This window comes from Emys orbicularis, chromosome 5 (genome assembly GCF_028017835.1).
Source record: "Emys orbicularis isolate rEmyOrb1 chromosome 5, rEmyOrb1.hap1, whole genome shotgun sequence".
NCBI lineage: Eukaryota > Metazoa > Chordata > Testudines > Emydidae > Emys > Emys orbicularis.
In genome coordinates, this window is record NC_088687.1 from 88,439,196 (window position 1) to 88,511,284 (window position 72,089).

The 72,089-nt window shown below is 41.5% G+C and overlaps 1 protein-coding gene across 1 annotated transcript; it reads right to left on the minus strand.

Annotated features, from left to right (window-relative positions):
• Positions 1 to 6,584: 6,584 nt before the first annotated feature.
• Positions 6,585 to 49,402, minus strand: ZDHHC2 (zinc finger DHHC-type palmitoyltransferase 2). The gene is made up of 12 exons (XM_065404979.1): positions 49,380 to 49,402; positions 38,882 to 38,976; positions 32,649 to 32,769; positions 31,433 to 31,502; positions 28,403 to 28,435; positions 24,631 to 24,751; positions 19,823 to 19,955; positions 17,537 to 17,663; positions 17,242 to 17,334; positions 11,013 to 11,122; positions 10,374 to 10,460; positions 6,585 to 6,728 (listed from the first exon to the last, which is right to left on the minus strand). The coding sequence occupies exons 1-11, from the start codon at positions 49,399 to 49,401 to the stop codon at positions 10,411 to 10,413; spliced, it is 975 nt and encodes a 324-aa protein (XP_065261051.1). The 5' UTR covers position 49,402; the 3' UTR covers positions 6,585 to 6,728; positions 10,374 to 10,410.
• Positions 49,403 to 72,089: the final 22,687 nt, after the last annotated feature.

The window sequence follows — 72,089 nt, forward strand, 5'->3', positions numbered from 1 at the left end:
TTCACCATGCTCAGAGCCAGAAAACCCTTTGGGCTAACTCCATAATCTTAAAAGCATGTTTATTTTTATTAGCTTGTCTTAATGGAGTTTGTACAGTCTTCCTGCACCATCAGGGTTGGGGGAGTTGTCATCCCAGAAAGGGAGTCTAGGTTAAGAAATGATGCATCGTATGAAAGCTCAAGTGCTATCAGGTGGAAAAAAAGCTCCCCTCTTGAAATGTCTGCTTATTGGTTTATCAGCACAAGAACTGCCTACTGTACTAACAGGTATAGACTTGTAAGTGGCCTGAATTTTGCATTACATGCAGCATTTTGAATCATGTTCCTCTTTTTGAACTTTGAATCCTGACACTCATCATTCCTCTTTCAGATGTAGGCAGAGAACCCCAAAAATCTTAATCAGTTGAACATGCAGAATTCAACAGCTGTGCAACCCCCAGCCATGGGTTCAATCCGTCAGTAGTGACTGGTCCAGGGGGAGGGTACTTACTCTAACTCTAGTAGGGGTATGTGTTTGGGATCTGAGGGTATTGAGTTCAAATGCTACTGATGACCTAATGGCTATTCAGGGTTATACATTAAAACTTATTTGAGTTTTCTTTTTAAACTGGCTTTAATTAATACAATGATAAAAACATCCCTAAAAACAACTTTCATAGCTTATTAGACACTGTCAATTATAGTTCAATGGACAACAGAATACAGATGTTCCCTATTTTTGTAATTTGTCACAGCAGCAAGTTTAAGTATTGCATTCCGGTGTTCTTTCATAGGCAACTATAGAGAAGACACTTTTATATTTGTTTTCCATTCCGTTTGAAATAACCCTTGACTCTGTGCTGCATAGCATTGGCTTACATCACTGAACAATGTAACTATGGCTCTGGGAAGTTCATGTTTCTACAGTGGCAATGCTGAAAACTTATAAGGAGCGCCCCAGAGACAAAGGAGGCAGAGGACTGGTGAGACATAAGTTGTTATATTAATTGGGCCGCTAATCTGACAGATGACTTCAGCTTTATCTTTATCTTTCTGCCTCCTACAGTCTGTTTAAATTGAAAAGCTCTTCAGGGAAAGACTCTTTCCCTGTGCCATCTTCATCCCCCCACCCCTCCCCAAAGCTTGGTCTAGGCAAATCCACTGGCTGAAGGTGCTTATGAGAGTGGCAGGTCTCTTACAATAGTTGTCAACACAGAGATGATTCAAATAGCACTTCATGCTGTGGCTGATGAGCTCAGGCTTGCTCTTCATGTCTGATCCACTACTGAGCTTCCCTCATGACCATGTAAACTGCTGTTATAAGATCAGGCAGGTTCAACATTTTGAATACTGATGTTTTCATACTTCACATTCTAAAAACAAATGCCTGATTTCTTGCATAAGCCAAATGAGTTTAATTTTTTTCCAGCAGCAAGATAACATGATACAAAAATACATAATACTGTTTACACAATACAAACAAGCAACAAGCTCTTCCCGGGTTTGTGTAACATCACTAGTTATATACACTTCTCAGCAATGCATACTCAGTGACCATTGTTCCAGAACAACTAAGACAGAATATCCAAATTGGTTTGAAATAGAGCTCTTGGAAGCTGATTTTTCTGACAGCTCAGCTTGTAAGTTGTTTTGCTACCAGCAGTAAAGGGGGAGAAATGCCATAATAGGGAGTTAAAGGCATACCTAATGTGCACCTTGGTGTTCTCCAACTTGCTTCTTGCTCTTAATGCAGTCTTGAAGGAAGGGGAGAGCATCAGTCTGTAAAGTGAGAATTTCCTCCCCCACCTGTGAAATTGTTCTGTATATTATAAATGCTTCTTGGAGATAATCTAAAGCAGCAATCCATTTGGTACCTAGTTAGGTGTGTTGCATGCAAAACACCACATTGGGCTCATAGCTGAAGCAGTGAGATAGTGGGCCAAAGTCTGATCTCCGTTACAGCTGTAGACTAGCTCTATAAAATCAATGGAAACGTTCCTATGTAACAGAGCAGAGTTGGGTCCATTGTTTCTTCCTCTCAGAAATTCATTCTCCCCTTCTGTTATGCAGTTTATCATTTATTTCATACACAGTATTACTGTAACCTGGAGCCTCAGCTACTACTTTTCAAATGGGAGCTGCAATCACTCACTCACTTACTCCTATCTGCCAAAATTCTGTATTTTGCTGCCTAACACCATTTACAGTTTATGCAATGGGATGGCTTGCACCCAAGTGGTTAGTTGTCCTACAGAAGCTTCATCCTAACTGTGGGCTGAGATGGATAAAATAAAAAAAGGCTACAAAAAGATTTTTAACCTACACAGATATTAAATTGACAATTAGGAAGGGAGTGCATAATATTGCTGTCTTGAACACATTATGGAGTAAAAGACAACAGTCATTCAAAATATTGTGCAGCATTAAATAGGGCCATGCGCTGAAACAGGCCCTGATAGAAATATATCATGTTCTTCATTCACCCTAGCTGTCAGCATTTGATTTTTGTCTGGACAAATTTAAAAAAAGACTTGAAATATCTACCGCTATATTTATAGTAGAGACATGACTAGTTTTCATTGTTTAACACCTAATACTCAAGTGATGCACTAACATTGGTATTGACAGTATCGGACCACTTTAATTGTAGCTCATGATCTCCATAAAGACATGTCTGAATAAAAATTCTAAATGGGTGTTAACCACCACTTAGCTGCACCTGGTCTACAATTACAAAATGAGTAAATGGATGGAACAACATTTAAGTTTTCAATTTTCTTTATAAAAATGCAAATTCCATCAAAATATTTGTTACACAATTTGGGTTCAGAATCTGTAAACTTAGGCTATCTTAACTAATAACTAGACCTCTGCTGGTGCATATCTCCTAGAATTGGAAGGGACCTTGAAAGGTCATCAAGTCCAGCCCCCTGCCTTCACTAGAAGGACCAAGTACTGATTTTGCCCCAGATCCCCAAGTGGCCCCCTCAAGGATTGAACTCACAACCCTGGGTTTAGCAGGCCAATGCTCAAACCACTGAGCTATCCCTCCCCCCAAGTTATAGTTATTTTAGTCTAATTTTTAATGAATATATTTTGTTAAATAGACTTGAGTGTCCAGTAATTTTAATTCATACAAATTATCTACACACCTGTGGGGGAATTCATTCTGACTTAATTATAGATCCTGGACCACATGTGGGGACACTCAGGCCCACCCAGAATCCCATTGAAGTTGGTGTCCCTCTGTGTGCAGGGGTATGTCTGTGCATCCCAAGATCGGGGCCATAATTAACAGGAAGTAGGCAACAACAAGCAGTTGCTGGTACAATAAATATAAATCATTGTGTTCTTACATTAAAAAAAAATACAAGTCTTACACGTTAGAGTGCAGTCAAGTGGCCAGCAGGTTTATGCTGATCAAAAGAATCAATGTAATCTGACAATTCCCAGTGTTACAGTCTTGCTCTTGAGTTGTTTCCCCCCCAAAAAGAATCTCACATTTGCATTGTAACATCACAACAGCTGAACCACAGGGCTTTGAAAAGAAGCTATTTTCCCTCATGTATAAAGCTTTCAGAGTGCTCATCAAACACAAGTAAGGAATAATAATTTAACGAGGGCCCAGACAGCCTTGTCCTACCATATAATCCGCAGTAGGGGGTGGTGGTGGGAACTCCATAATGATCCCCTCTCAAATTGTTCTGGCAGGCATGTGGAGATTTGCCTCTGCACACAAAACAGGCCTTAGTGATCACACACACAACGCCCATGTGTGCACATGGAGGCCTTCCATCTCTACCCCTTCCTCCCTGGAATGAGAGAGCTGCTCCAGGAACCTCTCTGAGGCTGTATTATTTTTTAACCCTTATTTCTGCAAGGCTGGAGAAGGGCTGAAGTGCATTCCCTGTTCCCAACCCACCCAAGAGAGCTGTCCACATTCTACTTCCTTCCCCTGCACAGATCCAGGGCCGGCTCCAGGCACCAGCTCAGCAAGCAGGTGCTTGGGGCGGCCAACGGAGGGGCGGCACGTCCGGCTCTTTGGTGGCGGGTCCCTCACTCCCTCTTGGAGCAAAGGACCTGCTGCCGAACTGCCACCGAAGAATGAAGAGCTGCCGCTGAAGTGCCGCAGATCGCGATCGTGGCTTTTTTTTTTTTTTTTTTTTAAATTTTTGCTGCTTGGGGCAGCAAAAACCCTGGAGCCGGCCCTGCACAGATCCCAACCCTACTGAGAGTTCTTCTTATAGGTCAGAGGAGGAAGGAGATCCAGATTTAGAGGGAGCCCCTTCTGGTATGAATTTTATTGCAGAGACACTGTATATTAAATCATATTTACTGTTATATAGTAATAGAATATTACATTACTTACATTAAAGCTAATTTTTAAGACGTTGGACATATCACTTCATATGTATATATTTTTAATGCACACTCGTGATTTTGACAGACAACGTTGCAGCTGAATAATTACTTACAAACAAATATACAGATTATGAAAGCATGAAAAATTAAAGTATTTAGTCCTTTCTCCACCCCATCTCTCTGATCATGTTGACAGTTACCAACTTTTAAATAAACACTGATACAAAGTAAACTCCTGACAGAGTAACACTGAGGAAACAAGTAGTGTGCTACGGAAATCCTGGCTGCAAAATGTTTACATGGATCATGTAAACAGTGTTACCCTCAAAGGCTAGTTTAAAAATGTTCCACATCTATAGATCATATGCTGGCACTTCCGGTAATGGAATCTATAAGAGATGTCTTCAGATGAGTAAAATTTAAGGAAAAAACTCATTCATAATAATAAAAAAACATTAAAACCATACCTGCTGAACACTTTTCCACAGAGACATTGGTCCATGTCAGATCAAAATTCTCATCTAAAAGTGATAATGGTTAAAACCATCCCAGGAGAACAATTTTGAACCAATGATCTAGAATTATTTGGTTGTAAAAGAGGTAATAATAATAATGTTTTACTGGAAACAAAAATTCTAACAACAGTAATTTACTCCAGTTCCCTGTGTTCTGAACATTTCTTGTTTCTTAAAGATTTACCTTCCTGCTATTACAAATACAGAAATAATAATGGAGATCAGTTCTATATCCTGTACTTTATCTTTCTGTTTTATATGATCCTGTGATCCAATCTGATCAACTGAGTTTTGAGAGCTGAATTCCCTATCTGCTTCTCAACTGTTCCCTGATCCCATAGTCTTACGTGCAATTTTAAAGATCCCTATTTTAATTTTTCTAGCTAGCCCACTAGAAAGTTAATTATTTTTAAAATGGTTTTGCAATTAACATACTTTGCATTTTGTGTAAACATTTTGTAATACCGTAAGTGTAGTGCATATAAAGGCACAAGACAGAGTAAGATTTGTGTCGCTGAAACTTCCTTGGTTTCAGAAACTAGCAATACACTTTTTTCTTTTTAAATCTGGCTGGTAAACTTTGATCCTATGAAATCCAACATCTGATTGAATATGTACACATCTCCTTCCTACTTTCACTGTAAAAGGTTTTCTATGGGAAACAAGTTTGGGTTTTTGATGTGAGTGATCGGATGTCCAGTGTCCCTGTAACAGAGCAAATACTACATGTTGTTATGACAATGAAAGTCTCTTTGTATGTACATCAAGTTGCAACATTTTAAATACGACTGAGAAAGGAAAGAGCTTATGTTCAATAATTAGTCTGTATTGATTACCAAGCCATGAGAAGCATATTAATTTTCTTGGGCCATGTACTTCTCAAAGTCCACAATTTAGATTAAGCACTTTTGGTCCAAATGTTTCTAAGTAACATTAAGTCCACACATTTTATTTTTCTAAAGAGGTGCTGGCCCAAACTAAGAAGCTGTATCACAACAATCCCAATTTCACAGAAATCATCCTGTGCAGCTGTAACTGAAAGCCCTAACCTCCATTTACACACACAGTCCATCTCCAATATGGGCCTCTTCTTACTACTCTACTAAGAATGAAAATTAACCTGAACTGTAAGCACACAATCCAGTTAAGTGAGAGGTTATTTCAGCAATTAAGTGTTTACAATCCAGCAGTCATATCTGTATAGGGGAAGGGGGGATACTATCTGCAATCAAGTCTACCAAAATAGTCTAAGATGATCCAACCTATTTCACTTAGGTTGATTTTAAATCATAAATTAGCTGACTCAGTCAGAATCTGAAATCAAAATATGGTACCCGACCAATCAGTAAGCTACTCCATTACCAAAAATCAATGCTGATAATGCTTTTCCATGGATAAAGCCAGCAGCACAAAATGTATAATTCTTTTTTTTTTTTAAATAACCTACTTACGGCCACTGAAATTCATAAATAATATCAAGATTCAAAACTGATGTAAAAGCATGGACGGGCTATATGTAAGGAGTTTACGTTTTCTTGTGCTATCAGAATACCAAAGTAAAAACTAGCCCTTGAATGTGCACAATAGTAAATTTTGTCCCGCTAATCCTAATGAAAGGATTCTCCCTTTCTCCTCTCATAATACTCAGAAATGTCCTTTAGCATTTTACCAGTAATTTGTGTACGTTGAAACATTCTTAATACAGTTCAAAAATATCAGTATGTCTTATGTTTCAAGCAATGACATGGCAACAGCTAATCAGCTGTCAATTTCTTCTGAGCATATCCACACAGGAGCAGACAGGAACAGCTGACTGATGGGGACTGGTTTTTGGAAGAATGCATCTTCCTTTCATCAGCAGCTTTACCTTGAACTGGAACAGAAAGCATAAAACTCCAATATTTTAGAAACACAGGCACATTTAGCAATTTAATGACATTTGTTGCAATAACTTTTACAGGAAAAAACAACATATAATGGAACATTTAAGCAGTGGATTGATCAGGGGATTGGCAATAGAGCTGCCTTCAAATCAATCCATCTTAGGCTGGTAGTGATCAAAAGTTGTGATCATCTTGTGGGTATTCTATTGCCAACTACTACGTGAAATTAGTTGGTAATCTAAGTTCAGTTCCTACAGGTATGTGCCTCATAAGAACAACTGTTACAAGTGGTACTAAAATGAACCATTGTTGTCAGTCTCAGTACACACACCAGTCTGAACGCCTACCCCTAACAGTGGTGCAAACAAGCTTGTAGCACAGTGTCAGAATTGTGGCGTTGTGCTGCCACTATAATGGTGCTCTGGAGAGAGAAATTCTTTTCTTCATTAATATCAATATAACTGAGTGAAAGTAATTTTTCACTGTTTCTCTATGAACTTTCATAGGCACAATGCAACTCAGAAAAGTTTATATGATATACATGAAAGAACTTAGTAAATTCAGATTCAGTTATGTAAGTAACAACAGAAATATTAGTCCTGGGAAAATACCTCCAAAAAGTTTTCAGAAAGAGTTGAATAAAATAATAAATTTACACCAGCTGTATTCAGATCCTTTTGTGTTAGCATTCCATGAATACTTGTATGAGTAACTTTACTTGTTAAAAACAAAACAAAACACCTCACAGGCATAGTGATTTTTAAGCAAATACTCACAAAAAGTAAGATATACAAGTATTCGGACCAGAAATCTGATTCCACGTTATTCATCAAATCAGGGACAGAAACAATAGCATGCAGGCTGTGTGTCCAATCAAAACTAACAGTTCAAATTTTGAATACTTTCAGACTGCTTACAAACAATGTACAGTCTAATAATTAGTCATAGTAGATATTCATTGGAACAAGGCAAATAATATATAAACAAAAAAAAAATCTATGTGCTACTCATAGATAATATGCAAATAGGAAAGAGGTTACGTTTTTCAAATTATTCATTATGCATTATTCACTCAATAAAAATATATTTCTTCTTCCGAATTTTAATTTTGTAATAGAAGCTTTGAAAGCTTAATATATGAACATGTGTATTGATAATTGCCATGGCCATTGTTATACTCCATTTTTTGTGACTGCAGCCATTAGAGCAATGGATTCCTTTATTTTAATGGAAAATATCCATGAATTTGGGGATTTTGCATTTGAGTGGATGGATGAGATAATAGTCAAACAATTTCAATGAGAACCTTGAGAGTTGCCAAGTTTAAAAACTGCATTTCATAAGGTATTATAAAAATAACCAGGAACTCTGATTATGACTAGTGATTTGTCATATTAGTGGTTATTCTACAGGTGATCTGAAAAGTCATTTTATGGAGTTCCATAATATGACCCCAAACTTACTTTAAAAAAAAAAAAAATAAAGTGTCTCCAGTGTTTCCTAGGCTGCCTTGCTAAAAAATCTCAGCATGTAAATGGTCCCAGGCAGACAATGACATGTATAATTAACTGAGGTGAGTGAGGCAGCTATTTTTCCGTGGTGGCTATTGTTTTGCTAAGATAAGACTGGGTTCAACAGGGCGCTTGCATGTCATTTGAAGACTATCCCTCAACAACTTTTTGAGCAGCACAGTATGGGGAGAAGGTGACCAGCCCTCTCTGGAGAAAGAAGTGGTTCGGGACTATTTAGAAAAGCTGGACAAGCACAAGTCCATGGGGCCGGATGCGCTGCATCCGAGGGTGCTAAAGGAGTTGGCGGATGAGATTGCAGAGCCATTAGCCATTATTTTTGAAAACTCATGGCGATCGGGGGAGGTCCCGGATGACTGGAAAAAGGCTAATGTAATGCCCATCTTTAAAAAAGGGAAGGAGGTGGATCCGGGGAACTACAGACCAGTCCGCCTCACCTCAGTCCCTGGAAAAATCATGGAGCAGGCCCTCAAGGAATCAATTCTGAAGCATTTAGAGGAGAGGAAAGTGATCAGGAACAGTCAGCATGGATTCACCACGGGCAAGTCATGCCTGACTAACCTAATTGCCTTCAGACGCATGTGACGAAGTGGGTATTCACCCACGAAAGCTTATGCTCCAATACATCTGTTAGTCTTAAAGGTCCCAAAGGAGACTCTGTTGCTTTTTACAGATCCAGACTAACACGGCTACCCCTCTGATACTAGGCTTAGACTTGCGTGTTTTTGCTTTATTTTGCTTGATGACTTAGTTTGTTCTGTCTGTTATTACTTGAAACCACTTAAATCCTACTTTTTATACTTAATAAAATCACTTTTGTTTATTAATTAACCCAGGGTAAGTGATTAATACCTGGGGGAGCAAACAGCTGTGCATATCTCTCTTATCAGTGTTATAGAGGGTGGACAATTTATGAGTTTACCCTGTATAAGTTTTATACAGAGTAAAACAGATTTATTTGGGGTTTGGATCCCACTGGGAGCTGGGTGCTAGAGACAGGAGTACTTGTTAAGTCTGCAGCTTTGGGGGCCTGGTTCAGATCCTGGGTCTGTGTTGAGCCAGACATGCTAGCCTGCTGCAACAAGACAGGGTTCTGGAGTCCCAAGCCATCAAAGAAAACGGGCTCAGAGGTATTTTCAGCACATCAGGAGACAGTCCCAAGGGGGTCTCAGTGACGGAACCCATCACAGGCATCTTTTTATAATTTTAAATCTAAATAAATAACTTAATGCACAGAAGTCACTGAACAGCCTTCAGAAGGTAAAAGCTTTCAATTACGACCAACCCAACGAAATGTCCGATATTTTACTGCCAATTCCCAGAACATTATCAAGTCCCTTTGCTTATTTTTCTTTGCAGATTAGGATTTCATCGACTTGTTCCCATGAATCATCAATTTGGCAGTTCCATAAAATAGACATCATTTCTTAGTTGTGGAACATCAGTGCTTAATATGCTAACCTTCTCCAGACTGTGACCCAAGACAATGCTTAAGAAGTTATCAATATGATATAGACGTCTATAGTCTCCATTATTTCTAATGATTAATGGGAATTGGCTCTGTTTCTTTTTGGCATGAAAGAACAAAACTACAAGTTCATTTATTCCAAGTTGTACCACTGAAATTATCTTCTAGGTCTTTGCCTACTTCTCTTGATCCAAAATACTATCACACAGTAGCACTGATCTAGTGGATTGAGTTCAGGGATGAGAGTCACAAACGCTTTAATCTGAATCCTAGCTTTGGCACTGAGTTGCTGTATGGCCTTGGCTAAGTCAGAACTTCCGTGTCTCTGTCTTCCTACTAGGCAATGGCAATAATAATACTTACATGCCTACATCTAAAGAGTGCTGTAAAGATTAAGTTAATTATTTAGAAAAAGTATTGTTCAATCAATAAATCTGTATTTTAGGATAACCAGGCAAAATTGTTTCAATGTCTGAGGTAGGAACAAAATTAAATTGGAAACAGCAAAAATGCTGACAAAGTGAAAATAGAAGCAAAACTACCAAGCATATTTTTAATAACTTTTCTATTGTGCAGAAGCACCTCGGAATGAGTTTAATTGCAGAGTGGCAAATAAAACACAGAAAATACTATCTTACCTTTCCTTGAATATTTAGATGCTTCCATTAACAGTGACTAGGTTTCATTTTCCACGGTTAGTCCAGGATTGCTCATACCTTTGGGGACTGGAAAAAAATAATGTTGTAAAGAAAGTGTTGTATATTATTTTTAAAAGATATTAATCAAAACAGCATTATATTTGGTTGCCAATCTTCTCCTAGTTTTGTTTCATGGTGCACTGTGTGTAAATACTGAAAAACATGTATAATTATACAACATCCACTAGTTGTAATAGTCATGAAGGTGCCATCACATTTTGGAACAAGTGATTAGCTAGAATGATCACCTCTCTGATTAAAAAATATTGGGATTGATCTTCAGAGCCAGTGAACATCTGCAATTCATATTAACCTTCGTGAGAGTTGCAAGTATTCACTCTCTATCACCATCAGGCTCATTAATAGTTAGAAGTATAAGAGGGCTTAGAACATGCAAGGGACATTTTACCAACATGCACCCTAAATATTACACTTTGTAACAATAAATTTTTTCCCTCCTTACATCTACATCAAATTAATTTGATCTCATAAAGAGAAGTCTTCAGCCATTTTCAGATTACATCTTTCCAACAAGAATTTACATTAAAATTCAATGGGTGTAACAAATTAATCTCTTACCAACTTTGCCCTTTTCGGTATTTGCACTACATTCCGTCCAAGACTGAGTATCAGTAAGAAGGTGGCTCTGGGAATCTCGTAACGTCTTTGGTGGAAAAAGGTGATTCTCACTAATATGCAATTAAAAGAAAATAAAAATAAAACAGTAAAGATAAACTTTTAGTTAATACCAATACCATTACACATTTTAAACAACTGCTCGTGTAACTGTCTTACAAAAATCTTACCTTGGTCATTTTCTGCTGAATCTTTTATTCTAATACAAACCTTCATTTTAATACAGGCTAAATTTTAGTTCTGTCACAGACAGGGTACAATCTAAAATATAATTGTTTAAAACAGAACAGAGAAACATTTAACTTACATTTTAACTTTGTTCTTTGGTAAATGTTAGGGACTGGTTAACATGTTTTTACTAACTCCAAACCCACCTAAAGATAGCGAGTTCAAAATAAGGATCACATTTCATTTATAGCTGAAAAAATGCCAGTTGCCAGCTCCAGCTAAATGTAACCGATGCTCCTTATACCAGCAGCCCCAATCTAACAGCACACGTGCTACTAGCATTCTACATCCTCTGTCCCCCGACCTCATAGAGTATGTCTACACACTAGCTGGGAGGTGTAATTCCCAACTTGGGTATGTACACAAGCTAGCTGTGCTTGAACTAGTCCCAAAACTAGCAGTGGGACCATGACGGCATGGGCAGCAGCTTGGACTAGTGCCAAATACGTACCCAGGGGCTAAGACAGGACCGTAGTTGGGCAGCTAGCCCAAGCTGCCACCCAACCTGCTTCGGCCACACTGCTGTTTTTAAGTGCTAGCTCTAGCAGAGCTAGCGCATATATGTCTACCTAATATAGGAGTTACACCTCCCAGCTGCTGTGCAGACGTACCCATGGAGAACAGTGAGAAGAGGATCTCTGCCCAATCTAGTCCACCTCCTATGGTCACCTATTTTCTTGCTTTTCAGCATGGTGCAAGAAGAATTATATGAGCAGTATTTGTTATTAATGAAAGATGCATACCTAATTAACTAGGCATTATAATTAAATCAGTATCCACTCCTTTTATATGTATTAAGTGCCACAAATGCCCTACGCTAAAAATAATATAATCATGTTTCCTTGATTAGGCTTTTAACTAGTACTGTTTTCTATAGGTAATAATTATAAAAAATTAATCAAGTGAAAATAAAGTTTTTATTGGAGAAAATATTAGAATTAAAATACAACTGCTTTATTTGACAGAATACTTCAACCTAGTCATCTGCCTCAGAGAGCAAGTGCATTCCTTTTGCCATGGCAGTGGTTGAGGTGAAATACGTCTTTTTCTCTTCAGCAATAGTGTCTGCAAAATCTCAGCAAGAACAACTGTTCTTAGTTGTAGACAGTTGGATCAACACAATCTGTCTTAGAACAGCAAAAGTTAAGAGTTTCTTGCCATGAGGAGCTGTGAATTTATTTCTCAAATAAGATCACTTTGATTTGGCCAGTCTGCTTGTTGTGTAGAAATAGCATTGAAGCAGAAGATATCAAATGTGTACTCAGTGATTTTTATCCAGTTCTGATTAATGAGTGTTTGAATATGCTAGGGAGTCACGTCAAAGACTTGATGGGATAAATCTTATGACTGGAATACTGGGATGGAAGGGTATAACTTGTTCAGGAGGTGTTGCATTGTACATCAAAAACATATTAATTTGTTCTGAGTACCAGAAGGAGGTGAGTGGCAAACCAGTTGAAAGTCTCTTGGTGAAGATAAAAGGGGAAAAAACAGGGGCAATGTCATGGTAGGGGTCTACGAAAGACCACCAAATCAGGAGATGGTGATGGATGAGGCATTTCTAGAACAAGTAACAAATATCCAAAACACAAGACCTGGTAGAAATGGGGGACTTTAACTACCCAGTCATCTGTTGAAAAAGTTATCCATCAAAACACAAAATGTCCAAGGAATGCACTGGGGACAACTTCTTGTTTCAGAAGGTGACTGGGTAGCTGCAATTTTAGATTTGATTCGGACAAAGAGAGGAATTGGCTGCGAATCTGACGGTGAAAGGCAACTTGGGCACAGTGATCATGAAATGATAAATTTCATGAATCTAAGGGAAGGAAAGAGTGAGAGCAGCAAAATAAGGACAATGGATTTCAATAAAGCAGACTTTAACCAACTCAGAGAACTGGTATAAGTAAGGTTCCATGGGAAGAAAAATCTAATGGAAAAAGGAATTCAGGAGAACTGGTTGTTTTTCAAAGAGGCAATATTAAAGACACAACAGTAAACTATCCCAGTGCAAAGGAAAGAAGGAAGAATAGCAAGAAACCAATATGGCTCCACCAGGAGCTCTTTAATGACCTGAAAATCAAAAAAGAATCCTAGAAAAAGTGGAAGCCTGGACAAATTGCTAAAGAGGAGTAAAAAAAGGACAGCACAAGCATGCAGGATAAGGCACAAAATGAGGTACACTCACAAGAGACATAAAAGCCAACACGAAGAGTTTTATACATACATTAGGAGTAAGAGAGAGACAAAGGAAAATGTAGATCAACTACTTGACAGGGAAAGAGAGCTAACAACAGACAACACCAAGATTTTGATGTGTTGAATGCCTATTTTGCTTCAGTCTTCACTAAAGAGGTTAATTGTGACCAGCTGCTTAAATATAATTAATATTAACAACAAGAGGGAAGGAACACAAGCCAGAACAGGGAAAGAACAAGGATATTTAGATAGATTAGATGATTTCAAGTTGGCAGGGCCTGACAAAATTCACTTATGGTACTTAAGGACCTAGCTAAAGCACTCTCAGAACCGTTAGCGATTATCTTAGAGAACTCATGGAAGACAAGTGAGGTTCCAGCGGACTGGAGAAGGCCAAACATAGTATCTATCTTTAAAAAGAGGGTCTTGGCAAATTATATACCAGTCAGCCTAATTTCGATTTCTGGAAAGATACTGGAACATATTATTAAACACTCAATTTGTAGAGGATAATCAGGTGATAAGTAATAGCCAACATGGATTTGTCACGAACAAATCATGCTGACAGGCTTATTGACCTAGTGGATGGGGGAAAGTAGTAGTCATGATATATCTTGATTATAGTAAGGCCTTTGACACAGTCGCACATGACATTTTCATAAGCAAACTAGGGAAATATCACGAAGATGAAGTTACTCTAAGGTGTGTGCACAACTGGTTGAAAAACCATAGTCAAAGAGTAGTTATCAATGGTTCACTGTCAAACTGGAAGGATGTATCTAATTGGGTTGGTCTTAGGTCTGGTACTATTCAATATTTTCATTAATGACTTGGATAAAAGAATGGAGAGTATGCTTAAAAAATAAAATCTGCGGATGACACCATGCTCGGAGCATTTGCAAGCACTTTAGATGACCAGATTACCTTCACAAATTGGAGAATTAGTCTGAAATAAGATGAAACAAATGGATATAAACTGGCCGTCGGGAAGTTTAGGCTTGAAATTAGACAAAGGTTTCTAACCATCAGAGGGGTGAAGTTCTGGAACAGCCTTCCGAGGGAAACAGTGGGGGCGAAAGACCTCTCTGGCTTTAAGATTAAGCTTGATAAATTTATGGAGGGGATGGTTTGATGGGATAACGTGATTTTAGTCAATAGGTCAATAACATGCCATCGCTGGTAATTAGTAACAATGGTCAATGATGGGATATTAAAAGTTACTACAGAGAACTTTTTCCGGAGGGTCTGGCTGGAGAATCTTGCCCACATGCTCGGGGTTCAGCTGATCGCCATATTTGGGGTCGGGAAGGAATTTTCCTCCAGGGTAAATTGGCAGAGGCCCTGGAGGTTTTTCGCCTTCCTCCGCAGCATGGGGCAGGGGTCGCTTGCTGGAGGATTCTCTGCGACTTGAAGTCTTTAAATCATGATTTGGGGACTTCAACAGCTGAGTCAAGGGAGAGAATTATCCCAGGAGTGGGTGGGTCAGCTTTTGTGGCCTGCATCATGCGGGAGGTCAGACTAGATGATCATAATGGTCCCTTCTGACCTTAAAGTCTATGAGTCTATGAGAAATTCAATAAAGGCAAGTGCAAAGTACTCCAATTAGAAAGAAAAATCAAATGCACAACTAGAAAATGGGGAATAACTGGCTAAGCAGTAGTACCACTGAAAAGGATCTGACAGTTATAGCTGATCACAAATTGAGTATGAGCCAACAATGTGATGAAGTTGCAAAAAGGCTAATATTCTGGGGGTGTATTATCAGGAGTGTTGCATGTAAGACACAGGAGGCAATCGTTTTGCTCTACTCACTGGTGAGGCCTCAGCTGGAGTATTGTATCTAATTTTTGGATGCCACACTTTAAGAAAGATGTGGTCAAACTGGGGAGAGTCCAGAGGAGAGCAACAAGAAGATAAAATGTTAAGAAAACCTGACACGTGAAGAGAGGCTAAAAAACGGAGCATGGTTATTTTTGAGAAAAGAGTGAGAAGGGACCTGATGACAGTCTTCAGCTATATTAAATACTGTTGCAAAGAGGACAGTGATCAATTGTTCTCCATGTCCACTGATGGTAGGACCAGAAGTCATGGGCTTAATCTGCAGCAAGGGAGATTTAGAAAGTTTTTCCTAATATCTAGCCTAACTATAAGGATAGTTAAATACTGGCACAGGCTTCCAAAGGAGGTTGTGGAATCCCTATCACTGGAGGTTTCTATGACCAAGTTACACAACACCTATCAGGGACTCTCTAGATATACTTGGTCCCGTCTCAATGTGGGGAGGATGGACTAGATGACCTCTCAAGGTTTCTTCCAGCCCTACATTTCTATGATTCTATATCCTTAGTGAAGTCAGTGGACAGACGTAGGACTTATATTGACTAAAATTAGCCTTTGGAAGGCTAAGCTGCCAGACACACGTATCAAGTTGTGGGTAAGCCCCTACTCAAGAACTCATGTTTGAACATTAACAGTCTCACCAAATATCAGGCTCTCTCAAGCCTCCCATTTGTAGGAAAAGTAATTAATAAAGGTGATGAGCCAAATTCAGATATACTTGGTGTCTAAAAAAAATTTCTAATCTTTATAATCTCTTCTGTTATTGCTTTGTGATTGAATCTTGTAATTAAAGTGTCTAATATCCATGGCCAGGAGTGCTACAGCAATTAGTAAAACAACATTAATATAGTGATTTTATATATTATTGCTACATATTTAGGAAAGCTTTTCCATTTTTCTAAAGTTGAAGAGCTAGACAACATTTCATGTCGTGTAACAAAATAGTAGGTCAGGTTGTAAGAAGATAATGGTCTATTGATAAAGAAATACAATTTTATTTGGACTTATCATGAATGTTAGAATTACTGACTGAATGCAGCTTGATCGCCTTCTACTGATCTCTGCCAACATTAACAAAAAATATCGGACACACTTTCAGTTACATAAGAAATTGCTAAAAATTGTGCCACACAATGTTAGACAAGCGCTACTGTTATGTAACCATATCTACCTAGGTTAAGAGGCATTTACATCAGTTTATACCAGTTCTGAAATGATTGCAGCTGTGAAAGGTACTATCACTAGGATTGATAGTGGCATCTAAATATGAGTGAACCTGACACTGAGACTGACAATTCTGGAATCCCACATTGGTAAAGGCTAAGAATAATACAGAAGTAAAAAACACTGATATTTTTTGGAATTTTATCATTTGTATTGCACGTTGCCCCAAAAGCACCACTCAAGATTGTGCAAGATGCTGCACAGAACACAAAAAGAAAGAGCCCCTATACTGAAAAACTTGGAACTTAATTTGGGAATATCTCAAACAGGCTCACCAATTAACTGTTTTAGTAGCTATTCAAAGTACAATTTGTTGTGGCTAGATAGACAGACTGTCAAAAGTCGGGCTGGGAAACAGCTAAACTGAGACAAGAAACACAGCTGATAAAAAAAGGAAATAGAATGTATTGCTCCCACATTCAACAGTATTATTCATACGGCATGTTAGGGAGATTGCTTTGCCGGGTTTAAAATGATGAAGGTCTGAAACTGAGAAATCAGCTGAATTAAAAGAACTTTATATAGATGCCTTAAATTCTGTTTCTTAGTAGGATACTTTTTAAATGCACATATATGACCGCATTAGTGATAACTGACTAAAAATAATAAGCAAATGAAAAGTGGAGAAATTCATGGTATGACAGGTAAATGACAAACTTAAGGCAGATATAAACAGACATACTTTTTGGTTGTTGAATTAAGTCCAACAGGTGTGGAAACTTGTTCAGGATCTTGGTTAACAAGACAAGTTGGGAAGGAGCAACCATCTCCTAGACTACAGAGAAAAAGAAGTTTAGAATCAGTGTAGCACTTCTACAAGCAAAATAAACAATACTTCAAATATTTATTTTACAATTCCTAATTTCAAAGCACCTGCTTTATTTCACACAATTTGGTGTAAGAAAAAAGTATTGCTGACTACTTTCTGATATCCTTATCTCATGTATTAAAGGACAGTATTTTTCTTCCAAGCATACCTTGTAAATACAGGGAGCAGCCAATATTTCTTCTCATCACCAAACACCTGTCTTAGATTTTTGCTGAAGCCCAAGCTAAAGCCATTCTTGTCTGTTCCATGGCGAAATATAGGTGCTCTGAATGCCTCTAGAAAATGAGATAGGTTTGTCATATTTCCTGCCTAAATACATTTTTAATTAACACCCACTGATTATTTAGATAATTATGCTGGTAACTACAGGCTTATTGGCCTTTTTGGCTATCAATATTTCCTTTTGGTGGAGGCTCCATAATGCCAGTTCAGGTATTGTGCTGCCTCCCAAAACTACTTCCTTTTGAAAGGTGAAGACACTGGTATTAGTGCCCAATTGCCATATCTGGAGAAGCCCTACTGCTGGGGAGGAGGCAGGAGTTTTCCCTTGTCTGACAGATTCAGTAAGCCAGGGAGTTGTGTGGTGTAAAGAGGTCTCCCCATGTAACTGCCCCATAGCAGAGTCCAGCAAGGTAAAAGAGGCCTAACTGAGGAAATTTTTCAACCCATTCTCAAATCAAACAACTACAAAGGGAGAAAAAGGAAAGGAGCCACCCACTTTGGCATTCAGTTTCCCTCACACACCTGGACGGATGTGAGAAGTCCACTTTTACTCCTCAGACCTTTATATAAGGGCCTGAGATCTTCATTCTACCCTTTTAGGGTTGTGTAGGGAAATTACTGCACCAACAATAGGAAGAGAAGAGACAGTTAAGTCTAGCACAAGGAGCTGCAGTGTGTCTGATCCAGAGCGCGCATTCACAGGAGTTCTCCTTCCACCATATAACTCTATAGCTGGGTCTTTCCCTTATTGGCCTTATGTAATAAGCCAATCATTTCCTTGTATAAAATTTACTGTCAGTACACAAGGCCCTCTTGGGACACTGCAGAGATTTTCTTTTTTATTAGGCCATTAGCTTACAAGTTGAAGAAGTGCTGAATGTGATCCAGAAAATGTATGAATTAGTTATAACTTGTTATAAGAGAAAAATATATCCTTGCTCCCTAGGGAAACTGGAATCCTGCTAGTAACAACCATGCTTAAAGTTGTGGCCAGCATAATCTTAACTAATTTAGACAGGACCTGATGTATTAAGAATATACCTCAAAGTAAAGCAGGAAAGAAGAAATGTAAATATATATTTACGTTTGATTAAATATCTAATTTTTGTAGTTTTATATTCCAGTTCCCTTACACTAAAATAGCATATGCTTGTTTATGAACTCACAAATCTTGACGGGTGCAGTTTATTCTACTTATTTTATTAATGGCTTTTAAATAATCTGACTCATATTTCTTCTCTCATTATGACCAATTTGAATCACTTTCCCACACTTGTTATTTTCTAAACTGATGTTAGATTTCCTGGGATATTGTGAAAGAGAAACACTAGAAGGAATGGGCTTGAAGCATACACAGACTCCCCTACAACTGATACTTAGTCAGAGTGTCCTGTTAATATCTGCATTGGCAGGGGAAAAAAACCCAGATCTAATCCTTCCACTCCCCTGCATCAAACTCAGTGTGCATCAAGAGAAAGAGTTTAGAGATCTAGAAACTTGTTGCTATCATATTGCTGACTGAAATAACGAACTAACAACAGAGAGTGAAGGTGAGAAACACATATACTATGTCTACACTACAAGCTATGATGAGAGCTAGTGCAAGTACACCTCTACCCCGATATAATGCGACCTGATATAACACGAATTCGGATATAACGCAGCAAAGCAGTGCTCCGGGGGGGCGGGGCTGCGCACTCCGGCGGATCAAAGTAAGTTCGATATAACGCGGTTTCACCCATAACACAGTAAGATTTTTTGGCTCCCGAGGACAGCGTTATATCAAGGTAGAGGTATATATGTACACAAGCAGGGGAACCACACTCCTAGCTTGTAGTGTAGATGTAGCAAAGATATCTTTTAGGACCCATCTATGCTACGACTATACAGTCAGGAATGCAGTTATGGATGTTGCCAAACATGGACGTGGCCAAATCTGTTACCAGGCAATGGAGACACAGTTAGGCCTCATCCAGGCTACCAGTTTTAACCATATTGCAACTGATTATACTTTTAATATAGTTAGGCCTTTAGACTGTGGTACCATCATCCTGAGTCTCTGCACTCATTTACTACTAAGAAAGCAAAGCGGCCTTTAAAATCCACCTTTTTTGTGTGATTCATCATGTGATATCAACAGCTTGATACGACTGGAATAAGCACAAAGGTAATAATACTCATTGATTGCAATGTACACTATGACATTACTTACCTAATGTAGATTTATTCTTGCTGACTAGCCAACAATGATAACCAAAAAGAGAGGATAAACTGACTGAAAACATGGCTGCAGCAAAGAATAAAAACATGATATGGAACTTGGCTTGAGTATCAGGAAGGCCATTCTATAAAGAAGGAAAGAAAACCAAAACGTTAAGGCAAGGAAAATAACTACTCCTTCAGCCATATTAATAATATCCACTCAACCAAGATCTGGGTCAAGTTCTGCACTGACTCTCACACCCCTATGCAACCAGCATCTTCTTAGAGAGAAAGGACCATATTGTACCCCCCATGTTCTTTCAAGAGGCATGAATTAGAGCAGAATTTGGCCTTTTCAAGAAAGAATATACAGCAACTCCTCACATAAAGTTGTAGTTATATTCCTGAAAAATGCAACTTTAAGCGAAACAATGTTAAGCGAATCCAATTTCCCCATAAGAATTAATGTAAATGGGAGGGTTAGGTTCCAGGGAAATTTTTTTCGCCAGACAAAAGACATTATATACATATACAGTATAAGTTTTAAACAATTTTAAACAAAGAATTTAATACTGTACACAGCAACGATGATTGTGAAGCTTGATTGAGGTGGTGGAGTCAGAAGGTGGAAGAGGGTGGATCGTCTGGCTGCTCCTCTTGCTGAACTTTCCCAACTCGAAAAAACACATCTAGAGATTGTTGTTTTGCTTTCCTTTTTTTCCCCTTGGTAAATTTCTTCATAGCAAGTCATTACATGACCAACTGCCCTAATCACTTTGGAGCTGCGTTCCCTGTCAGGATCATCATCACTAAGGATTTGCAAGCCAGCTTCAATCATTTGGAAAGCTTCAGAAAGATGTTTGGCAGTCAAATTCCAATGGGTTGGTTCTTCCTTACTTCTTGGCCCTCTTCTTCCATTGCTCTCATCACCTCTAGTTGCATCAGATCTTCACTGGTTAGCTCTTCTCCGTGGGATTGCAGAAGTTGTGTAACGTCGGCTTCTTCTACCTCATCAAAACCCGCTTTCTTGGCCAAGCCGAGAATATCTGTCTTCATAGCGGGGACAACATTTTAAAATCCTTTTAAGTCATTGACACATTCAGGCCGCAACTTCCCCGACACACCATTCACGCATGCCTGAGTAACTTCTGCCCAGAACTCACCGATGTTATTGATGCACTTGAGGATGTTGTAGTCATGCCAAAATTGCCGAATTGTAGGTTTGCCTTCCCCATCGGTGCCTCTGATGAGCTAGTTGAAAGCACACCATAAGTAAAACACCTTAAATGCAGCGATGGATCCTTGGTCTATGGGTTGGATGAGTGATGTGGTGTTAGGTGGCAGAAAGACAACTTTGACGTTTTTGCACTGCTTGTCCAGGTTGATTGGATGAGCCGGTGCATCATCAATAAGCAATAAAATCTTGAAATCGAGATTTTCCTTGGCACAGTATTCCTTTCAAGCAGGGACAGCATGAAGAGTCAGCCATTCTGAAAAAATAGCTCCAGTTATCCATGCCTTCTCATTGGATCTCCAAATGACCGGAAGGTGTTCCTTTGAAAATCCCTTGAGAGCTTGTGGTTTGGATTTGGTTTCGGATTTGTACACTGTCAGCGGTTTCATCTTCATGTCTCCGGCAGCATTACCACCTAGAAGCAAGGTTAGGTGGTCTTTAGCTGCTTTAAATCAGGGCACTGTCTTCTCTTGGGAAATGTAAGTCCGCTCAGGCATCCTCTTCCAATAGAGGCCCGTTTCATCGACACTGAAGACTTGCTTAGGGGAGTAGCCGCCTTCCTCAATTATTTTCTTGAGATAGTCTGAGAATTTTTTAGCTGCTGCAGTATCGGCACTAGCCGCCTCACCGGACATCTTGATGTTATGCAGGTGGAAGCATCTCTTGAACTGATCAAACCATCCTGACTTGCCGTGAACTTCTCTATCTGTGATCCTTCCCCTTGGTCTCTCTTCAAATTGTCATACAAACTATTTGTCTTAGCTTGTATCACTAGCAAACTTAGAGGTATGTTCTGTTGGTTTTGATTCTCTATCCACAGTGAGAGAAGACACTCCATGTTTTCTGGCAAACAACTTCTTGATCGACTTATTGTAGTAGCACTGCACGGTGTTACACACGGAGCACTAGCCCTGATCTTGTTGGCATTACTCCAAATTTTTCCTCAATGGTCGGAGTAAGACCTAGAGCAATGCCAATGTCTTCCGCACGCTCACCTGCATCAAAATGCCTTAAAGTGTCTAATTTAGTACCCAAACTAATGGTTTTCCTAGTGCTAGGCACTCAACTATCACTTGCTGGACGTTTTTGACTCATGATCCTGGGTGATACTCCTCCGGACAGCACATGCACATGCTACTCTTCACTCTCTTCAGCCTGGAGTGATTGGGGTCATGCAGCATCAACCAACTACTGAAAGGGAAAGAATTTGGAAAACCCATGGTAAAACAATTCCATGGTAATCTGCTCCCTTACTGGTTCTATGCATCCATACACTGCTTCTCCCCACTTGCTAGAGCGAAGCAGGTGCTGGAACACTATTAACTTGCTTTGGGCGGGCTGCCGCCCCCTTAGTTCTTACCCCCCTCCCACGAAGGGGGGGAGCGCGGATAGACGTTGTGTATTCAGGCGCAAGACAGCAAGCAGGGCCGCCGCTGTGCACCCACCACAGCTGCTTTGCAGGTAGCTGGTGGCCTCGGGCAAAGCCTCCGCAAGTGCTCAGCGTAGCGCTCTATTCCTGAGCAGGGAGGAGGGCAGCAGCTGGGCCATAAAGCGATGGTGAATCGCTGGGGAGTAGTGTGCATGTGGAGTGTGTTTACAAACATATAGTAGTTGGGAGGTGTCCCTGCCTTACCCCACACAGGCACAGCCTGCTGCAGACAATGAGGCGGGCAAGGAGGCTGAAGATGCCATCTTAGGCTAGGAAGCATCTTGAGCAGTAGCAGCGGCAGCTTCCCCCATTGCAACTCAGGTACAAGCACAGGCGCCGACTTTGCCAGAGGGTGCTGAACCCCCGGCTCTGCCCCAGACCAGCCCCCACTCCACCCCTTCCCCCAAGGCCCCACTCCTGCCCCGCCTCTTCCTGCCCCCGCTCCATCCCCTTCCCTGAGCACGCCGCATTCCTCAATGCTGCAAACAGCGGATTGCAGTGAGCAGGAGGTGTGAGATGCTGATCCGCTGCTGGCGGGTGGAAGGCACTGCACTGGGGGGGGGGGAGGGGAGCTGATAGGGGGGCTGCTGGCCCACCCTGGTTCCAAGCCTTCACGCGGACGGGCTGCTCTTCCAGAGAATCCTGCAAGCAGAGGACAAAGCAGGCGGCCAAACAACGTTTATAAGGGAACATTGTGCAACTTTAAACGAGCATGTTCTCTAATAGAACAGCAACGTAACAATGAAACAAGGTTAACCGGGAGGATGTTAAGTAAGGCGTTACTGTAAATATTGACAACAACAGAAGTTCTTTAAACTGATTTGAATCTCAATTACACACTGAAGTGGCTTTTAGAGTAGAGCCTTTTATATTTAAAAAAACCAACTTGTGAAACTAACCCTGTCAGAATGACTGATCTATAGTACACAAAGAAAACAGCACTGTTACAAATCTAAGGGCATATTCTATGTTGTACATTCAGATGACAGTAGCAGAACATTTTCATATGTAGGCCTAGTTGACTGATTTAAATCAAAGTGATTTATTTCACCAATTTTAATTATGATTAAAATCAACAAGCTGGAAACCTTGAGTTTAATCTTGTTTTGCATTACTTCAGTTACCTTCCTAATGTCGGGTTGATTCTCATTGGTTGGTAACCATTACACTGTGTTGATTTGCATGTCCCATGGACTTAAATGAAAGTTATGTGTGCACAACTGATGGGAAGATGGGTCTTATACCTGAAATATACTAGTGGTGTTCTGTTACCAATGAACAACATATACCCGCCTGCCTTGTTTGGAAGCAAGTCAATCTACCTGACATCCAAAAGCATATTCAGTTTTGCTGCTGAAGACTCTTAGGGTATGTCTACATAGGAACTAGGCAACCATGGCTGGCCTGTGCCAGCCTACTCAGACTCGCGGGGCTCATGCTGCGGGCCTGTTTCATTGCTGTGTAGACATCTGGGCTCGGGCTGGAGCCAAGGCTCTAGGACCCTGCGAGGTGGGAAGGTTCCAGAAGTTGGGTTCCAGCCCAAGTCCAAAAGTCTCCACTGCAATGAAACAGCTCTGCAGCCTGAGCCCCACGAGCCTGAATTGGCTGGCACGGGCCAGCCACAGGCGTCTAGTTGCTGTGTCAACATACCCTTTGTTTGTGCTTATGATAAGGCACATATATGAGCACAAAATCAGAGGCAGCTGCTGAAGCCAGCTTAAATTTGTAACTTAGTGACCAAAAGTTACAGAGTTAAATATTTCTTATAGCCTCTTTTCTGCTTTTCATACATTGAACAATTTTATTGTCACCATCTTGGAAGTGTGAAGACACACAGAAACTAAAATCTATTCACTTCACTTTCTTCCACATCACAACGTTTGACATAATAATATCACTCAGGAAAACTTTCAGTTTTTAAGAGAAGACTGTAGTCAGTGGGAGGAAAGTTCACACTTTATATGAACACAGACTACAAATTAAAAACTAAACAAATGAGTTAATGTGACTATAAATATTGATATTTTACAACTCAAAAGGAGATATATGTATACACCGGCTAAATATATAGCTCTGAACATACAGATCTGAGAGCTTTTACATTTACAGAACCACACTTTACAAATAAGAATATGGGTTAAAGATAAGTACTTACTGTCCAGAATTTGATAAAATACTGTAAATCTGTTGCAGCAATGAAAAGGCAGTACAGTAGAGAATAAGCCAAGAAAAGAAGGAAAAATTTGTAATTGGAGAATCCAACGCAGTTGTTCACCCTGGCAACAACAAAAAATAAGTACATGAAAAACTGAATGAAAACAAATACATTTTAATAATCTTTATTTAAATTGCTTTAGTCTAATTTTTAATGTACTCATTTACTGTAAAATAATTTTAGCATAAATCTGTAAACAAAAGTAGTAGTTTCCTGTATCTCTCTCTAATGCCATAAACTGTCTATGAAATTCTTCATTAAGACATTCTTTAAAAAAAAAGAATTTAATACAGATGGATGAAATAAACAGCTGTTTGCTTTTGGACTCCAAAGTAGTATTTCAAAGAACTTCCACAAGTCCTCCCCATGCTCTCAATGTCAACAAAAATCTGCAGGCTGAAATCAGGCATAGAAAGGGCCTAATTTGAAAGGAATCTTTTTGACAAATTAACATATGGATGAATATCAGGATTTTGTGGAGAAACTTCCAAGTCTTAACTATGGCAACCTCCAATATGATGTTTTACTATTATAATACTGCTTAAACATTTAAAACTATCTAATACAAGATAATCAAATTATTGAGATGGGTACATTGGAAACAATATCAAGCCATTACCAACTGGAATGAAGGGACACTACATTTACGATCTCATAACTATAGTTGCACGTATTTTGAACAAGACTAAAATTGTTTGAAAGGGTCAGAATTTTGGAATCACAATCCTTAACATGTTGAAAGAAAGGATGAAATAGAGAATCCTAACCTCAAACAAAGAGACAAAGTGAAAAACTCTTAACCCTTAAGGAATATTTAATATAAAGAGAGAAATCAATCAAGCTTATGAAGTGCCGAAACTTGAAATGACTCAATTAATAAAAAAAAGACTGTCTTTTAAAACAGATCAACACCAAGAAAAAAACCTTCTCTTTACAATGCAAAAGATAACCCTCTCTGTAGTCTCCAAAGCAGCAAAGGAGGATTCTGCTGCAGCAGATTTCCTGAAGCATTCCTGACCTAAACCATCATCAGTGAAGACTGGCTGCATCTTATAGGGAACATGGGCCAGGTTTGAGTTTGGATCTGGATAACTATTTGGTCAAATGATAAATGAAGTTTATTACTAATAAGGAATGCTAAAGCAGGTTTGATTTTAGGCGAATAGGCACTGCAGTAGGCCATAGCATAGAATTCAGAGACACCGGAGTTCTCCAACCTTCCGTTAAGAGTGTGCATGTGTGGGTTTTGTGTGTTACTATTTCCCCAAGTAGATATTAAAACCTCCCAAGTCTGTTATCTAATTAGTTAAAGATTAGCTGGGTTAAAAATGTGTTATTTCAGAACTGCTAAGTGCCTAACTTAAGAATGATCAGGTCTGCATCTGTGCAAAAGCATCCAAAAAATGCAGGAACTATATTAATGTGTAAAGGGGAAATAAGCTAAATAAATGGAGTATAACATAGGTTGTATGATAGAGAAACTTAAGGTGGAACTCTAAAGTGGCAAGCTACAAAGAAATCATTCAAAGAGTTTGTCTACACAGTGGGTTAGTGCACACCAGGCTTGGGTGTAAATTCTAGTGCACATCAGCGTGTTTCACACTAACCAGCCATGTGGACTCTGCTGGCACACCCTGAGCTCTCTAGTGCAAGCGTTTAGTACGAGCCAGCAGGGGCCACACAGCCAGTTAATACACGACCTACTGGTGCACAATAGAATTTAGACCCTACCTGTGGATTAACGCACACAACATAGACAAGCTATACTTCCTTAAAACAAAGGCATGATTCAGCTTAATCTTTTGGCAGACTCTTAGCCCAATTGACTGGATTAATGGAAAGGCAATCTTCCTTAACTTTCTTTTGAAGAGTGACCTCACAGCATATTAAGTGGTGGCGGCCGTTGTCTGGCTTATTGGAAAAGGTGTGTGCCCCTTTAAGGGCTAGAATGCCAGAAAGTGACATGGCTGTAGATCAGGTCAGCATGGTGACACTGACCCATTCTGCCCCCTCTAGCCCCAACCCCCCTCCGCCCCCCCCCCCCCCACACACATGACCAGAAGAGAATGGAGGGACTATATAGGTCCATTCCAGTGCAGGAAAAACCCTCTTTTACCTGGACCAGGCGGAGCAGCAACTAGAAGTGGTGACATACCGGGTTTTGTCAAAATCTGCTGTGGGCACTGCACTAGTCACTCCTTTCTCCAGGGACTGGGAAGGAATTTTCCCTCACTGCCAGACTGTCCAAGATGAAGTGTGGGGGGAGGTTTGCCATCCCCATAGTGGGTTCTGGGGGGCTTAGTTGGGGCAAACATGAAACGGGAGTTAGGCTATGATGTTGCAACTCATTATGTAAATGTGGAGTAGATGTCCAGTGCAGGTACTCCCTAGGGAAAGGATACAGTGATCCAATAAACTGAATTGGTAAAGGATTTAAAGGAGTTATTCTTTAAAAGAGTGGGAACAAGGGGGTTCAGGGCTTCTATGACTTCAACAAGTTAAGTACAAATCTGTATTATGGATTTCGTAAAATGTCCCTTGAAATTCATCAATACACTACCAGCACCCACTCTATCCTCTACCTGCCTCATTTTGGCTCAGGGTTTATTGGATTAAAATGAAAGTGAAAGAGACTTGCTTTGAGTCGGATATGTCTGCCCTATACAAAATCTATCAATTTGGATAGAGAATGTCTTCAAATGGGTAAACAAAGCCAACTCTACTGAAAGGAAATGAGTTTGCATTCCTAAAAGCCTATGGTCTGGATAAATATATCTGTTAACTGCCCTTTATGTGTCAACTGAGTGCTACTTTTGCAGTATGTAGCTTGAGGCAATGGGTTTCTAATTTGACTTCTAAGTTTACACACTCCATCCCACCTCCCCCATTTGAAAAGCACGTTGCAGCCACTTGCACGCTGGGATAGCTACCACAATGCACTGCTCTTTGTGGCATTGCAAGAGCTGCTAATGTGGCCACGCCAGTGCACTTGAATCTGACAGTGTAAACACATGGCAGCGTTTTCCCTGCTGCAGTCTCTGAAGGCTGGTTTAACTCCCAGTGCTCTACCTCTGCAAGTGTAGCCATGCCCATAGTTGTTATTGGGGCACTTAGTGCACTGGATGAGATGCACCACATGTTGTGATAGACATGTGTAGGACTCGTGGATCTTGAAAGATGTGTTGTGGGGGTGTTGATCATTCTAGTGGTGGAGATATGTCTGTAGGTTTTGCATCTGTTGTTCTGGCAAGGTCTGGTGCCACTTTAGGCTGGTGTGTCCTGGTCTGTGGGATGCTTGCTTCTGATGATGAATTTGGAGAGGTAGGGGGGTTGTTTGAAGGCCAGAAGAGTTTTAAAAGAGTTCTGTAAACCAATGTCCTAATTTATTTTAGAAACATTTACACTAGTGGGGTAGCCCACTTCTGGGACACATGGTACTGTGAGCATGAAAGTCAGATACAACTGCTAGAAGTATTGACTATGCAACTGCAAAACAAGATGAGATTATTATTAAATGTTGAAATTACAGTAGTGCAAGGGGCTCCAGATCAAGATCACAGCACCAATGTATTAAGACACTGTAGAAAGACAAGACACCAGGAATGTGTTTTAACTCCAGTCTCTTGTAATAGTGAAGCCTGTCTTTCACAGCAAACCCCTCAAAACTGTATCACCTTTCATTTCCGAAATTAGATGAATGAACTATACTCACCAAGGGCAATGATGGTCCATTTTCAAAATACATCTTTAAAAGAAAGCAAACAATTATATATGTGTTAAAATAAACAGGAGATTTAGAGTTTAAACTTAACACAATTGCTACAAAACATCTGATTTCATATATCCAGGAGAATGGGTTGACAATCAGCTACATAGACTTCTTCAGAATAAATCTCATTCACAGTTATATTCAAGTCTGCCCACATAATATACCACCTGCCTACAACAGAACAAGTAGGCTTTTTCCCCCTCTGAAAAGTGTAGTAGGCAGTTCAAATTATAGTTTTGCCATATTTTGTTACATAACTTAACAAGTCACTATATATGAGCACATTACCATTAATTTGTATTTACATTATCCACAAGTTGTTGCAGAAGTTCACAAAGCTCAACTTATGATGCCAGCCTCCGATGCCCAATTGTTAAATTTTCATACAAGCACATTTGTGCTTTCTCTCAAGCTGCTCCTCATGCTTGGGAGGCACAGCCTCTAAACAGCTGCAAAGCTACCCCAGTACTCCTTCAAACTCTTTTTAAAAAAAACAACTCTCCTTTGCTGTGATGCCTACAAAATTCCTGACATCAGTTAGGCTGCTTGTGTGCTGAGACCACTGCCTACCCATGCTGACCAATACTGCCTCTTTCCCTGTACTCCCCGTCTGTCTGTTTGTATCCATCTCTTGTCTCTTTGGGGAAGGAATGGTCTTTTTGTTCTGTGTTTGTACAGCATCTAGCACAATGGGGTCCTGGTCCATGACTAGGGCTCCTAAGCACTAGAGATAATTACTCCTGAGGGAATTCTGCACCAAAAATATAAAAATTATGCACGCAATATCTTAAAATTCTGCAAATTTTATTTGTCAATAAATAAATTTGGAGGCTCCAGCATGGCAGTGGGGAGCACAGGCCACTGGCTGCACAGAGGTGGGAGATCACCCTGAAGCCCCACCCAAGGACATGGACTCGGCGATGAGCTACACTCAACCCTGACACAGTGCAAGGGCCGGCCCGCCCCAGAAACACCTCAGAACCCTGGCCCTCCATGCCATGTGCACCAGGTGTGGGCAGGCAGGCTCATCCCAGCAGGATCCAAGTGTGGAGGAGCTTAGTGTGGGGGGATCCAGGTTTTTATCCTTCAAAAGTTATGTCCACTCTGGAAGACAATGATTGACTGGAGAACTAGTAAGTTTAAGACCTCAGAGATACCAAGGAAGTGATATATGATTATTTAAGAAGGCTAGTGATCTTTATTTGGACTGTTTAAAGCCCCACATTTTGTTAACAGCAATTTAACTAAAACACTCAGGAGAAAAGCTCTTCATTAACAATTCAACACCCTCACCCTTCTACTAAGGGATGAGAGCACTCCTAATCCACATGCGAGTTATCTAGGGTGGATAAAAATCAGTGAAAGATTTTTTAAAATTTAAATTCAATACATTTTTTCTTTTTAAAAATCAACCTATTTAAAATTAAATTTGAAACTGACAACCTACATTTAAGGCCTAAATTTACTATAAATCTATTAAAATAATTTAAACTAAATTAAATTCAATATTCAGTAAGTATATGTTTGCTGCCACAATTTTAAAGAAATTCAAGCCATTGAACTGGTGAAAGTCACTGGCTAAGCACCTGGAGCCAGAATTTATGAAGTGCTAAACCTAGGGTACGTCTTCACTACTCGCCTGAATCGGCGGGTAGAAATCAATCTCTCGGGGATTGAATTATCGCGTCTCGTCGGGACGTGACAATCGATCCCCAAATCGACGCTTGTACTCCACCAGCGCAGGTAGGAGTAAGCGCCATCGACGGGGGAGCCGCGGAGGTCGATTTGCCGCTGTCCTCACAGCAGGGTAAGTCAGCTCGGATATGTCGAATTCAGCTACGCTATTCGCGTAGCTGAATTTGCGTATCTTAACTCGACACCCCCCCCCCCGTAGTGAAGACGTAGCCCTAGCTTTTGATAGGGGCAGAGAGAATAACAGCTTAAATTCAGTTTATTCAACTAGCTCAGTTCAATGACTAGTTCATTCAAAGTTGAGCAACCCACTGGGAGCTGAAAAAGCAGGAATGCTTGTTTTCCTCTTACAATACCTGAATAAAAACAAGGTGTGAGGATGAGATCTACTAGTTCTAAAATCCCAAAGGACATAGTGGACAGAATCACTGTTCAATTCACTAACTACAGACAATACTTCTTTTGTTTAATAAATCAGTTTGAAATACAAAACTGTTTGATGAAGCTGATTTTTTTTATGTATCCTACACATTTAGGGTCGTTTTATTTATTAAAAAAACAATTTAAAATGCTGGGTTTTGTTCATTTTTCATTGAATTCCAATTTCCAAGCAAAGGCAGCTTGACACATATCAAGTTAAAAAAAAAAAAACTCATAAAACAAGAAATGGCTCATTTGCTATTTTCTGACAATCAAAAAATAAAAATCTGAATAAATGTATATTAAGCTATATAATTGCTTAAATAAATGTATACAGATATAGTATATCCTACAAGTTAGCAAAAAAGAATATCAAATGGATAATAAAGGCTATATTTAGTTACAAAACAACAGGTTTTAATGGTTACTAGTGAGAAAAGTACCTCTCTTTAGAAAAATAACTAAAAAGTACAGATGTAATACAAGATTAAAATTAATTATTTAAATCAAGGTTTCCTGCTTGCTGATTTAGATCATGATTAAAACTGGTACTTTTAATCACTGATTTAAATCACACCTCCCTGAACTCACCCAAGAAATTGTCCAATAAAAAACAAAAAAAGAAAAGTAAACATTCTTGATATTTGTAAAGAAAATTAAAAGCAGAAACAAACCTTTAAAAATACCTTTCAGAGTGTCTTTGTAACAAAACACCAAATATTTTTTTGTAATAAATAAGAAAGTAGCAAAAATGTATTGCTCAGTTCTTTACCATTTAGCAGAGGCATTTTTTTATAATTATTTTCTTTTGCATTAACAAGATTTAACAATTATTATTTAACATTAAAAAATTGTTCTTACTTGTCACACACGGAACAGTGATGGCAGCGGTCTGGTTTTACAAGTTGGCATCTGTCACAGTATCTGATTGCTGAGAAGAAAAAATATCCATGTAATATTAGATCTAACATAAGGTTATGCACATTTTAATATCGTTAGACCCACTCCAAAATAAATATTTATATCAGATCCTGAATTCCCTGAAACTTCCAATAAAGTGATTCAATTTGAATTTAGTGAGAGTTGCAAGTGTTCAGCACCTCATATAAAGGCTGGCTCAGAGCTACTAATCAAGTGCACTTTGAATTTTTAATACACATGAGAAATATTCCAACAAATTGCATTCTGGATTAATTATTAAAGCTTTTCACTGAGGCTACTTTTCAAATGAAGAAAAGTCAGCATTGCAAAACCTAAAAATACAGTAAAAGGCTATGTAACATGATTAGTAATTAATAAATAAATTCACATTAATTCTAAGAAGCCATTTTAGGAGTTTATGCTAATAATAGATTTAATTTTGTATATTGCCTTTAGGATTTGCTTACTTGGCAGACATGCATAATCTGAAACTAATGACACTGATGATATAATGTAAGGCCTTTGTTTAGTTTTCAGATTTGGCGTTTGCTCTTGCTCATATTTCTTCATCACTGTAGTGGACGTGCATAGGTGCCACAATAGTAGGTGCCATAGACAATTTGATATTAATATTTACCTTTTCAGGAATGAAAAATAAAAGTCAAATTGCGTCACCTTAAAATATATATTTCACCTTCTTGTAGTGTTTGTTAATACTGCAAGCTATCAAATAACTACAGGTAAACTAGTGCTGCTTTTGAAACCAGTCTTGACACTAGTTAGGATTTTAATAATATTGGAGTGTTTTCAATCAGTTTTCAGTTACAAATTGTGGGTGTGTATAAAGCAAAATAGAAAAATCAGATTAACTTTGACTAATATTTGAGTATTAACATTTTTTATGTTTTTAGTGTCTTGTTAATTCTATTACCATAATTACTCATTATTACATAGAATCTGCATTTGCAGTATGTTAAATAATGTATTTCTACTAAATAATAATAATAATAGGCATCATTCTTAGGTCAGTTTTTTCTTTTAAGCTTTGAAAGACAATTCATTTTTTTAAAACAATATCTAAAAATCTCACTTCCTACTGACAGTGAAATGTACCAAGACACATGTCTCATTGACCACAGAAACAAACAGCATTTACCTCCAGACATTGTCCTTGTATAGATAGGAAGGTCCTTGGCTGCTCGCCTAAAAATTTCTTGCTGGGCTTCACCTCTAGGCTCCCTTTCCAGCAGTTCTTTGTCTGCATATGACAGATGGAACTGGAAAATAATGTAATTTTTAATTACTAATGCCTAGAAAATTACATCTTTATGGACTTTTACTCCGACTAAAGGAAAAGGTATTCGTTAAATAATGATGGTGTATGTGTAAAATACTGTAGCAAACAACCCATTGTTCCCAAGAGACACAAATTCAAGTTTTGGTGTTTTTTTATTTCTCTTCTTAGTCAAAAGCAATTTAAAACATTTCCTGATTCCACTGTGTATCAACCTAATATTGATTGCTCTCCTTAAGGTAAAACAGGAACTCCAAATGTTTAAAATTAAGCAAGATTAATTGATATATCCTTAAACCATTTGGTTACTATTCTCTCTACAAGTTTCAAAGAAGACTACGTCAAAGCGTATTAATGAACTGTTAATGCATGTCAGCAGGGTCCACACAGTTCATCTGCAGCAGGCTAATGCAGAGTAGATTTAAATTCACATCCCAACTTGACACAAACTAAGTGTTCCTTTAGACAAGCCCAAAGTCCACCCCTGTGATACAGAATAAATCCAACTGGCTACTGAACAGAAGTTAGTTACTTTAGTCTTTCAATGTCATAAGCAGGAGCAAAGAAAATATAATACGCAATAGGTAGGAAAGCAGGAAGGGGAATTGTGTTAAGGAATCATACTTAGCAAAGTCAACAAATTAGTGCACACTATGCAATGTCAATTTTCTCCCTCAACACACCTGGCAGACTACTCAAGCAGCACAGGAAGAACATACTAGGGAGTTATGGCTACTTTAACCTTATAAAGGAATAGGAGCAGTATTACAGTAGAACCTCAGAGTTATGAACAACTACACACCTCATTTGGAACTGGAAGTATGCAATCAGGCAGCAGCAGAGACAAAAAAGGACAAATACAGTACAGTACTGTGTTAAATGTAAACTACTAAAAAATAAAGGGAAAGCTTTTTTTAAAAAAATTTTGACAAGGTAAAGAAACTGCTTCTGGGCTTGTTTCATTCAAATTAAGATGGTTAAAAACAGCATTTTTCTTCTGCATAGTAAAGTTTCAAGCTGTATTAAGTCAATGTTCAGTTGTAAACTTTTGAAAGCACAACTATAACATTTTGTTCAAAGTTATGAACATTTCAGAGTTACGAACAATCTCCATTCCCAAGGTTTTCATAACTCTGAGGTTCTACTGTACATCATTTTATGCTTACATAGAATCCAGAGTATTTTGTAGCACTAAATTACTTGTAATTAAAGGAATGATGTCCAGTAGACCTGTCCTTTAGCATCTGTTTCTACACTGCTGAACAAGGATGTTGTTGCATAATGTCGCTGACAATGAAGTTCAAAAGCACTACTGGAACAGTAGACATTGCCTTCTAATACCTAAATTTGCTGCATTTAATCCGATAGTCCATTTTAAACTCTAACAACATGAAATAGTTGCTTTCCACCCCAGGTTTAATTAATGATTTATCATATGATTAGCACTCAGTAGCAGCCTTTTCTCAACATCTTTTATTGAAATTCGTCTATAAGAATTTGAGTGGATCCCTCTTCTAATTATTCCTATATAGTCTTCATGCACAACCCGACATTCCAAAAGAGTATAATTATAAAAATCGTAGCATGTAAATACCAAATGAAAAATAGATTAACTTAATTTTTTTTTAATATTTCCCCACAAAAAGATACAGCAAATGTTGCTAAATTAAGCTCAACAGAAGTCACTGATGACTGTATTGTTGCAGAATGTTTCTCTAAATAAACAGTTCAATTCCGCAATGATTTTTCATGATAAATTATTTGTAAAAGTGTTCATAGTTCCCAAGTTTAAAAAAAAAAGGGGGGGGAGGGAGGGCATTTGAAAAAGCCCAACGTTAACCATGGAAATCACAAGTTAAGGTTACATAAGCAATTCAGCATCAAACTTACTATCCAATTCTTGTGCATAAACCAGTGAAAAGCAAATGATTTATACTTTTTGAAAAAAGGCTCATGATGAGTGCTTGCCACTTGAAGTTTTTCCTCCTACACGTCTGAACATTTTCTTCTTCTTAATCATAAAACTTTTCATAGTAATAGCTCTTTGCTATAAAATGGTAGTGGGGTTTGTGGAGAGTAGGATGGTTAAAATATGATTTACAAAAGGACTCTTAGTTGACCTGCAATTATGGAGGTCACATGACAAGCACATCCATAACGTATTTACCTACGTGTATTGGATGGTGCTCTCACTACTTCCCCCTGTATAACTTATGTCATTTAATTATCTTGAGTATTTTTTCTGGGTGGTGGTGAGGGGAATATGGGAGCCAAAGTTGTGGGTTTGGAGTAGGAGCATAGAATCATAGAAGATTAGGGTTGGAAGAGACCTCAGGGGGTCATCTAGTCCAATCCCCTGCTCAAAGCAGGACCAACACCAACTAAATCATCCCAACCAGGGCTTTGTCAAGCCAGGCCTTAAAAACCTCTAAGGATGGAGATTCCACCACCTCTCTAGGTAACCCATTCCAGTGCTTCACCACCCTCCTACTGAAATAGTGTTTCCTAATATCTAACCTAGACCTCCCCCACTGAAACTTGAGACCATTGCTTCTTGTTCTGTCATCTGCCACCACTGAGAACAGCCTAGCTCCATCCTCTTTGGAACCCCCTTTCAAGTAGTTGAAGGCTGCTATCAAGTCCCCCCTCACTCTTCTCTTCTGCACACTAAATAAGCCCAGTTCCCTCAGCCTCTCCTCGTAAGTCATGTGCCCACGTCCCCTAATAATTTTTGTTGCCCGCCACTGGACTCTCTCCAATTTGTCCACATCCCTTCTGTAGTGGGGGGACCAATACTGGACGCAATAACTCCAGGTGTGGCCTCACCAGTGCCGAAAAAGAGGAATAATCACTTCCCTCGATCTGCTGGCGATGCTCCTACTAATACAGCCCAATATGCCATTGGCTTTCTTGGCAACAAGGGTACACTGCTGACTCATATCCAGCTTCTCATCCACTGTAATCCCCAGGTCCTTTTCTGCAGAACTGCTGCTTAGCCAGTCGGTCCCCAGCCTGTAGCGGTGCATGGGATTCTTCCGTCCTAAGTGCAGAACTGTGCACTTGTCCTTGTTGAACCTCATCAGATTTCTTTTGGCCCAATCCTCTAATTTGTCTAGGTCACACTGGACCCTATCCCTACCCTCCAGCGTATCTACCTCTCTCCCCAGCTTAGTGTCATCTACGAACTTGCTGAAGGTGTAATTCATCCCATCATCCAGATCATTAATAAAGATGTTGAATAAAACCAGCCCCAGGATCGACCCCTGGGGCACTCTGCTTGATACCGGCTGCCAACTAGACATTGAGCCATTGATCACTACCCGCTGAGCCCGACAATCTAGCTAGCTTTCTACTCACCTTATAGTCCATTTATCCAATCCATACTTCTTTAACTTGCTGGCAAGAATACTGTGGGAGACCGTATCAAAAACTTTGCTAAAAAGTCAAGATATATCACATCCACCGCTTTCCCCATATCCACAGAGCCAGTTATCTCATCATAGAAGGCAATCAGGTTGGTCAGGCATCACTTGCCCTTGGTGAATCCACGTTGACTGTTCCTGATCACTTTCCTCTCCTCCGAGTGCTTCAAAATGGATTCCTTGAGGACCTGCTCCATGATTTTGCCAGAGACTGAAGTGAGGCTGACCGGTCTGTAGTTCCCCTGGTTCTCCTTCTTCCCTTTTTTAAATATGGGCACTATATTTGCCTTTTTCCAATTGTCCGGGATCTCCCCCGATCGCCACGAATTTTCAAAGATAATGGCCAATGGCTCTGCAATCACATCAGCCAACTCCCTCAGCACCTTTGGATGCAGTTCTGGACCCATGGACTTGTGCATGTCCAGCTTTTCTAAATAGTCCTTAACCTGTTCTTTTACCACTAAGGGTTGCTCACCTCCTCCCCATACTGTGTTGCCCAGTGCAGCGGCTGCGAGCTGACCTTGTCTGTGAAGACCGAGGCAAAAAAAGCATTGAGTAGTTCAGCTTTTTCCACATCATGTGTCACTAGGTTGCCTCCCCCATTCAGTAAGGGTCCCACACTTTCCCTGACCTTCTTGTTGCTAACATACATGTAGAAACTCTTCACATCCCTTGCTAGCTGCAACTCCAATTGTGCCTTGGCCTTCCTGATTACACCCCGGCATGCTCAAGCAATATTTTTATACTCCTCCCTAGTCATCTGTCCAAGTTTCCACTTCTTTTAAGCTTTCTTTTTGAGTTTAAGCTCACCGAAGATTTCACTGTTAAGCCAATCTGGTCGCCTGTCATATTTGCTATTCTTTCTGCACATCGGGATGGTTTGTTCCTGTGCCCTCAATAAGGCTTCTTTAAAATACAGCCAGATCTCCTGGACTCCTTTCCCCCTCATATTAGCAGCACTAAAGCAGTGGACATCTGGAGCTCAGGACGGAGAAGGAGGAGTAACATAGGTCTCCACATCCATCCCAGCCCTGAAGACAATTTTGGCTAGTTAAGCATGGCCAGTTTATTTAGCTTACTTGCGGGGTGAGGGCCAATGGAGGAGGGTGGGGTGTTGTGCAAGGCCCATGAGGGAATAAGGGAGTGTCCAAGAGGGCAGGGAGGCAGAAGGTTGCAGCTGGTTTGGTTGGCTAATAGAGATGGTTTACTTTCATACACCAAATATAATGAAGGGGATTCCATTTAAAAATGACATCTACATTGTTAGTTATTCACCTTTTAAAAAAGCTCCATGACTTTACAAGTCTATGCTCAATGTAGGCCAAAGTACATGTGCCAATTTGGGAGTTTAAAAGTGAACCCTGTGGCGGAAGCAGTGGAGATTAAGAACATTTTCTGAAGCTCTGCATGATTTTTTCAAGCTGTTAAGTTTTGATTAACTTGGATATGGAAACTACTGCAGAGCCATGAAATTTTCTGGGTGAAAAATTATCCTTCTCTTTTACATTATCCAGAAAATTTCAACCAGTTTGCTTTCTGAGATGAAACAGATGAGGATGAGGGGAACAAAATAAAAACTCTTAATGCAACCTCAACTATGGAGGCATGGTAGTGAGTCCATAGTATGGTAACTGGATAAATTAGACAGGAAAACGTACTTCTTGCTTATGTAGTGAATACTTTGAAAGAGCAAAAGATAACTATTCTTCAAAATTAGGGCCAAATCCTGCCTGTTTTACTCACACACGTAGTTCCAATGATTGTAGTGCATAAGAGAAGCATAATTTTGTCTTCTAGTTTTTCCAATTCCCGGTGTGAAAGTTCCATATGCTTCAAAGAATGGTACCTAGAGAGTAAACCTGATTCAAGAGGCAACATGTACTATTCTTGGAGCTTATTAGGATGAATCCAGCATTCTGCTCCATCTTCCTCATACTCCTCCAGACAAGTGGATCCTTCCTATCCCTCTGTAGTATTATAACTAGACATTAAAATTTATATTTAACTGATTAGCTGAGTCAACTGTAGCTGGACTTACAGTATGAACATCCTAGACCTTACCTGAGCAAAGACTAATTGGGATTCTCAAAGTCTGTAGGCAGCTGTTCTACAAGGTGACCCACAAGTGAGCCTCTCTCTGGCTGAGCCAGTAGGGGGTGTCCACTTTAGAAGTCCCTCTTACCCCTTCGTGCAATGACAGCATGAGGACTTGATTGTGTATGTTCAGAAACCAGTACTTTTTGAATGGTAGGCAAAAGTGATTTTTCAGAATATAACTGACACTAGGACAATAGGACAGCTGAACTAAGGTGAGAACTTAAAACACTCCATCTCAAATAAATTTGCAAAAAATTATATATTTATGTGCACTACTCCCCAAAGAGTGAACATCTCCCTAACTAAAACATTTTTATTTTATTGTCCTCTGTTAGCACACAAACGTTTGCTACATTTAATTTCTTTCCCATAATATATCAAACCACCAACATGATGGTAACAATCACTTATCACTAGCAGCCAGGGCCACATTAGAACTGGTGACCTTCAGGTATACAAGGTATAAAGTGTAAAGTTATCCAGCCTCCGAAATGTCATTTGACCACTTAAAATCACCTGAAAACGGCATATATCAGAAACTAACATAAATGTAATTTGTCCCAAATCTCAACTTACTTCTTTTGAAGGATTCATTGGTAATGTAAAGATTGTTTTCCAGTAAGACCAGACAAACAGCATGAAAAATAGGTGATAGGCAATCAGGCACACAACTAAAATTAAAGAGGGATGTAATTAATATATTATACAGAAGAGAACAACAGCAGCATATTAATTACATTATATACGCAAACTATCAGCATCATTAAGGCTGTAAGAAAATCATGTGCCACAATTTTGTTGCAGAAACTGCAACTTTTAACACACACTACAACTTTTAATAGTTTCTGCAAATGTTAGTGGCATTGTGACCCCATGTGCCATGTTGCAATGCTAATTTGGCCTGGCTGCCCATGCAGCAGGTAGGTCAAATCCCAAACTTGGCACACAGGGTTGCAATGCCAATCATTCAGATTTGGTCCAGCCACCCCTCCATCATGGTTGCCTTTGATCGACAAGTGGAACACATGGCATCTCTTCTGTCCTGCTGCCCTACTTTGCCTGCAACTTTTGAAGAAGAAAAAAATCACTACTTATTATTTTTTTTTTTTTAAACAGCCTTAAGCATACAGGTATACACAAATATATCAGTTTAATACAGTGTAATGATATTGGTAAACAAGATGTTGCACTGAAACCTTAAACAAAAATTTACTGTTGTAAAAAATATTAACTATAAACATTCAACTGAATTAAGGTAGTAAAACCCTAATCAGTAAAAGCAAAAAACACGAAGTACTTCCAGTATTTTCCTGGATGCATTGGATAAACTTAATCGATCCTTCCCTCCCTTTCAGTATTATGAGCCATATGTGAAATCGTTAGCTGTGCAAGAAAGGGAATAAAACGACCTAAACTTTATGCTGCACAGGCTATGAGAATCTTTCAGATACTGTACATGGATACATTTGGATTTGAATATTAGCCTTAATGTGTACTAGTTATTTGTTTATGGTAGTTTTGTTGTTACACAGTCCAAATGCAGGTTTTTAAACGGTCAAAACAGTTTATTCTTTAGATCCATTGTGATGTGTTCTTGTCGCTCTTAATAGTACAATCAAGATTTACTGTGTTGTGGTATTTTGTCACATTCTCTATGCTTACATTGAGAACTATGTCAGCAAATCTGTCTTAAGTGGATGGTGAAATTTTATGAACACCACTCATTGTACGTCCAATAATTGTTCAGTATTTTTGATATCCCTCACATTAACATATAGCATAGTCACTGTAACGAAGGACAAAGCCAAACTCCAGTGCCCACTCCAAGTAGCCTGACCAGATACCAAGATGTGCAGAAAAGAAGAATCCATCCCATTCCTCCAGGCTGCAGCATGCTGTACAGCTGCTGCACGCGGCGCTTACACATACCCTATATGATGAACTGGAGAGAGGATCTGCACAGAATGCTCTGCCCCTGCTGTGCAAGTGGTCTCTACACCACACAAAATGCCTGCACATGTGTACACTCCTTACACAGCTTCCCTAGAACCACTCACACAAAGTGGAAGTGGACCATTTCCACTGCATGGCACTGTCTGTGGCTATAGATAAGACAATCCAGTCCCCCTCTAGTGTGTGAAACATTACCACTATAGAATTAGCCCAGGGTTTTGGGTATTACAGTACTGCCAACCTCAAGAGATAAAAAAATCATGAATCGCACTCCCAAAACCTGCAAGATTGACCCCCCCCAAAAATGAAGAGATTTAGGGGGGGAAAGACTATATTGTGTTTTTTTGGTCTGTCTTCTGATTATTTTTTTAACTCCACCCCCCCCCACACACACACCTGTGTGTGTGTGTGACAATTACTGTTACCCACACTCCCAAATTTATTGGGTAAGGTGATTTTGGCTCCTGTTGAAGGATCTCTCATCCGCATGTCCCCTGCCTGGCAATTATTTCTTCCCCTTCCAACTCCAGTCATCAGTTCTGCCCCTCCACAAGCCTCATTTCTTCTCCCTCTGAGGGGGGGCTACAGCAGAATCTCCTCTCTTCCAGCAGGCTTGGGTGGGGGGCAGCTCTTCACCACCCTCTGGCCCCTCCCAGGCCAGATGCTACTGGGCCCTTTAGCTCCCTCCTATGAAAACGGCTTCGGATTGCGAGGGAGAGAGGGACACAGCACCCTGTAGCAGCTCTGATTGGTTATTCTGCCCCAGGAGGTACTCAAGCAGGGCGAGCAGCCAATCAAAGGGCTCAAATTCACTAGTGGTCTGGAGCGTCTCTCATCATTGTGAGATTGGCATGATTTTGACTGGGGCTGAAGCCATTGTGAAAAAGTTGAGGGAGTTGGCAACATTTGCCAAGTAGTACGCCAGATTACTCAGTGCTAATGACGTTTCCATAATGCACACATGCAAGAAGGCAGAGTAAAAGTTGTAGCAACAACTTCCGTTCTGAATTTCCCCACTTTCGTGAGTTCAAAATATCAAAAGTAATAGTGGAATAATGTAGCTGGCACTGAATTTTTGTTAAAGTTAAAGACAAGCAGAAACTCTTTAAAAATGTATTCTCAGTTCACATGCCAGTCATAAGTTAACTTATTTGTAAAAACAAAAACCTGAATCAAACCATACTGTATGGTACTTTGCTAAACAGGACAAACTGGAGTCTGATGACTGGCTTCGGCAAAGAGTAAGTCTATTCTTCAGATCAGTCAGAATATCACAGGTCAATAGCAAGCAAATATCACTTTATTACATCAACATCTGCACTGGTCACTTTATTTGATAGCTTTAATCATTTGTCAGAACAATTTGTATTTACTCTATAATACATATTGCCTCAAGGTCAATATCTGCTATTTTGAAAATAAGTAATATGATGATGGTACAAAACATGGGTAAGAAAGCAAATATTGATTATATGACTTTCTCTGTACTATATCCTTTTGCTAATTTGTGAGTGTTATTCCCTGTACATTTTACCTCTACAATACTGGGAAACAGATCTCAATTTCATCTCCATTTTTAAGTAGGAGGAAGGAACCACTATCCAGTGAAAGTTTTATTCCACTGACATACCAGATTCAATGCCTTGAGGTATGGAGTCTGGGAATTAGGTTTGGGATAGAAAGGTCCCTGGAAATCTATGAAGTCTCACTGTGGAGCTAGGGTGGCCAGGGAAAGCCTGAAGAGTTTAGCAATTCTGCAGACACACTAAACTGCAACTAAGGGAGAAACACTGGGCTGCTTAGGAGTTCTCTGGGGACTACAGGAGTTGAAACTGAGCTTCCTGTGTTGTGCTCCGATAAAGTGACGCTGGCAGCTGCCACCTCTCCACTACTGACTGATATGGACATGGTAGCAGACAATACCCTAGTCCTGTGAAGAGTGACAAAGTAATTTGGTAATGGCACTTCATGGACAGATGCCACGGATTCCACAGTATTACATCTTTTTCTTTAGCCCCACAAATTTCTTCTCCCTCCATTTGCTGGAATCAAAGGTGTATCATGCCCATGAGGGAAGATTCTACCACATACCTCCCTGAGTGAGTTAGTGAGTGAAGAGAGAGTTCTGCCACCTTCTCCCTACATCTATGGGTGAAAGAGAACTAACTTATCCACAGGACAAGAGGGTGTACCACCAGCCTCTCTCATACTGGGACTGGCAGTGCTGCTGGAAAGCCTGCTACTGTGCAGGAAACTTTACACACCACCATATTTAACCTGCAGATGAGGTGCTGAAGAGTTTACCCCAGAGAACTACATCAGCATCCATGTCCAGCTGCCTTTGAGCAGATTCCAATGAGTCAACGTTGTTCTGGGTGAAGGCAGTCTTGTGTCCAGAGTCATGGAAATGAAGGACAGCTGCACTTTCTTCCCTCATAAATGTGGCATGGGGATACAGGTAGGCTCATTTCCTGGAGTCTTCTCAACAGCCCCAGATGATTTAAAAAAACATTCCCACCTTTTCCCTCTACATTTTGTTTCCCTAAAGAGGAATGAGGAATAACAAAATTGGCTAAGGTGGTAAAGAAGAAAGAACAGATTCTCCTGGAATGGAACAGCTAGTGCTAATGAAGCCAAAAGCAGAAAATTGAGGGGAGTGTATAGGAAATGAAGAATCTGCTGGGATCAGTCTCTTTTAGTAGGTAAAAGTATCATTAACAAGAATTTTAAAGATATGATTAATACCCTTAGTGTCTGAATTACCTCAAATTTGAACAAAAATGGTTCTCTGGCCACAGACTATTTATGCAAAATTTGAAGAGGAAATTACCATTTTGAGTATTTTACAGGCGGGAGCAAGGCTAAAATAGGGCTTATATTATAAATCAAGTGTCAGCCCTTATGAAGAAGCTATCACCTCTACATGCAAAAGGTTCTTAAAAGCCTGGCACTGCTCAGCACAAACATGTAAATTCTCTTGTCAAAATGAAAAACTCCCTTTTGCTCTTTTCAAAAGCAAGTGTCATCTTTTTCAAAAATGTTACATAATCCATTATACAAATGCATAATGGAAACAACATGAATAGAATACTCACAATTCATTCATACTTTCAAGCAATCATTGATAATCAAAGAAAAAATGACCTGACCATCTTCATTGCTTTGTGTCAGGAGGAAAAGGGGGATGGCCAGAATTAAGCCAAGCCTTAGCTAATGTGAACAGAGCAGATAATGGTAGAAGCATTAGGCAAGCACTGTTGATCAAAAAAATACACATCCTAGTTCACGAGGCTACATAATCCCTCCACAGTGACGGGACATGACAAAGAGTGATGGGTTATGACAGAATTAAACAGGAATTAACTGCAGTATATAATAAAGAACTATACGGTACTGTGGACCACTGACAGAGAAATTCACAATTAAAGTAATTAACAAGGGCTATTCAAACTGTTCTCCTTCATGGCACTGACACAGCACAAAATATTGCAGTGCACTTCATACCCAGTACAAGTTACTGTATAGAAAATGGGAAACATTCATGACACTACAGAACACACTTGGAAAAGGGGGAAATCCTTTTGCAGGGATGATTTTGAAAAACAATAAACCCATTAATTGACAACACAATATGCAATTCAGCATATTGTTTACTTTCCATTATGATTTACAACAATATGATGACAGCACCACACACATTCATGGCACAGAATGATGATAAATCAGAGGACTTTTCTGGTGCAATATAAATATCAAATAAACTGTAATTATAATTACACTCAAAAATACGTTAAAAGAACATTAAGGTTGAGAAGCGAAGCACTCAGAAGTTAGGAGCTGCCAGAATTAAGGTTGCCTGAATACCCATCTATGTATGCATTACAATACACGCTTTAATTACGTGATCACATGATGTTTTTCCCCCCAAAGGACACCTGCCTCACTCAGTACCCAGAACGAACAGTTTACTCAATGAATAGCTATTCAATGTTTTTTATTATCCTCATTTTACAAGTGGTCCTAGGCTTTATTTACTGCATACTAATCAAACCCCGTTCACAATACAAAATTAATACTTTCATCATTGGCTTTTCTATATCACTCATCGCCAGCGGCGGCTCCAGGCACCAGCGCAGCAAGCGCGTGTCTGGGGCGGCAAGCCGCGGGGGGCGGCCTGCTGGTCGATGTGAGGGTGGCAGTCAGGCGGCCTTCGGCGGTGTGCCTGCGGGAGGTCTGCTGGTCCCACGGTTTTGGCGGCGGGTACGCCAAAGCCACGGGACTGGCAGATCACCCGCAGAAACGCTGCCGAAATCCGCGTGACCGCGGACTGCCTGCAGGCATGCCGCCGGTGGCCGACTGACTGCCGTGCTTGGGGCGGCAAAAAACATATAGCCGCCCCTGCTCATCGCTATAGAATCCAAGTGCTTCACAAACACAGGGCCGGCTCTAGGCACCAGCGTTCCAAGCATGTGCTTGGGGTGGCACTTCTCAAGGGGCGGCATTCCGGCCCTTTGGAGGCAGCTCTTTTTTTTTTTTGTTGCTTCGGCGGCAGCAAAAAACCTGGAGCTGGCCCTGCACAAACACTAATGAATTGTCTATCACTGTGAGGTGAGGTTGGGGGGGCTATTACCTCATTTTACAGAGAGCGATCTGAGGCACAGAGGGATTAAGTCAAAAAAGTTTCTATTAATTTTGGGTGCCCAATTTGAGATGACAAGGACCTGTTTTTTTCAGAGTACTTAGCATTATATAGCACTTTATATGTTCAAAGCACAACTCCCATTGACTGCATTTGCAACTGTGAGTGCTCAGTTCTTCTGTAAATCAGATCCCAGAGTATCAAGTTGGGCACCCAGAAAATGAGGCAAACACACCTAGTGACCACCTGTGGAAAGTTTGGTTTAAGCAACTTGCCCAGCATCTCTGTTGCAGAGGCTGGGACAGTATCCCATTTTCCAGGGCAGCATTCAAGTGCATAACCATGAGACTACTTTCTCTTCCTATAATCTCAACTCATTCCCCACACACCTTCCAACTTCTGCAACAAATGAACCAGGGGTTCCTACAGAGAACAGCCTCTTTTACTACACAACCCTGTTTGATCCCCTGATAGGTCCATCCTGTGCACTGAATGAGGCAGGAGTTTTATGGAAAAAACAAACAAACAGTCTTATTTACATGATCTCATACTATCATAAGACATACACAAAAGGGGGCTAAATTAAGATTTCACAGGCAAACTTAATTCTGCATTTCCTAACTTTTCAGTGCTTGACTTTGCAACCTTAACGTTCCTTTAACGTAGTGATTGTGTGTCTCATTTCTTACATTATTAAAAAGGCAAAGTGAAAACAAATTCCATCACTTGGCATCATATTGATACTGACATGGGTCATCAGCAGAGTTGGAACCTTTAGACCAGGGATGGGCAAACCTTTTGGCCTAAGGGCGATATCTGGGTATGGAAATTGTATGGCGGTCCATGAATGCTCACAAAGTTGGGGCTGGGTGCAGGAGGGGGTGAGGGCTCTTGCTGGAGGTGCTGGCTCTGGGGTGGGGCCAGAAAAGGGGAGTTCAGGGTGTGGGAGGGGGCTCCGGGCTGGGGCAGAGGATTAGGGCTCTGGCTGGAGGTGCAGGCTCTGGGGTGGGGCTGGGAGATGAGGGATTTGGGGTGTAGGAGGGTGCTCCAGGCTGGGAACAAGTGGTTCGGAGGTCAGGAGGGGGATCAGGGCTGGGGCAGGGGCATGGGGGGGGGAGAGAAGGTGAGGGCTCCAGCTGAGGGTGCAGGCTCTGGGGTGGGGCTGGGGATGAGGGGTTTGGGGTGCAGGAGGGTGCTCTGGACTGGGACTGAGAGATTCGGAGGTGGATCAGGGCTGGGGTAGGAGGTCAGAGGTGCAGGCTCCGGGCAGCGCTTACCTCAAGCAGCAGCATATCCCCCCTCCAGCTCCTACGTGGAGATGCAGCCAGGTGGCTCTGCATGCTGTCCCATCTGCAGGTGCCGCCTACAGCTCCCATTGGCCAGGAACTGCAGTCAATGGGAGCTGCGGGGGCGGTGCCTGCGGATGGGGCAGCGTGCAGAGCCCCCGGGCTGCCCCTAAACGTAGGAGCCGGAGGGAGGACATGCCGCTGCTTCCGGGAGCCATGGCACGCACGCGCGGAGCATCCCCCAACCCCGCTCCCCGGTTGGAGTGTGGGAGTGGGGCAAGCACCAGACCCTGCTCCCCAGAGGGAGCTCAAGGGCCGGATTAAATCAGCTGGTGGGCCGGATGTGGCCCATGGGCCATAGTCTGCCCACCCCTTCTTTAGACTCACAGAACTTGTGTCAAAGGAGAAACTGATAGCAGTAGTAGGTTGTCATTCTCCATATGGACCAGTATTAGAAAGGATGAGGCACACACATGGACTGCAAAAGAACAGAGAGACTCAGGAATCTTGGGTTCCATCCCAGGTACTGCAGTGTAACATGTTCTAGTGCAGGGGTTCTCAACCTTTTTCTTTGTGAGGCCCCCCCAACATGCTATAAAAACCTCCATGGCCCACTTGGGCCCAAGCACTGGTTTTCTGCATATAAAAAGCCAGGGCCAACGTTAAGGGGTAGCAAGCAGGGCAATTGCCTAGGGCCCCATGCCACAGGCGGCCCCCATGAAGCTACATTGCTCAGGCTTCAGCTGCAGCCCCAGGGGTTCCAGTCCCATGTGGTGGGGCTTCGGCTTTCTGCCCTGGGCCCAGCAAGTCTAGCGCTGGCCCTGCTTGGCGGCTCCAGACCCCTGGTTGAGAACCACTGTTCTAGTGCTCACTGACTCTTCTGCCCCTGTTCCCCGTAAGCCTGACCCAATATGTCTTTATCCCCTCCCTCAGTCTCATGTTTTCCTCCCCAGCACCTCATCTGAGTCTCTGCTCCCACTGGGCTTCTCATCTCGGTTCCAGTCTCCTCGCCCATTCGATCCTAGTCTCCTTCTCTGGTCTCTACTTCCAAGTCCCTGAAATTTTTCAAAGGCTATAACTTGGCCAAATTTGCAGTTTTTCTAGGCACATCTCTGACACAAAAGCAATCCACCTGCCAAATTCTGAGCCTTGCTCCAAAGCGCGGAGGCACTAGAGTTTATCAATGAAATAGTTGTAAGATTTTTTAAAATCAAAAATATGGGCAAAACGATGTATTTTTCTCTAATCTCATTCTCAGAAATGGCTGAACTATTTTTGCTGAAACTCTCCATAAACATTCAGCCTGAGGCAGACAGTCAGCACAGGAAATTTCATCCTGAGTGGTTAAAGCTTGCCAAAGTTATAAGCAACTGAAAACTGGGTTTTATGGGAAATATAGGCAGGACTACCAATGCTGCCTATTATAAAAATGGGAATTTTGAGTGCCATATAGTGCACTACAAGGGAATTATTGCAGAACCACCATCTGGTCTCTGCATGGAAGGGCAGGAAACTCCACTGGTATTATTGTTTCAAAATTCTCAGATCAGGTATGGGGAACTACGGATATGTTTTAAGTTTACACATGTCAAACGGATCATTAATGTAAATCATGAATTGCACAAAATTTGATTATTTTGAATTTCTTAACTTGACAGGTTTCAGAGGGGTAGCCGTGTTAGTCTGTATCAGCAAAAACAACGAGGAGTCCTTGTGGCACCTTAGAGACTACCAAATAAATTTGTTAGTCTCTAAGGTGCCACAAGAACTCCTTGTTGTTTTAACTTGACAAAACTCACTCCTTCACTGAGAACCACATATGTGCCAACACAAAAACTACTGGAATCACACAAGCACAAGAAAAAACTGAACCATTACTTTTAAAAGTGTGCGGGGGGGGGGAGGGGGAGGGAGAGACTTGCATCCCTGAGCTACCCTGTACATTTTCCTAGATGCTACTTTAATAAACTTGAAAGTAATATAGCCTAGAGGGAGCAATTCTAGTGATGACTGAGAAGGCACTTTCATTCCAATCCTCTATTTTCAAGGGTTTATAATTCTGAAAAAAATCCTTCTAGCTGAAATTATTCATGCTTGTTCTCAGTCTTTTTCTGAAAAGTTTGAAGAAAGTATGTTCATCTGTTTATTTTGTGTGTGTGTGTGGGGGGGGGGGCGCGGGGGTCATTTGGAAATTTCTAGATCTAATCCAGACTAGGCAAGTACTAAGCAAACAACATTGCTATTAGAGCGGTTGACATTTTTCAAACAAATTTTCCTGTCAGACATGTGGTTTCATTGAAATTTCAATACAAGTTTTCAATTTTCCAATTGGAAGAATTGTTTGTTCGAATGGACATTTAGAAGGCTTTTTTTAATTTCACAAATGTTAATTTGAAATGACAAAATCTGTTTCAACAATTTGACTTGTTTAGTTTTTGATAAAAATGTTGTAATTTCCAATCTGAAGCTTTTTGGATTTTTTTTGTTTTGTAAATATTGCCATTATTTTGAGTTTATTCTGCTTCAGAATGGAATGCAATTTCAAAATGTCAACATTTCCCATTAGAGGTACTTGGAAAATGCAGGTTTCCTCTCTTTACCATGTAATGGCTATTTGGAGCTCAAAGTGAAGGAAGTTTGATTATCAAAGTCCTGACTGAACAGATGTCCACATAATAGAAACCACATCACACCTGATCTCTCTGCTGGCTGTCTCTACAGACATATCAAATATTAAATAGGTGTAGAGAATTAATTAACCTCATCCAACAGAAGTAGATTTTTTTCTAGTCAAGTGAGCACTGGAAAAGCTTTCACTATTACTGCCCGTCTCCAGAGGTACCTTTTGTTTCCACTAAAATTCACATATTTTAAAGTACTTTTTTTCAAAAGGGCCTCCTTAAACAGGACTGTACAGATAAGGAAGGAAACAGACCTAGTACTACAAACTTGAGAAAACTAAAAATCACTATTTTTTAAAACCTTACTTCTTACAGATAAAACAGTGGTCCTAAAAACAATAGATTAGCTTTTTGTAAGTCAGATTCATAGATCCAGTTAATGTGATATACATGATTTTGCAATAAATTTGAGGTACAGGTCTGATTATTTTTAAATGATCAAAAGGCCTGCTTATTTTTCTTTTGTATTGCTCAGCTTCATTAAATGACAATATTGTTTAAGATATATATCTTACCTTTTTCTCCAATATTTGCCATAGATACTGCAAAAAAGAAAAGAAAAGAGAAATAAAATAAAAAACATGATTTGCTATTATTTGGAAACAGATAAAGTCCTAAATCAAATATTCCAAACATTAGTTTCCCCAACATTCCTTCGATTGTAAACAAACATCAAAACTTCAAGTTTGGACACACTGTATTTTTACACTGAATCATGCTTTTATTAAAATGTGTTTACGGTGTTGGTTTTTTGTGATGATTAAATAAATTATCCACACCAAGCCAGAGCTGAGCAGTGGTGCTGGAACAATGTTTATAGTGGGGTGCTGAGAGCCATTGAACCAAACTTTAAACTCTGTATATAATGGAAACCACTTCAAGCCAGGGGGTGTGGCAGCCCCCCCAGCACCCCTAGTTCCAGCACCTATCGAGCTGAGATTAGAACTCGGACATTTTTGGCACACACTCCATTTCACTAGACCAGGGATCGGCAACCTTTGGCACACGGCCCGCCAGGGAAAGCAGCTGGTGGGCCGGGAGGGTTTGTTTACCTGCAGCGTCTGCAGGTTCGGCCGATTGCAGCTCCCATTGGCCACGGTTCGCTGTCCCAGGCCAATGGGGGCTGCGGGAAGGGTGGCCAGCACATCCCTCAGCCCACGCCGCTCCCCACAGCCCCCATTGGCCTGGGACAGCGAACCACGGCCAGTGGGAGCTCTGATCAGCCGAACCTGCAGACATTGCAGGTAAACAAACCGTCCAGGCGCACCAGCGGCTTTCCCTGGCGAGCCGCGTGCCAAAGGTTGCCGATCCCTGCACTACCATATTGCCTCTCCCATTAGGCAGAATTTCACATAAAACTGCCAACATTCCAGCACCATTGCCTTAATCAGTAATCCGTAAAGTTATGACGACAGCCTTCTGAGAGAATAAACAAGTGATCTAACAATAAGCAAATTGTTTTTACTCTGAATACTCTGAGTGTTATACAACAATACAGAAACTCACTATTGCCACTTGAAAAGGATGGTTCTTTTAAAGCAGTCACTAGCTTCTTGATGTGCAGCTGGAGTGTAATACAGAGCAGATATCACTAAAAAGAATAAAGCCATTCCAGTAATTCCTCTAAAGGTGGAATGTAAAGCAAGGCACATTTACTGCTCGCTTATATTAAAATGGGCTCTACTTGTTCATTTATTTTTTAATTCCCTCCTCCCCATTCCAGCTTGCCTTGTTTGTTTTATCACTGGGAATATCGAGTCCTGACTTCTCTTTTTTTGATGAGGACTTTTGCAAGATTTTGGAGGACCAGAAGGATGACACTGCTAAAGGCTGCAATCAGAGTTGAAACTACTACCCAGGTTAGCTTACAAGGAAAACTTCTTGCACAAAGGCCATCTTTACAATAGACTTCTGTTCCTCAAATTTCCCTGCTGTTAGTGCCACTACTGGAAACACTAATGTGAACTCAGCACAGATGGTCACCAGCATTTTAATCACTGCACAGTACTGATCTGTTCAGAGCAGGTTTACATGATAAGGTGGTTAAGATATTGGTGCCCTACCTACAGTCCACTGTTGCTACCACTAGTGGAGCTCCCTCCCTTTCTAAGGGCTATATGCTTCAATGGAATCACCTATTGTAGTACCAGATTGACTTACCAACTCAAAGGAAAAGGCATAAACAGAGTCCTGCTCAACCTGATACAGAGCAGCAGCAAATTCCATGGCCTTCCACTCAATGTTCCTCCCTTGGTTCATTCAAGACCCTGGAGATACCTAACCAAAGTATCCCTGCCAATCATAGTTATTGTTTCAGGCCACAGAGGGAGAGGCAGTTACTCTGGTAGCTGATACAATAAGGATTCTGAAGAGGAGCACTAGCATCTTGAATTGGACTCTCAATTTAACTGGCAGCGAATGTTAAGTGTAGTGTAGTAGTATGATGTGCTCTCACTGGTGGGCACACTTCGCATGTGGAATGCTACAAGCAGCAGTAGCTGCACCTTTTGTTGACCTTCAAGATCGGCCTCCTGTGAAAGCTATTGCAATAGTCTAACCTTAAGGTGACAAAAGCACGGATCACCGTGGCTAATCACATCCTCAGTAGAAAGGGCACAGTCTCATCAGGTGAAGATGAAAACATTACTGACTACTTGGAAACCCACAGAAGAGTTGAAAAGGACAATAAAATAATGAAGGAACTGAAGAATATATCCAACTTATCAAATATCCATAGCCCAGCCATTGATTTCTCAAAATGCTGCTCTCTTCCAACCATCACCATCTCTATCTTGTCTATACTGAACCTTAGCCTGCCGTTTTTCCTCCACGTCCCTCTTTTAACCAAACATCAGAACAGCAGGGAGACCACACTGTTAGTTCTAGATAAGAGGACAGCTAGGTCTCATCAGCATATTGGTGGCACAACAATAGGTTCTCAATCGCCTTTACAAGTTAAGCGAGAGGGACTGGAAGATTGAGCTACATAGGACTCCAAAAAGGTAAGCATCCTTAGTGAAGAGGAGCAACTGCTATCACCACTCAGATCTTTCCCACAGGAATGCTCAAAGCTACCATAAAGACTTTCCCTACACCAGTCAGCAATAACTTCAGCAGGCAGCACTGCAATACACAGTCTAGCAGCATACAGGCCTGGGTGGGCGCTTTGGAACAGCAGCAGCAGCTGTGTTTTCCATGCCTTTGTTACACACAAGAGTGAGAGATCAGCTAAAATCACCACTGCCTGTGGACAATGATGCCAGTATACAGTGCCATTGCCCTATACTTATAGTTCCACGCAACCAAGCAATTCCCTCATTTCCCTCACCCCGCCAGGCCATACTCACCCTGGCTGGTGCTGTGAGCGGCGCCATACACAAGCACTCCTAAGCAGAAGTGTCAATAGACATGTCTTGTTTAAAACTTTAGGGGAGAAAGGGAAGGGAATTCTGAATCTTAACTCTTGCTCTCTGTTGTGAATATACTGACAATGGTACTTCTGTGTGTTTTATCTGCAGCTGCTGCCATGGCACCCTTGAGCGGTTCCCCCCTCCACACTCACACAACTCCTGAGCCAGACAAGGAGGAGAAAGAAAAGGACTTGGGATGACCTGTTCAATGAGATCCTGCAAGCCAGTGCTGCATCAGACCTTGAGCAAAAGGCCTGGAAGATGAACACTGCAGCTGGCCTAGAGAAGGAAAGAGCAGACTGGAGAAAGGCTCTGGAGTCCCAGCAGGAAAAGAAGAGAGAGATGCACCAGGACATAATGGGGCTGCTCCAGCAGCAAAAACAGATGCTGCAGACTCTTATGGACCTACAGATTTAATGATCACAGGCTCTCCTCCCTTTTCAGTCCACGGAGATCTCCATTACAGCACCTCTCTACACCCCTTCCCCCCCCCAACATTCTATGTAGCATCAGGGGCCTCATCCCTACCCCTACTACTCCACCCCGGGGGACATTAAGACAACCACAGCCTCACATTCAGCAACCGTGGCTTTCACAGGTCAGTGTATGTGTAGGTAAAATGGACATGAATGTTCTTTACCCTTCAGAAGTTTTTAATATATTTGCTTTTAAAATTACAGATTTTTTCTTTGCACTGGTTTTGTTACTGACTAAAATTCTATTATTTGGAAAATAATTTATCTTTATTAGTTCACAACATATGCTGCAGAGTGCCTAGCAGTTCTGAAGGCACCCACTTATTTGTTACTGTTCAGCGTGACAACTCACAGGATCAATAACAAACAGTAATAATGTACAGCAAGCACTGCAAAATTAATAGGTGCATTTGTTTCACAGATATTATGCAGGACACGACAGCTATAACCTTTGGGATGTTTTTTCACTGAGGTCCAATCTTATGAGTAAGCAATGCCAGCATCCCTTCAATCTAACAAAAGTTCATTCAACTGTCATTCTGCACCTGCTGAGCTGGTAGTTGAATATTTGGTTGGTGCACTCGAGGTGGTCAGTGTATGGCTTCATAAGTCAGAGGAGCAAGAGGGAGGCTGGTGTGACAGGTTGGACCCCTTAAGGTGCCACCTGATGTGCTGAGATACCACTGAGCCTGCCTGTTATGTCAGCCTGGGCACCCTTTTTACCTGTCTTGCTGTGCTAGGCTATTAAGCCTTCTCCAGCACACACACAGGCAGGGCCACATCCAACTGCAGAACGAAACAGACACTGAGATCAGTTCTGGGAAGGCTCATCTTAAGGGACTTGCCCCAGCACTCAGGTGTCCACCTCCCTTGGAGTGCAGACCCAAAGGTATATCATGAAATCCGCCTCCTCCTTCAATGTGGAGGAAGGTATGCACAGCCTCTTATCCCCCCCCAATTATGAATTGTACAAATTGGGTTATATTATAAACAAGAAATAAGTTTATTAACTACAAAAGATGGATTTTAAGTGAATATAACATAGACAGAACAAAGCAGATTACTAAGCAAATAAAACCAAACACGCAAACTAAGCTTGTTTCACTAAAGAAATTGGTTACAAACAGTAATTTCTCACCCTAGATATCATTGCAGGCAGATTACAGAAAGTCTTGAAAGGCAGCTGCACTGGTCTTCAGCTTGACACCTCAAGTATTGTTACTCACAAGCTAGATGCCCTTCCAGCTTAGGCGCAAGCCTTCTCCCCCCGCAGTTCAGTTCTTGCTTCCAGGTGTTTTTCAGTGTCTCTTTGGGTGGGGAGGCAGAGGAGAACCTCGATGATGTCACTCCCCTGCCTTATATAGCTCTTGTGGAAGAACACTGACATTCCAAGGGGTGGGTCCAGTACCAAGTGACTCAGACCCATGTCTCTGCAGGGCTGTGGCAGCCATTACTCGTAGGCTGTCTGGAGCGTCCACAAGAAGACTAAGCTCTTTCATAGTCCATTGTTTTTGCTAATGGGCCATTAGCCCTGTCTGGCTTTTCCATTGTTGTACCTGAAGGGCTAGTTGGGGATGACACCCAAAGTAACATATTTGAAATACAGATACATGGTCAATATTCCTAACTTCAGATACAGAAATGATACAGGCATACAAACTGAATAATCACATTCACTAAATCATAACCTTCCCAATGATACCTCACATGAGCCATCTTGCATAAAGTATATCTCAGTTATGTCATTCATTTTCATAAAGAATATGGAGTGAAACGTCACAGCTGGTCCCCCAATATCACTATTGGCATTTCAACATCGCCAATGGTAATCGGCCAGTCAGGAAAGAGAACCCCTGCTTGCAGCTTTCTGAACAGTCCTGTTCTTAGAGATGGGAGAGTCATGCTTCTTCCCTGACCAGCCCACGTTGATGTCAGTGAAGCATCCCCAGTGATCCACCAATACTTACATAAACATAGAAAAGTAGCCCTTTCTGTTGATGTACTCTGTGGCAAAGCGATCTGATGCCAAAATAGGGATATGCATGCCATCTATTGGTCCACTGCAGTTCAAGAACCCCACTGCTGCAAATTCATCCAATATGTCCTGCACACTTGCATGACAATGGACCCCATAATGGATTTTCCAACTCAAAAATGATTTCCCATTGACCAGTAGTAATTCAATGTTGTAAGTTTCCACAGTGCAATTGCCACCCATTTCTCCACTGTCAGTGCAGCTCTCATTCTGGTGTTCCTGTGCTAGAGGGCAAGGGCAAGCTCAGCACACAGATCCAAGAATGTGACCTTGCACCTCCAAAAGTTTTGCAGCCACTGCCCATCATCCCAAACTTGCATTATGATGCAATCCCACTAGTCAGTGCTAACTTCTCAGTCCCAGAAGCAGGCTCCACCATCTGCAACTGCTCTATGAATGCTACCAACAACCCTGGATTGGTTCTCATCGTGTCTCACAGCCATACGTCCTCTATAAAATCATTGTGTTCCTGGCTGATTAGTTCTTCTTAGGCTCTGTAAATACCGGAGGATGATGCATTTTATGCTTGCGATAATAGTAGGTTAATGGGATTTTTTTAAAACGTGCAAAAATTATGGGATATAAATGGCACTTGCATGCTGGGAAGTTGATCCCTCGCTCCCAGTCACCCCTGCATGACTCGTTTCTGCCCCACCGTGAATTGCCAAAACTTCCTAAAAGACAGCACGCTACACAATGGCAGGTTGCACTGGGATACCTACCCATGGTGCACCATACTGCATTGACAGAACCACTCCTGGTGCATATGTGTAGCACCGATGCAAGGAGCCAAGTATGCATGCACACACACACACAGGTGATATACTAACTGCAGCAGCTTTATGGTCGATGCAAGTCACATAGGCAAAGTTTGTAGTGTAGACATGGCCTTAGCGTAGTAAATTAACAATAATCATTGCAGTTTTCTAACTAACATTTTTTTTTACAAATAATAAATCTTAATGAGGTGTTCTCCATAAGCAACATTATCTACACTCACTGGAAAAACTGTAAAGATTTTATTGGCAGCCATCATCATGGTAAAAGCTATACAAATATATTAAAATATTTACTTATTTTGGATAGCTCTCACCTCACTCAATTATTCTGCTTCACTCCAACACTCAAGAGTTGTGTTCAAATTAAACTCAGGAAAACAAAACAATCCACTTTCCACCATTCTGTACACAGTTTAATGTTCCTAATACAATAAGGTATTATCTTAAATTTATCAGCATAAACTATCACCTTATATTTGTTTAACAGGAGATACTAATATTTTCAGCCTCAAGCAAAAAAAATTAAGAAAACTTTTAAAATGTAATAGTTAAAAGCATTAAATCCAATAATGCACTTTGTGTAAATGTTTTCTTATTACTCCAGGTGCAAGAAGCTAATATATGAAAAGTTAATAAGGGCATGAATTAATAATGTCAAGCACAAGGAAAATTATAACTGTTTTACAAAAGAAATATTTGATGACTTACTATTTTTGTTTTTAGACAGGAACAAATGCTCATTTCACATAATATACCCAAAAAATAAGAAGCTGCCATAAATGTACTGAAAACAAATCTAAAATGCACATTTATTTATAAACAAATATTTCCTATTTTATTTCACAACACTTTATTATTTGATCCTTTATGGCCTGCTAGGCACAGCTCTTCATAGGGTTTTTTCCCCTCCCCTCTTCTCCTGGGGAGTAGATACATTGCTGATACAAGAAAGTAGGTCAAGCTTACAGTGTATTCGGTCATTAGTAAATGGTAGCTTAAACACTGAAAATTTGCTGAATGGTGTAAACACTAAGCAGGATGTACATTTAAAGAAACATATTTCATAGAGTACTGACCCAGTTCTGTTAAAAACAGCAATTAGACACTGCATATCCAGCTCACACTGTTCACAGCTCCGTGATTCAAAATATTCAAGTTCAAATATTTCCAATATATTACACTGTCTGGGTTTTGTAATTGTTACAGTTTTCCACACTGGGTCTTTTTTCCTTTGCAGGTATGAAATTTGTTTTTTCCTCACCCCTTTTCAAAGTTTTGAACTGCTGAGCCTCACCTCATTTCAAATCTTGTAGCTTTATCAGATCTGTGCAGGTTTTCAGTCCCAAGTTTCTGATTATTATACCCAGAAAGTATTAGCCCATCTGCTCATGAAATACCCACAAATTATTTTATATTCTTCTCTCTCATTGTATTGTGTAAACATACTATACTGCTCTTCTTCAGGTCCATTCCAATCTTTGTACTTGAGACTGTCAACATGAATCTTTCTACAAGTAAAAATAGCATATAACTTTTTAAATAATGCAAATATATATTTTTCAACTTGGAACATTATAATTTCTCAGATGAAAGTTGCAGCATAGCTAAAATTACTGGAGGTTCCTCAATGTGGACAGGTTGACTGACAGGCAAGGAAGAACAACAGAAACAGAGACAGGGAGAGAAAACTATAAACAGATCCTATGTCCGACTGAGCAACCAACTTTACTCAAAATGTACCCCTGGCAGCTTTGGGGGGAGAGGGGTCTAGGCTGGCTGGTGAAAGAGGGCTCAATTGCTTCTTTCAGAGTCTCTTCTGCACCCCTACCTTCAACATGGGAGCTCAATTCCTTCATGAGTTTAGGAAGGGGAAGGCTGGCTGGGAGGAGGAGGAGGAGGGAGATCACAGCTAATTAGCTGGTCTGCAGGGAAGCAGCAGGCCACTTGCTCCCATGCAGAAGCACCCTTTCCCCCTGGCTGGATTGCCATTACAAGCTCAGAGCAACAGCTCCCACCTTCCCTCCCTGGGATTAGAATAGAACTGGGGTCTCCTGTGGGCACTGCCCTCAAGTCAACTTTTTGGACTGGGAAGGAATTTTTCCCTGCCAAATTGGCCAGGGAAGGATGGGGTTCTTTTCACCTTCCCCTCAGCAACCCAGTGAGTAGATTAGGAGATAAAGTTCAAGTAGTCACAGCTTAGCAGGTGGTTAGCACAGGTAATTGTTTGATTGGGGTCTGGCTCCCTAAATTACCAGAACTGAAAGTGGATTTAGGGGAAGGCATCCCCTAAAGAAGCTTGAAGATAGGGCTGGCACGCCTAGTGTCTGGTACAGTGAGGAAACAGCCCCTTAACACTCAGAGAGGAGAAGCTGGTGGGGTCCCAGGAACAGGCAGGGAGCAGGTATGGAGGGGTGAGGAGCTGATGGCAGGCTTCTGCCATGTGAACAGGTTATGGAGAGAAGAATGCCCTGCACTGGACAAGTTACTGCCAGATAGTTCTAGACGAGTTAAGTTTAATAAAGTTTTGGCCTTGTTAAGCCACATCCCTTGTGTCTTTTCCTTCTTCCTGCGTGTCCAGGACAGAGGACCCAAAACTGAAGAGTGATCTCTAGGAAGCTGTCATCCCCAAGTACTGTTGGGAGAGGAGGGAAAGAGGAGCTCCAAGGACAAGTAGTTTTACTGGTGATGCAGAAGAGGTGCCTGGGTCATTTGCCTCCAAACCCATGAGCTTCCTCCTGCCCACATTGACTCTTGACTACAGAATGATGGGGCAACATTTCCAGCTAAACAGTCCTCCAGAGTCTGATTATGCAGAATAAGAACAGCACAATGGAACGGGAGACCTCTCGTCTGGGTCACTTCCCACTTCCAACCAACAGAAACATCTGGCAGCTTCTGCCCCTGCTTGCAGACAACTTCCCAACTTTGCCTTCTGAATTTCATGGATCACAGGATGAGGGATCTTAGACACAGGACCCAGTACAGATTCCCATACTAATTCTGGAAGGTGAACCAAAATGCACACTGGTTGCTCTATGCCCTCCTATGCTGTTGCATATGCTGCAAGGAGCATATATTATATACAAAAAATAAGTTACAATGGAAAACTGCAACCTGCTGATCACTGATACAGCTGCCCTAACGATTTCAGAAAGAAACAAACTGTTTCTTCAAACGAACTTTACTTAGGAGGTCGAGACCATTTAAATAATAGATATTGCATTTCTCTTATTTCTTAATTTGGGGCCACAGATGAGAACCTTTTTTGGTATTTTCCGTTTGTGTCTTATCCAGGGGTGAAAGTAAGTCCAGTGACTTACCAGTATGCTGGGGCCAGCTCTGGCCCCCGGAAGGGGAGGGGCCTAGGGCAGAAGGGGGGTGGCTGAGGGAGTCAGAGCCAGCCCCAGCCCACCCTGTAAGGTAAGTGCCCCCCCCCACCGGGGTAGCAGCAGCAGCCCGGGGCTCCGAGGGCTATTTAAAGGGCCCGGGGCTGCCCTGCTTCTACCGCCCCAGCCCTTTAAATAGCTGCAGGAGCCCTGGAGTAGTGGCAGTGGGGCTCCGGTGGCTATTTAAAGGGCCGGGGCGGTAGAAGCAGCGGGAGGCCCGGACTTTTTAAATAGCCCCCAGAGCCCTGCAGCCGCTACCTCAGGGCTCCAGCAGTGGGGCTCTGGTGGCAATTTAAAAGGCCTGGGGCTCCAGCCCCTGCTGGGAGCCCCAGGCCCTTTAAATTGCCCCCTGGGGAAGCCGGGCCGCCCCGGTACGGCAAACTGGCTCTTGCCGGTACGCCATACCGGGGCATACCGGCTTACTTTCACCTCTGGTCTTATCTATAAAACACGTAAGTGACTGAGATGTACATTTACTATGTACAGTGTGGAGGATGTGTGTGTTGAAATGTTTTGCTAAAAGAATTTTTAAAAACTGCATATATGTCTAGGGTGACCAGACGTCCCGATTTTATCGGGACTGTCCCGATATTTCCTTGTTTGTCCCACGTCCCGACCAATGTTAGGTCGGGACACTGGACAAACAAGCAAATACTCCGGAGCCCGGAAGTGCTCGCGCCCCCCCGCCCCGCCCCGCCTCCGCCCCGTCCTTCCCCCATTGGCTCCCTCCCCAAATCCCCGCCTCTTCCCCAGGCTCGCCATTACTCCTCCCTCCGGCGCTTGTGGAGGGAGGCCCGGGAGATGCAGGGGAAGCGTGGGGCCGGGGTGAGTGAGAGTCCGGCCTGGCCCCCAGCGCAGGCAGGACTCAGTCGGGCGGTAGGGAGGCATCGGCAGCCCAGCCCCGTTTGTTCCCCTGCGGGACCCGAGCAGGACGGGGGGGCTGGGGCCACCCGCGGGATAGTACCAGCTGGGCAGCAGCCCAGACGCGACTGGCCAGGGGCTGGGCGCAGCGTGCACGCTGCTGGGTTCCCGCAGCAGGCCCGGGCTCGGGGGGTTCGGGCCCGGGCGCCAGAGCCGCAGCCGCCGAGCTTGGCCATCGGCCGCTTCCTCCCCCCGTGGCAGTGGGAGCTGCAGCAGCGGCTGCTCCCGAGTCCCGCTGCCCGGGGGCGGGGAGAACAGCCGCCGCCTGGCCCCACGGGCCGCCCCCCTACTCTCCCTACTGCCCAACTGAGTCCTGCCTGCACTCGGGGCCAGGCCGGACTCTCACTCACCCCGGCCCCGTGCTTCCCCTGCGTCTCCCGGTCCTCCCTCCAGCGCTTGTGGAGGAAAGGGAGGAGGGGTGGTTTTTTTTTTTTGCCCTGCCCCCCGTCCCGATATTTGACTTGGGTGATCTGGTCACCCTATATATGTCTGGGCGTGTCCAAGCATGGGAGTGAGTTTAAAAGTAAGTTAGATAGCATTATGTGAAAACCTGGACGTTTTCTCTAATTCCTACTCTTTACACTTATCAAAAAAATTCTTGCTTGCATATCTTTCAGTTTTAATAATCTGAGCTGAAGATATACTACAAGTGCTTTGTCAATTCATTATTATAAGGCGAAGTTTTATTATATATGACAACACAGGCATTTTCTTTTTTGGCTTTGAAATCGGGTACATCTTCTAGTTCAATGTTCGAAAATTGACAAGTTATTACACGGGCCATATCCCCCAGATTCCTGTGGCTCTAGTGCTAGGAACATAGCCTGGTGTGTTGAAGTTAAATATAGACACTTGTTTTGAATGTTTGTGGATGCACCCAACCAACATATTTTTATCCCTTCGGTTGCAAAACCCCCCAACAAAATGAAAGATTTAAGAGAAAGAGTGACTTATTATTATATTATCTATTAGATTAAATTAACAACTGAGCTATATGAAGAAAAATGATACAAAGTCTCATAGCCTGCAGCCCCCAGATTTCTGTCCATTTATGGACTATTTCATTTATAGTCCATAAATGGCTATTAGCCAGGATGGGTAAGAATGGTGTCCCTAGCCTCTGTTCGTCAGAGGATGGAGATGGATGGCAGGAGAGAGATCACTTGATCATTGCCTGTTAGGTTCACTCCCTCTGGGGCACCTGGCATTGGCCACTGTCGGTAGACAGATACTGGGCTAGATGGACCTTTGGTCTGACCCAGTACGGCCTTTCTTATGTTCTTATGTTATGTTCTATTATTATGGTTGTAGGACAATATCTTGATTTACTGAAATTAAACAAAAAGAGATAGCTGTCTAGAATTTGTGACTGCAGCCAAACAAGTTATTTTATCATGTTGGTTATGAAAACAAATACTATTGCTCCACTGTACTTTTTTACCTTTTGTGTTTGTTCCCTCTTTTTAAAAATATTAATGTAAGGAGGTACATCCTTTTAACAACTATTTATCTTTAAATAAAAAATACTATTTGCTTTCCAACAAAAATATGTAATATATAATGTACATCACAGATTATTAAAAGGTATAATTATAAGTACCTAGTTTTTACAATTTTTTCTCCAATTATTGCAAGGGGGGGGGGGGGGAGGGGAAGACGACAACACGCATTGGCCTGCTTTAGTTAACATTCAGATTTAGATACCCATTTTTCCTTAACAGGTATCTCTGCACACATTTTAAATGCCTCTGAATTTTAGTATTTTTTCATTATCTTCATTGTGGTTCTTTATAGTTTCCAGGAATAGTGCTAGTTATCAGTCATTGGTTTAGGAGTCCTAGGCCGTACATCAAATCCTATTACCATCCCTCCTTAGATTGGGGGTCAGTCAGAGGTGAAAGTAAGCCGGTACGGTACGGTACGGCAAACCGGCAAGAGCCAGTATGCCGTGCCGGACTGCACCGGCTGCTGGAGCTGCGGCGGGGATTTAAAGGGGCCTGAGCTCCGGGGCAGCCAGAGCTCCAGGCCCTTTAATTTGCCCCTGAGCCCCGGGGGCTCCCAGCCACCTCTGCAGCTGGGAGCCCCGGGGTGATTTAAAGGCCCTGGGGCTCCCAGCCACAGCCGGTGCCCCAGGGCCTTTAAATCTCGAGAGGCCCCGCCTCTTCCGGATGAGGCCACGCCCCCGCTCAGGACTCCGGCTGTACCGGTAAGTCCTGTAAGTTACTTTCACCCCTGGGGTCAGTTGTTGGAAGGGAGGAGGCCAGGCACCAGAAAAAAGGTTTATCTCATAACGTCACATCCAGTGACATCGTCACCCTTATCTCTCAATCTCCATTCTGACAGAAGTCAGGGGTAAGGTACCACATAGATAAAATATTCAATTTCACATTTTCTTCTTGATTTTAGTCAAGCTTTTAATGCAAAAAATCTATTAGAAAAAATAAAAATAATGAATTTCTATGTCCTTAAAATAAAAAGGGACACCTTAATTACAAGATTCTTTAGATAACAGCTTGTTGAAGTGAGAAAAATCTATTTGGGATGTGAGACTATCCATTTACCCTAATGAATAAAATTATAAAGCTAATTACTAAACAAAAATTCTACACCTTTGATTCTCTCTCATATGACTTAATATTCTACATCTGAATTCACAACAAAATTTTCACATATTTTATCTTAACTGAAGTTTTGAAGCTGTAAAATGGTTTAACACTATCTGAAAATTTACTGTAACCCCTATCCTCTACACACAAAAATGCCTTTTGCGCCTTTAACAAAGTGTGCTACTGGCATTTTCATTAATCCTGATAGACTGTTTGCACTGTATTCTCCTGAACCACCCACCCTGTTTTGTTGTGATTTGTTTTGTGCTGGAAGTCAGAATGAGTAGATGGAAATAAAATTCATAACAACAACTGTGTACTACTTGTGTGCTTAAACAAAACATTACCATTCTTTAGCTTAGTGTTTTAAATCCAGCCTAAATAAGTAGTTGCCAACAGCCAGTAATATCTTAATGCTGTTTGATGTGCTATATGAAGTAAATTGGCACCTTCTGTTTAGTTCCTAGTGCTGTCCATATCACAAAACCTACCACATTTGGCTAGGCTTTGCCGGATAGATCAGAAGGGACACCAAGGACTGAGAGTGCATGGCAACCAAACTATCCGCTTAATTAGGCAATCCTTAAACAAATATGTATTCAAAATCATAGCGATTACCTGGATGCATAAAGATTACTCACATTAAGAGTTTCATGATCAGGCGATCATGATCAGTTTCATGAGATCCTTTCAGAATAGAGATGAAACACTTTTGCAAATAATGTATATCACATCGATGCTATTATGTATCAACTTGTGTAAAAGCCTTTCACCCCAACCCTATTACCAGGGGATTATAATTTCACCACTACAGAGAGTGACTTTGGGAGAAAAGAAAAAGCATATCTAAACCTGGAAAGAATATTGTATGAGTGGAAGTTTTTCCCCCCAACTCAATGTGATGCACTGTAAGTTGAGCAAACGTCATGCTGAACATTGACTGAAAAAGAGTATTTTTCAAAGATTAGGTTTTACAAGCAGAGAATAGCAGCTCTGTAGAAATTATACTTTGAGTAGACAAAGTTCATCTCTGTTCTGAGGGCCAGCACAAGGCACATTCCCCAGTGAAGTCCTATTTGAAGGAGTTAAGTGGGATTTTAAAGATGCATACACATTTCACTGGCCCACTACACAAGGGTTAATTTTACCCAGTTGAAGTTATAAGAGTTCTACAAATGTGTAAGTGTTCAAAGTTTTAGGAGAAGGAAAAATACAGTGCTTCCAAAATATGGTAGTATCATTAACACAAACTTTCAGATCTCAGGTCGAACTGGATCTTCCTCCACCCAAATGTGAAAGTCCAATTAAAGTTCTAATACCTTTTTCTATGTTCTGGTGTATGAATCCCTACAGCAGAAACACCCTCAATCTCTCTCTCCCCAAAATAGTAAAAACAATTTTGAAAAATTCTCCTTTAAAAAAAATACAACTATTTATAGATAGCTGCTGTATAATGCTTCCTCTTTACATATTTCTAAACAAAGTAACATTTGAACCATTTGTGAATATCTGCTTTTGTATTCTAAAATAAGAAACCATGCATTTATTAAAATAAATGGTGATTCTCCGTCTTTCCCTGAGCAATATGGTAAACCTTAGAATTAAATTCAGCAATATTTAGAAACTTGTTTGTCCAGTTTAACAACAGCTGATTTTTGTCTTGGTAGCCTGGCCTTGAACTTTGGTCAATGTTACTTTCATTTTAACTATAAATCTATTCCTAGCTAGACTGGAAGATTTAGAGTTGAAGTAAGGAGAAGTAAGCAAATTTGTTTTCTTCATGTACCTACAAAAGAGCTTACTAAACGTAGTATAGTAGTATTATTGCCAGCTCTGGTTTTCCTTGTACAAAGGTGGGGTGGGATGGAGTAGAGAAAGAAGATTCCACTTCATACTATTTTCACTTACTAAGTTGCAAGTTCATTGTTTTTCAATGTTCAAAACATGTATGTACTGATTGTACCTAGCTTACATTCTTTTCCCCAGTTTTTTAAAAGTTATAATCAACTCTCATAATATGTCATTGAATCTAATAAGCTGACAGAGAACAACAATGAAGAACAAGGCAAATATTTAAAAATTCTCTAATTTAATGCTTATGCTTTTACAGATGTAATCCATTGTAGGCACAAGTGACTGAATTTAGATGTCTATCTCACTATGCCCACAAATCTAGTATAAATTATTTCATTTGTACCTACAATTTTGCCTGGAAATGAATGTAAGTGCAAAATCAGAGGCCACGCTGAAACTTAAAATTTCACACAAGGAATTTAATAGCCTTATTTTTAAAAAGTAAGGAGTACTCACAACTACTACTGAATTCAATAGGAGTTGCAGCAACCTATGCAAATCAGAACTTAAGTGATTTGCCAAAGGTCACATAGCAAGTCACTGCAGAGCTAGATTAGACCCTTGGAGATCCTGGCACCAGGTCTCAACTAGTCCAGGAGAACATGTTGCCCCTTCAGTAATGTATTTTTGAATTTACTCTTAGATGTGGGAAAACTGGTATCACAAATTATTATTTTAAAATAGCAAGTCACCAAGATTTCTGTTTAGAACTGGGTGCTATTTAGTAGTATCTTGTGAAGCCCACAAAACACAAGATCAGTGCAAAAAAAATTATATTTCAGTAAGTCACTAAGTAACATACTCAGGCCTCAGGGACTGTGAAGATTTAGAGTTTTGTACTGTTGTGTTTAGTTGAGAACTTTTTACAATTTAAGTATGTGTACATTTAGCCCCTCCTTCCAACTCCTGTAAAATAAATCCACCTATGTGCATACTGCTTGGGTATGAAATAGTTTGACACTGAACTACGTCCACCTGCACTTCCTCCTAGGAGATGTAATTCAAGTACAACAAGCCCACATTTTATCCTATAGGCCAGGCTTGTTGGCCAGACTACATCTCCCATGATGGAGCCTCACAGCACATCATGCCAGACACATGGTTGAGGTATATTGTGAGAGATGCAGCCTTGCTGAAAAGCCCACCTCACAGAAGAGAACATAGAGAAGAGGCACCACAGCAACTCAGAAGGACATGGTTTAAAGTCAAACTAAGTCAAAATGAAACATTTTCTTTCAATCCAAAGTGTTGAAAAGAAATGTTTCAATATTTCCAAACTGAGAGTGCAAACGTTCATCTCAAAAACCAAAACGTTCAACTTTTCACTGAAAAACCAAAACACTCCAAACCCAGAAATTCTCCACAGAAAGGAAACACTTTTTCCGAAAAAAGTTTTTGTTGTAAACCCAATTTTCCACTGAAAAACAGTTTTGATGGAATTTTTTTAACCAGCCTTCTAAATATCTCCTAATTACTAGAGAGGAAGGTGTTTAATAATCCACAAATAGACCCTCGTGTACTAGAAAACTTGCAGGTTAATGGAGGAGGTGGCATTGCAAGCTGCCATAAAACAACTTGTGAAGATGAGGATTAAAAGAAGCATATACATTGATCTAGACATGAGTCACCTAACAATTTTCAGTAAGAAGTTTGTACTTGAAAAATTACAGTACAGTACTGCACATGTTCCCAGTTACATCACTCCTTTTCTACAACAGCCACTTCCTCAAACGAATATTTATCTTTAGCCGTGGCCTTCAACATGACATCCAGAAAAAGTCAGAGAAAGCAGCTTCATGTTAGAACTACCAAGTATTCAAGAGTCATTAAAAAAGTTAAGATTTAATTATTTTTATCATATTCTGTAATAAATAGTGTTCATGGAATTGAAGCCTTTCCAAATAATCAATGGATCTTGTAGTTATCACACTCCTGGGCTTTGGTGTTAAATCAACAAAGAAGCAGTTCACTGCCTTGTAAAACTACTCCACTAAGAATGTCAAAATACTTACTAAAGGCACAGCTAAAGAGATTTATCATCATGATGTTATGTTTTTACCTTAATTCTTCAGTTTTGCTTTATACATGATAAAATTATTAACTCTTATACAGAGCCTTTGGTACAATTCTACAAGGTATTAAGCACCAACTAATTTGACTTCAAAATATCACTTAATGATTAGGCCAATATCACTTAATAACTAGGCCAGATATGCCTAAGTCTACTTTATTAGCTAGGGTGCAATCTATCTTTTTTATAAGCATCTTTATTAGATAATACAAGTCATGTAACAGGAAGTCTGTGACTGAAGTGGTCTATAACAGAGAAAGAGAAAATTAATGCTTATATTAATGAACATAACTTTTAGCAGTATCATTAGGGTTCTTCCTAGCACCTGTAACCACAATGACCACCTGTGACAATCAGGGTCCAGACACCTTAAGAGAACAGGTTTGATCTGAACCCAAAAAAATAAGCAGTTAAACCAACTTGATGGCATACTACGTTATTTCACTGTAAAAGTGTATTGAGTAAGATCTTTTATGAAAGCTTGCAATGCACTGAACACAAGTCATTGTGAGATATGTATACAAGTTACAGTTACGAATATCTGTATGTATATGTAGAAAATTGTAACTGTGGTGCAACTTCAGCATCACCTCACAATAGGGCAGTGAAGCAATCAGGCAGAGAGAGGTTACTTCCCCAGATGAGACTGCTTCTAGCACCTAGTCATTGTCCAGCGCAGGAAAAAACAATGAAGAAACAAAGCAAATGAGAACAGCTTGAAACTGAAAAGAAAACCCCAGTCTTTGAAAACTAAGAAAGGAGAGAGCTCTCCCGCTGGCATAAAGTGTTGGTAGCCAGGAACAGATTTACCATGAAACACACCATGCGGTGGCACGGGGCCCCCAATGAGAGCACGGCCCCCAAAATGCAGGACAAATCTCATCTGACAACCTGCCCGAGTCCCGGCCGGTGGCACAGCAGGGCTCAGACAGACAGGCTGCCTGCATGCCGTGGCCCCATGCCGCTCCCGGAAGCGGCCGGCTGCTGGCACTCTCTGGCGGGGGGAGGGTCCGCACGCTGCCCCTGCCCCGGGCAGCACACGGAGACTCGCTGCTCCCTGACTCCCTCCCACACCACAACCCCTTGCCTCAGCCGAGAGCCCGCACCCAAACTTCCTCCCAGAGCCCACACCCCTCACCACCCCACACCCCCAATCCCCTGCCACAGCCCAGAGCCCACACCCAGCACCCAAACTTCTTCCAGAGCCTGACCCCCGCACCTCCTCCTGCACCCCAACCCCCTGCCCCAATCAAGGTACCTCACTTCATATTCATTTACTTCCTATTACTTATAATATAGGAAGAGGAAGAAGAAAAAAATGAAAAATGGGGGAGAGATAAAAGAGAATGTTCTTTTTCTTGGCTGGGTCCTGAGGGGGGCCCCCAAAAATGAAGCTGTGCACAGGGCCCCACTAACTCTAAATCCGCCACTGGCGGTAGCTATGTCACCAGGAGACGCTCTCCCACTGGCATAATGCTGTCCATACCAGCGCTGCTGTCAGTGAAACTCACATTGGTGGTGGTGGTCGTGGTGGTGAGGGGGTGTTTTTTCACACCCCTGACCGACAAAAGTTTTGCCAACAAAAGTGCTAGTGTACACAAAGCCTTAGTGCAAATAGAGTTATGAAAAGAGCTACTGTTCACATACCATGAAGGGAATGCACCCCAACGGTTATGTTTAATTAATATAATGGTTGTATCTGACGAAGTGGGTTTTTTACCTACTGAAGCTTATGCCCAAATAAATCTGTTCGTCTTTAAGGTGCCACTGGACTCCTCAATGTTTTTGTGGATGTAGACTAACACAGCTACCCCTCTGATACTTGAAACGGTTATAATGTAACACATAAAATAGATGGGAATACTTAGCATACCTGTGTAATTTAAGTACTGTATATTGTTTTAAAAGGGGAATGGGATCTAGACAATACTAAAAATGGGCCTTAACTGTAATGTCAGATCCAAAATTCCCACAGCATTTTTAAATGATTGGTCTGGGATTTTGGTTTGGGGTGAACTCTAGGCAAAATACTATATGACAGAGAAAAATATCATGCCATCTATAGGTGTTCCGCAAAACAGTTTCAAGGTGTATTTGAACATTAACACAAATTCTAAAGCGCTTTGTTCACTCAATTAGCTACTTATTGACTTGCAGATAGATGTTGTAGTGGGTTGATGATACTAAATCAGCATGCACAGTATTTTCACCACCATCAATACTTACAGATTCACAACAACAACAACTAATTGAGGAGTCACTGCTTATGACAAAGGCTACTCTAGGAGGAATTACGCTATTTGATTACAGCTGAATCTCGAACCACGCATCTCTTCTCCACACAGCCCTGCCAACCTAAAATCCTTTGCTGTCTTACTGGTCTCCTAGGTTCAGCTACACTGCGATGCGCACAAGCCTGGCAAAGCACGTCTCTGACAAAGAAACGTCCACAAGGAGAAGGGGACCGGGAAGAGACTCAGGAACTGGGCGCTCAGCCACGGGAGCACTTCCCGAGCGCCTCCGCCACCATCGCCCGGGGCACAGGGTCCAGAGGCGGGCTCTGGCTCTCTCTCGGGGCGCGCCTGGGGCTTGCGGGGAGCGGATCCTGCTCAGCTCGGCAGAGGAAAGGCGAAGGCCATAAGCCGCCAGCCGGGCCCGGCAGCCTTCTAGCACAGGGCCATGCTCGTGTTTGCACAGTCACACCGCCCCACGCGGGGCAGCGTGGCGGGCCAGGATCAGCACAGCCTGGCAGATACATCCCAAACTCCTGGGCACCCGCCGAGCCCGGCTGTCCCCCGGCGCGGGGTTGGGGGTTTTGTCCCCTTGCCCTCCCGTGGGTCGCCGCTGCGGGGGAAGGGGTGGGGGTCCCTGGCAGGCCGCGGGCCCCACTCACGCAGGCAGAGCTGGGTGACATAGGCGTAGTAGGACCAGCAGAGGATGCTGGAGATGAACAGCACCGGCACCCAGTAGAACAGCCGCTGGCAGCGCCGCCTCACACCGCCCCGGGTCCCCGCCGCCGGCGCCGCCATCTTCCCGCACCGCATGCCAGCCACTAGGCCCGGGCCCTAGCAGCGCAGCAGCCCAGCCGAGCCGCCGCAGCCTCCTGCCAACGCGGGGAGGGCGCGGCGCCTGTGCCTGTGCCTGCTTCCCGCCTGGCTCCTCCAGCAGGCGGCGCCGCGCCGGGGCTGCTCCGCCCCCGCCGCTTCCACAGCCAGCCAGTCACGGGCCCCCGCCTCCCCCCGGGCGTGGGAAGGGAGCGGGCGGAGCCGCCCCACGGCATGAGGCTGGGAGCCCATAGGGCACAGACAGCGAGGAAATGGGGCGGGGGCAGGGTCGTTTGCTCCCACCTACCCCTATAACAGCCTCAGGCCGAGGGGGTCCCTGTACCCCCCTGGGCAGAGAAGTAGTGGTGGTGGTCAGTTCCCCCCGCCTCTGCCCCTCATTAGGGCCTCGCTCGGAGGGAGGGAAAGCCGGAGCTTGATTTTCGCTTAAAACGATAGGAGAACAGAGCACCTGCCTTGGATACTGACAGGAAAAAGCCGTATGCCCCCTGGCCCTGGCAGCGGGCAAGGAGATTAGGATGCGCCGCTGCCTTCAGTTGTAGTGCGGTGTAACGCCACTGAAACCAACGCAGTTAGCATCAACGTCAAATCGGAGTAACACCGCTGATTCAGGCCAGCTGGGCTTGATACACCGTGTGATCCTGCAAACAGTGACACCGGCTTGATCCTATGTGATCAGTTCTCTTTTCCTGACTTCCATGGAAGCACTGGGCCCGCTCCGTAGACTATGATCCTGCCAACGCTTATGTACCTGCTTAACTTTAGGCAGACGTGTAGTTCCATTTAACTCAAAGAGCATAAAGATATACACCTGCAAAAATGTTTTCATGCTCTTAGACTATACAGACCTATGGACATGGACCTTATCTTTTTCTGTGTTCTGTATAGTGCTGAGCACATTGTCAGCAGTCAAGATATGAGTCCCTCAATTTCCCTAGCTGTTAATATAAGGATGATATTTAAACACCTTTGTAAAATGCATTGGAATATATGGACAAAAGTGCTATCTAAATGCTAAGTATTACTGCAAAGTAACAGATACAGTAACTGTTGTAGGCAGCCAGTGATGTCACAATAAATGGTGGCTCAAACTTCAGTGAACATGGCAGTCAGTTCTACTTTTGACATCACAATGGGTTAGTTGGCAAGACATGAGAGGATACAGTATGCTGACTCACTTTTTCCCAAACATGGTTTAATGAATGTTTCTCACACAGAAACACGTGTGAAATGGCATAGTAAATCCAGATTATAATTAGGTGTGTATGCACAAATTAGTTGCTGAATTAGAGTTCCAAAATTAGAACTGCCAGGAACAGCAGGGAGCATTTCTCCAATCTACTAGAATCTTTGAGTGAGTCAACAATATAGTACTGTAGTTATGAAAGAGCTGGTTGATTCAAGTGTGTTTGGATTTTCAAACAGCTTTGGACAAGGTCTCACACAATGGGCTATTAATTAAACTGAAGTCACAGTGTGAGAGGTATAGATGGTCATAGATTAGAAATTAGCCCTGAGATACAAAAAGAGTAAGAGTTTTCAACATTGCAAAAGTATAGCAGGGGGGTACCACAAGGTTCTATACTGGTATTGTTTAGTGTATTTATTAATGATTTGGATAAGGGGATTTTAACCATGAGGTGGCAAATTTACATATCAGACAAAAGTGTTTAGGTTAGTCAAAACTAGGGAGACTGAGGAATTACAAAAGGATGTTATGACACTGGCAGACCAGGTGCCAGCTCATGCCACGGCCCCTAGGCTCAACTGAACTCTGACCAATACATAACTGGAAACCAGTCTGGCTTACCTGTGTATTACAATTGTTAAAATAGATGTTAAATTTATAAGAATGTGTTTAGTGTTAAGAATTTATGAAATGCTTGTAGGATGCTGCGTGTAGTAATCTCATTTATAACATCTGTACCCCACCTTGTAAGGTTATATTGAGTAGTTGTATTATAAATCTCTGTAAATTTGTAAATAATCAAACAGGAAAGGAGCATTAATTTATGTAAAATGCAGGCTTCCTACAGAAGATGGTAAGTCCTGCCCACCAAGAAGGCCCATTGAAACCAAATGAACCACTGTGAAACATCAAAGAACAAAGACTTTAATTGCTTCCCCACCACACCCATGAAGAGAATCTGTGCATGTGGACTCATCCCATTAGTTTGAACTCTGGGAGTAGGAAATAAAAATCCCTAACCCGAAGAAAATGGATCTCTACGCTGCTTGGACTCTGGGAGGACAAGATTGCTAAGCAGAAGCAAGGGATCCCCAGTGCTTGGCCTGGGTTAGCCCTAAAGGACTTGTAGAGCTTGCATATTATAGAAGCTTCTACTACCTTTTGAAAGGTAAGACTATAACTCATTTGTGTGTGTAAGTTTACCTGCTTTAACCTTGTAAATAACTCATTTCTTTTTTGTAGGTAATAAATCTTGTTAATTTATTATAGGACTGGCTACAAGCATTGTCTTTGGTATAGGCTCTAAAATGCAATTGACCTGGGATAAAGTGACTGGTCTTTTGGGACTGGGAATAACCTGAATATTGTTGTGATTTTTGGTGTAAGGGACCATCTATCATAAAGGCAAGTTTACCTGGGTGGCAAGATAGACCAGA

Excerpts from the sequence above, each read along its gene's own strand:
- ZDHHC2 (XM_065404979.1), bottom strand. The coding sequence starts at position 49,401 with ATGGCAAATATTGGAGAAAAAG. Across the intron at positions 17,335-17,536 it reads CTGCTCCCTGTATTTACAAG|TCTAGGAGATGGTTGCTCCT; the intron begins GTATGCTTGGAA and ends TTTTCTCTGTAG. Across the intron at positions 10,461-11,012 it reads TACCGAAAAGGGCAAAGTTG|TCCCCAAAGGTATGAGCAAT; the intron begins GTAAGAGATTAA and ends ATTTTTTTCCAG.